Genomic DNA, 72,089 nt, shown 5'->3' with positions numbered 1-72,089 from the left:
ACTTTGTGCGAAAAAAATCATATGCCATCCATTTATCATAACTGTGACTCTAAGTGAAACATAAACTCAATTTGCTAAGAAAGTAACCTTGATGGACATGTCAAAGTCAATCTAGTCCTGCCATCATTGCCAGGAACAGGGCCCATGTCAGTAACCTCAGCTCGTCTATGAGATAAGGCTTCCATAATTAATCCAACATGTTCCTCATTTATCTGCAATAGCAAATTAAAATACATTTACATACAGGTCCACAAAATTATACATGAAGCATTAGTATAGTTTTGCATCTGCAATTCTTACCTCAATAGTAACTTCTTCAATTGGCTCCAGCTTTTGACCCTTTTCAGTTTTGTACCTGATATAATATAAAAATTATCACTTCAGAAGTTGATACGAATGAATATATATACATCCATAAAAACATTTAAAAGTAATGTTTAAAAACTCTTAATTCTTTTACAGCAATCCAACCCTATTTAACCCAAAGGGAAAGAATAACAAACAGATATAGCTTTTTACAAATATGCTAGTTAACACATTCATTAGAGGAATACTACTTCCTGAATATTTTTTTCTCCAGGATAAATATTTTTACTTCAAGAAACAAAAATTAATTAACAGGCTCAAGTCTATAGAAAGTAAATCTATTATGTGAATAGTCTCTTCTACAAAGAAAGAAAAATGGCGAAAGAAAAATCTACAATTTTAGTAGCTTTACACAGAAGTCAGAACAAGAGATCCATAAGGCATAAAGACTAAATGTTGTCTAAAAATGCCCATAATTTTGCGAAAGCTATTTCCTTTTAGTATACTTTAAAAAGGTGGCAAAACAAAATAACAGGAAAAAATGTCACTTGAAAAAATTGCAACAAAATAAATCAATATCATATTTTAGTCGAATTGAAATACACAATGCATTGCTGACCACTTTCGTATGTTAAAACACATTTGGTGGAAATCCATGTTTTGCACATTGACATAACTAAATCTATGTACGTTTGATATCTAAATCTGCTCTTATAAAACTGAAAGTCAACTGCTGTATTTGTTGAATAGACTAACAGAACCATAGGATTTGCATAAGCATTCCAAAACTCACATGACTTTGGGTGGGGAGACAGACAGTTCAAAACCTTCCCGCCGCATATTCTCAATTAAGATACCTGTTTACACAATGAAAACTACAATCAGCAAATATATGAACTAAATAACCAATTCAGCAGATCAGCATGTGCGTACAATCCGCAAATATATAAACTAAATAACCAATTCAGCGGATTAGCATGTGCAAGTGCAATAAGCAAATATACAAACTAAATAACCAATTAAGCAGATCAGCATGTGCAACTAGAGACAGATATATACACTATCCATTCCTCTGGAATTAATATTTTGGAAGTAAAACAGTTAATTGCAAGTTTAAGAGGGCCATACCTAGTTGAAGTTCTCCCCTACCCTGCACTTCAAAAGACTCTGATAACCCTGGAATAACATTAATGGCAAGATTTGTTTCTGCTTCAGCCATTAACCGCTCACCAATTTTTCCTCCAGTCAACTATAAATACAAGGTTTCCATTAGCTTGTGAAAGATTATATAGATTTATACAAGAAATAAGACAAGCTTTTTATGTCATGTTGAAGATTGTTTAAGCAAAAAACTGGATTTTAAATGCATAGCACATCATTGTTATATCCAAATGATCTGCAAATGATTTATTACTATGAAACCCAAGATAAATTTGGCCACATTGAATCGGAATGTCTTACATGTTAACTTAACTAAGGAGAGTTATCCTTGCATAAATAATAAAAATAAAAAACTAAGGAGGGCTAATGGGAAGCTATACATGTAACCCTCTGATAATAAAAAGTAAATAAGTAAACATGAAGGCTCCTCATGAAAAAGTTAAAAAGTCCTCTTTTAAAACAACATTTTGGGATATAGAAGACTGAAAAGGAAATAAGAAAAACAGCATTAATACATCCTCCTCATCCTTCCTATTTTCTAAACAGTACTTTAGTAGTTTTTATAACCCTTATTTGGACGCGTGCAATTTCACAAATTTATTAATTATTGCTTAATTTTTATTGATTCCTTTTGACAAGAATCACTTTGAGAATTAAATGAGATCTACAACTGTATTAAAAGTTTGCTTACCAATGAAAAAAAATGGTAATCAAGCACTCTTTCTAATACAAAACTATGTAAAAGGCATAACCTGAGTTTTCCTTTTATCTTTTACTTTCTTTTTTCATTCTGAAATCAAGAATAATAAAAGCATATTCTGCAACTGGAAGGCTAAAAGAGAAGTGATCATTTGCCCATTATTTCGATCAACTGAAACAGAGCCCGAATAAGCCTACAAAAGAATATATAATATGTAGTTAAAAAGCAAAACTTCAGATCTTACATGTGAACCATCACGACCAGCCAATGGTGAGTCATTGACACCAAAGGTCATGGAAATAGTTGGGGGGTCCAATTCAATGGTTGGCAAAGCAGTTGTGACCTGGAAGATGCACACTAATGTCAGCTCAAAACAGAAAAAAGATGCCATTGGTTACAATATTTCATTAGAATAATAACAAAAACGATTTGAGCGATGATTGATAAGGGGCTATCGTACAAATAAAAAATAAGTGGGAGCTAGGATCAAGAATGCTACAAATCAGTGCAGCAAATTTAAGTTCAATTAATACCTCTACATTTGCAACTGTGTGGCCTATAGATGGACTTGCTAACCCAGTCATTGATATTATGTCGCCAGCTCCAGCACTTTCAATTAGAACCATACTAGTACCTTTTTTCTTCATCAATTTTGTAACCTGGAATAACAAAATAGAACATTAGTAAATTGTGGCATTCATATAATAATTGAACAAACTCAAAATTCTAAACAACAGCAAGATTTCTTGTCTATCTGAGTCAGTTCCAGTAAGAAAGCTATTAGCTGTGATAGATAAGTGGTGGTTTTGAAAGCTAAATAGAAAATTCATTTAATTTTCATTTTCATTTGACAAATAACATAACCTTACCTAAGATAAAAACAGTACAAATATAAGAAAACAGGTTACTGCATCATTTTGATATACTTAAAATTTCAAGAAAATATATTAAAAAAAAAAAAAATCAATGTAGTTTCACATATATACTTCTTCACATTTATCTAAAATCAGAAAGACCTCCAAACCTTTCCTTCTTCAATTTTTTGAACCCCAGAATCTTTGTTGCAAAGTCCATGGACCCTATCACCAACACGGATAATTCCAGAAGAAACTCGTCCAGTTAATATCCGTCCAAGATAAAAGTCCTTTTCCATCATAGAGACCTAATATGAAATTTTATGAGCACCGTCAAATTCAATGATGCCAACTGACTAGAATATAATGGATGACAACATCAGGAAACAAATAATACAACTTTTTGCAGCAAATTAATTTATTTTTTATAAATTACTTGCTTGCAACGATAAAATACAAGATCCAAATACATATAAGAGTAGCTGAGTTTCAAGTGATATATTACATCAATGTACATTACCCTGAAATAAATTAATGATTTTAAAAAAGTACATTAGAAAAACACATTTGAAAACAATAATGAAACAAAATGACATCTAAATAAATATGTTTCTCAAGAAGTCATATAAACATTATAATATACAAACCATCATTTGGAAAGGCGCATCAGTATCTGCAGTAGGTGGACAAACATGCTTTATGATGGCATCAAGCAGCTGAGACATATTTCTCGCATCAGGAAGAGGGTCTTTGGTGAAGGTGGTGGAAGCCCATCCTTCTTTAGCAGAGGCATATAGAACGGGAAAGTCTAGCTGCTCCTCTAAATAAAAAATAAAAGATCATTAATCAAAATTATTACTAACTGATTAACATCAACAAAATCAAAAAGTAGGTTAGCATAAGAATTTTTTCTCTACTGATATAATTTCCGCACCTGTAGCACCAAGATTGGCAAAAAGATCAAATACCAAGCTCTCCACCTCATTGCATGTCTCCTCAGAAACTGCATTTATAGTAACCACAAACATGGACTTAAGAAAAAGGATAATAAGAAAAAATAATTATAACTGTCAAATAAACAGGGCTTTTACCAGGAAGAACAAATGGGAAACATTTTGTGCACTGAAAAAGCATGAAAATTTTGCAATCTTGAGCAGGATGTTACTAAGCTATATAATATACAAGGCATGGAGATATAAAGCATACATGTGTTTGCCAAAGATATGGAAGAATCATTACACCAATCACAATAATCATGCATGTGCACAAGGTTTCTATCATACAAACCTGCAGGCCGGTCTACTTTGTTAAGGAGAAGAATAGGGCGCAGGCCATACTTCAAAGCTTTTGCAAGTACAAATTTTGTCTGTGCAAGTGGACCCTCACCAGCATCAACTACTAAAACTGCACCTTCAACCATACCCACAACTCGCTCAACCTGTACATTGCATATTAACAATGAAAACCACTCCAAAAAGAAAAAGAAAAAAAAAAAACTAATCAAAATGAACAAAAAGATGGGTTCCACTTTGAGTAAGAGGTCACTTGAAGACTATAAGCTCTATTTCCTACAGTAGTAGTAGTGAAGACATACTTCGCCACCAAAATCGGCATGTCCAGGTGTATCGACCATGTTCAGCTCATGTTCCTTCCATGGAATGGATGTAACCTGAAAGATGGTATAAATTATAGGCAGAAATAAGCAGTGGGGAAGAAAAACAGTAAAGAAGGATGATTCTCTTCAGTTGGAGCACCAAAAAACAATGCACCACCCCACCCCCCAAAATAAATAAATAAATAAATAAAAACCAATAAAACAAAAACTAGAACTAGAGGAGATGCGAAGCAGTTAAATACTACTAATAAAAATGATCCATGATCCATCGGCTAATAAGCTCCAACTTTTAAACATGTATAACATCAGTTACACTATCTTCTACTTCTTTCCTGTCTTCGAGTTCCAGACAAATGCGTTGTGTTAGGGACACAAAAACTTGCACTCAATGATGACATAATTTTTAACGACATAAATAGTGTGATTTCATTTTGAGGAAAACATAAATGGTTTTTAAAACATGTCACATCATCGAGTGTCGATTTTGCGAGTCCCAAACATTACTCTCTAATAATTTAAGGGCGTGTTTGCTTACCTATAAATAATGAAAATAATTGTAAGAAGGAAAGGGTTTAAAGAGAAATGGGAAGGGCGAGGACTATGAATTGAGCAATCTCCTATCAATTTGTATAATTACGTGGGATTTCAGTAAACTAGTTTCTCAAATGTGAATGTCTAATAGATAGACAATGGAAACAATTCCGTGATTTGCATTAACATCCGCAACAATATAATTCATGATCGTTACTGTTTTATAATAGAATGCGATGCGATGTTCCTCAAACAACGTGCTCTGAATATCTTAGCTTTGCAAGAAAACTGAATACGATCTCATTACTAAAATAATTACGACATTAAATTTTGAAGGTAACCTAAAATGCAAAAAAAAAAAAAATTATTTTTCATGGAAGTTAATCGGTAACCAAACCAAGTTTTCAATTCTCCATAAGACTTAAGATAGCCAATACAAATTTCGAAACAAGCCCCCTACTGATTACTGACCTTAGAAGAGATAGTGATGCCACGTTCACGCTCGAGACTGATGGAGTCCATAGCTCGCTCGTGAGGGATATCGGCACCACACTGGCGGAGCAGCCTGTCCATGAGCGTGGTCTTCCCGTGGTCGACGTGAGCAATCACCGCCACATTGCGGATTCGAGTCGGGTCTAGCCAGCTGGTTGGCAAGGGGGATGCGGCGCTTGTAGCCGGAGCGGCCGAGAAGGTCCGTGACAAAGAGGCGCCGGGCGGGGATTGGAGGATGTAAGGTTTGACAGCGGCCGATGGAGAAGAGCGAGCGGAGGCGGAGATTGATTTGCGGGCGGATGACCAGAGAGATCGAATCAACGGACCCGCCATCTTCTTACTCAGTTGAAGATTGGCGAGTTCTGACCCAAGCGACGAACTCAGGACTCAGTAGTCAGTGTGTGGGTTAGGGTTTTAACGTTGTTTTCTAACTGCGAAGGTTTATGTCCCACAAAAGGGAAAGTAATTAATAATGTTACATACGTAATACGTAAATTATAGCTGTAAAAAAATGGTCTTTTTCCAAAGTTTTTACCTGCAGTTGGTTCTAAGCTATTTTTATTCCATTACTTTCTTCTAAGAGTGTTTTATAGCAAAAAATTTTCAATAATTATCGTTTCACTTGCATTTAGTTTAGTGTCATAGTAGAAGAAGATGTCACGACCTTATTTCCATCCAGCATTAATATTTCAAATCGACTACTTGGATTTCTATTTCATCCCTTCAATTTGTTGGACAACTGTGGCTTAATTAATATGTCCATAAAACACTAAGAGCATGTTTGTTGCGTTCTCAATTTTCAGCTTTTAAAATTGTATTTTTAAAAGTAAAAATAAAAAATAATTTTTTGTCATTTTAAAATTTAATGGTATTTTGTACAAATTTTTTAAAACTGTTTTTAAATTTTTTCTTACTAAAAAAATTAATATTTTAACACCATATCATGACATGAACTCATCCAGGTTTAGGTTTAGGTATGGTTTTGGGTCTAGGATCTAAGTATGTGAGCAAAAATATAAAATGTAATATGTTAGACAAAAAAAAATTGAAATATGAAAATAACATTTTGATGTTTTCTATTTTTTAGTTTTTTAAAACTCAATTTTAAAAAACTGTCTTTAAAAAATTTTGTCAAACGGCTCCTATTAGTTTTTGAAAACTGTTTTTAGTTTTAAAAAACAGAAAACAGTTTTAAGTTATGAAACCAAATAGCCTCTAACATTCTGCTGTGACAGCTAAAAAAAGCTTATGAAACCTAACAACAGTGCTTGCTTATTTGATTTCTTTTTCTTTTTTTTTCAATACCAAGATTACACTTTGTAAACTTACAATAGATTTTCCTTCAAATCCATGAGAGAAAGATTTAGAAAGGAAAAAAAGAACACACTATGATTACATATAGAGAAACATTAAAAACAAATAAAAAAACAACAAAGGAATCTCAAGTTTGGCACAAGGAGAAAATGCTTTTGATAATGGCATTGGCTGTGACAATAACCAATATCAATTGATTCAGAGAAAGGCACAAGGTTTGGCCTTCTTTCGCCTTTTCTTTGGTTTCGGAGGCTGCAAGACAACCTTGATTGCTGCATCAAACACAGCCTTCACATTCTGGAAAAAGTTACCAAAAGGCCAAAGTTAGTTTGAGAATTACAGAAAAAGCTAAACTAAACTCATCAAATTTCTTACATACTATTCATTATTATTAAAGTAGACAAAAGATAAAAAAAAAAATGTAACTTTGGCAAATTTCAAAGACAGGTTAATAATAACTGGTAAAACAGAGAAAAAGGGTGTAATCAAGGAAAGGGAAATGAACAGTCTTTTCATAACTTTAGAACAAATGCTCTTAAAAGTGACAACTGAAGGACATTAATTTTGAAAAATGAGTTTCAAAGAGCTAGAAAAGTAAATGCAGCCTTGGACTAAACAAATGTATTAAGGTAATATATGAACTGTGATCACTAATCATAGTTATGCTGCATTCAAATCTACTGTTGATTAAGTATTTATTTGAAACACTTCTTTTTTTAATTGAGAAAATGGAAAACAAATTTAAAGACCTTTATTAGGAAACTAGAAAGCTAGAGATTTCATGTTTAAACCATTATGAAAATAAATGAACCTGCTGAGTCTTGGAACTGCACTCTAAGTAAACAGCAGCACCTATTGCCTTCTTTAGATCTTCACCCTGCAACAATATTGAACCATAAGCTATCATCTACTCCATGGTATTAGAAATAAAAGAATTTCTTTTAAGGAAAAAAAAAATGATGATGATGAAAGATTCTTCCTTTTCTCTCTATATCTTTTCTCTTTTAATGTGAGAGAGAGTGACTTGCCTGTGCTGATGTGATTGGAGTAGCACCAGGATGATCAATCAAATACTGTTTGTCATCCCTCAAATCTGCATTAGCCACATAAATTCAGATTTTAACACAAAGTTTTGGCTAAATTTTCAAATGGTTCCTCCTAGCTAGTACCAACCGGGTCAACATTTTGAAACATACCAAGTTTGGTTCCCACTAGCACAATAGGGACGGTTGGAGCATAATGCCTCAATTCAGGGATCCACTGTTAGAGTGTGCCAATTCAAATGAAAATTGTGTTAGAAAAGCTTAACATATGATTTAATTAGTGAAAACAAATAAATACTGAAAGGGAAACATATCATTTCTTGGCTTTTCTAATTAGGACAAACAACCTTCTTGGAAATATTTTCATAGCTAGCTTTGCTAATAAGAGAGAAAGCTAGTAAGAACACATCTGCACCCCTATAACTCAAAGGTCTTAGCCTATTATAGTCCTCTTGTCCTGCAATCACCAAATTTTATCAGCATTAGCAGCAGCACTTAACTTATTCAACTCAAATACTAAGAAAACAAATGCTCACCTGCAGTATCCCACAAACCCAGATTAACAGTGCTTCCATCAACTACAACATTAGCACTAAAGTTGTCGAACACTGTTGGCACATAGTCCTAGCATACCAAAAGTTGAGAAAATAACATTATAATTAGTGGGATAAACTTATAATGTGATAATAAAATATATATAAACATAAAATTACAGTGGGGAAGGTATTGCTAGTGTAGGAGATAAGCATGCAGGTCTTTCCAACAGCTCCATCTCCTACAGTGACACATTTGATGAATCTAGCAGTACTCATTTTCGAGCTCTCTTTGGTTGGGGACTTGGGACTTGGGAGAGGTTAGTTTCAGTGATGACCCTTTTAGTAATAAGGCTTGATCTTCTTCTCTGTTTTGTGAATCTTCACCTCCATTGAAAATGTAGCAAGTTTAGCTAGAGAAAAAAAAAAGAAAGAAAAGTTGGGAAAGAGGGTATGAATGAAGGGATGAGTATGAATGAGGGTATTGAGGTGATGGTGATGGTGGTGAGTTTGAAATTTGAATAGAAATGGAGGGGCATTGAGGTGTGCATTTAATAAGATTAAGTTATGTATCAACCCACTTTAGCTAATATGTTTCCTTTATTATTCTTTTTAACTTTACTATGATTGCCAATGGCTTTCTGTTCCTTTAAGGGGAAGGCCAGAGCTAAAGACCAAGAAAAAGAGGTGTTTGGTACTCGTGTTAGTTGGTTAAGTGTGGGACAAGGGAAGGGAGAGATTGAATCATGAGTTTTGAGAAAATAAACATTGCTTAATTACCCCAAAAGTACTATAGATGATGTGTATAAAATTAAATAAATAAATAGAAAATATATATGTACCAATTCCAATTTAAAGCTTAATTAAAGGAAGTTTGGATGTATGGAGTTCTATGCTACAAGGGAAGTGGGTCTCTTGCATTTATTGAATTCACCCTTTAAGCTTAGCTTACTTTATAATTCATCTTTATTTCAAATGGTCTTATTTGTGCATTTTTCTAAGAGAAATACTACAATACATTAGTGGTATTAGGCCCTATATAAATGTGTTATATTATTATTAGTATAATTAAGTATTGTGTGCCAAATAATTTAAGTGGAGTTTAGTAATATTTTTGTTTTTGAATTACAAAAATAAGTAAAAAAAAAAAATTTTAAAATAATAAAAATATGTTCTATAACTATTTTTGCTTTTTAATTTCAAAAAATAAAAGCAAAAGTATATTCTGCAACTACTTTTGTTTTTAATTAAGTGAAAAATAAGAAATTGAGATTAAAAAAATGGATCGAAATTCGGCAATAGGGTCCAGGTCCAGGATCAGGACAAAGTACATGTTTAGGGTCAAAGACTGGGCTAGGTCGAGTCTAGAATCAGAGTCGAAGTCGGGTTCGAGTTTGAATTTAGGATCAGAGTCAAATTCTAAAATATTAATGAAAAAATATAAATAAAATATAATTAAAAAATGTGATTTTATTTTGTTTTTAATATTTATTTTTTAATTTTAAAATTAAAAAAGACAAATAGTTTCACAAAACATGTTTTTTGAAACTTTTTTAGTTAAAAGAAATAAAAAAATTGATTAAAAAAGTGTTACAGGATGCACCTTTTATTTAATAATTTTTATAAAATATTACTAATTATTTATAAGAGGTTATATTTGGTAATACTAAGTAGCTACACTGCTCATAACTAATAGCAATATATATTTTTTTTAAAAAAATAATATTTACACTATTTAACAGCAAAATCCATGAGAATTTTTGTTGGCAACTAAATCAACTCTATAAACAATAACAATATATTTATTATCTATTGCAACATATTCTTGAGCAGTCCTATCAGTGTGTTTATAATAGTTATAAACTAAAAATTTAGCTTAAAACTTGTATCACCTCATGCAATGAGGTTCTTATTTTAATAAAATACATTTTCACATGTAGTTATGGAGAAAGGGTAAGCTAATTTTTAAAACATTAGAAATAGTCCTAAAAAATTATATAACATATATATAATTAAGAAAGAAATTAGACTAAAAAATTTATTTAATTTGAATGAAAATTTTCTCTAAATTATATTTAAATTTCTTACAATTATATACTAGAAAACATAAAAAAAATTTCTTAAAAATGTTTAATTTATAAGAACTCAAATGTTGACACGACTAGGGATGCACACAGAGCGGAGAATTGGCGGGAAGTGCTCCCTTCGTCTCCATTCCCGTTAAAATTTTTCAATCCCCATCCCCGCTTATTCTCCATCAGAAATAGGGCACGGAATCCCCTAATAGGAACGGGGATGGGGCGGAGAATCCCCTAATAGAAAAATAAAGTTTATAATAAAAATTTTAATATACAAAAATATTAAACTACATACAAATTAAAATATTACACATTAATTATTATTCAATAAACTAATTATCATCCAAAACATAACTTAAAATTCATAAAAAAGATACTAATATACTAAAAAAATGCAAACATAAATTATAAATTATAAAATATTACTATAAATATAAAATAAAATACTGAACGGGTCTCCGTCGGTGTGGGAAGTGTGATCCCCAAACCTGCCCCGTTTAACATTCGGGGACAAAAAATAATTTCCGTCCCCGTCCCGTTCCTCATTTATGTGAGGAACCCCAGCTCCATTAGAGGCGAGTCCCGTCAGGGCCTATCCCCGTTGGAGAAATGTACAGCCCTAGACATAGACACGACCCCAATAATAATCCATATAATAATTTTTTACATTTAATAGAAAACAAATACACAATTGATTGCACCAAAGGTCCATGCAATGTAGGAAATATATATCAAAACTCAAAGAAGTAATTAAAATTTATATAATAGCGTCTCCTTTATTGATTTATAGACTAAGTGGAAAGTGGGTAGCTGGTATTGGAGCAAATTATAGCTATAATAATTAGTTTAATTTGGTCAGGCTTCATTAACAATATTCTTCTATAAATGCAACTTTTTGACACAAAAACAATATTGCTTCATACTCTCTCATGTGGTAATTAACAATCAATCTATTTGGTATTTACTTAATACAAAATAATTAAAAGGATCATTTAGTAGAAGTATTGAATGAATGAATGGCTCTCATCAGTATACGTTAATACCCTGCTCCACAGCACGGTAATGAATAAGGAGAAATTCCAAATGGTTTTTAATTTTTTTTTTTTTTTTTTGAATTAAGAAATTCTGAATGTGAGTTGCTCTTGCTCTAATAACTATGCATACTAACTAATTATTTAATCATATTTTAGCAGCATAAATAATATTTTAAAAAAATTCTAACAACTAATAAAATATGGAAAAATTTATACTAACTAATAATTTATCGTATTCCAATTGTTGTAACATGTCTGTTCTGTCTTGCTACTCCTGAGACGACTCTGCATGTGCTGGTGCGATGCTCTTTTGCTCAAAGTTGCTGGAACAAGGTTCCAATTACTGCTGTGGTGCCTGATACAATGTTGTTTTCAAGTTGGAAGCGGGTTTGGCATCGTGGAATACGGCTGAGGCTCTTGAGGCTGGTATGGTTTGTTGGTCAATTTAGACTCATCGTAACGATTTGGTCTAGAACTCCAAACACCCTGATGCGGGGGAGGTAGTGGCAATGGCTCAGTTAAATTATGTTGATTGGTTTAATGTTCAAAAACTTAATGCCACAGATGTAAGCTTAAGCGGGCCAACTGCACTACCCGTGGAGCAATGGACAGCACCTGCTTTTCCTTTTGTCAAAGTTAATGTGGATGGTGCACTTTTTACCGACCAAGAGCGGTATGGTCTGGGTTTGGTTGCAAGGTCTGCTGCGGGTTGGGTTTTGGGGGCCAAAAACTTATCTAGAGAAGGTGCTTTGCAACCTCATATTGTTGAAGCCATTGGAATCAAGGAAGCTCTCTCTTGGAGTAAAGCAAATGGATGGTCACATGTTGTCGTTGAGTCGGATTGTTTAAGGGTCATTAGTGATTTGCAAAAGTTCAAAAATATGGCTTCTCCTTATGACCATATTCTTAATGATTGTATGACTTTGGTTGCTGATTTTGATATTGTTTTTTTTTTTTTTTATTTTTGCTAAACGGTCTGCTAATAAGGTTGCGCATGCTTTGGCGCGATCTTCTCTTTTTGAGGCTGACTGTACTTTTAGTAGAGACTCTTTACCTTTTATTTTTGCATCCTGGATGATTTAGTTTAATGAAATTTAACCATTATTTTTTTAAAAAAAAAAAAAATAAATCTTCTAGTTGTTTTCTAATCCATTTTTTCTTTATATAAAATCTTGTATGTTGTATAATTATAATAAAAAAATAATTAGGTGTGCAATAAAATATTTTAATTTTAATTTTTTGTACTTTAAATAATTTGGAATTTAAAAAAAAGTTAAAAATATTTATAAATAACTATAAAATACATAATTTTATAAAAAATAAATAAATTAAAAAACTCTCATTAATATTGAAATAGATAAGAAATTTATTAGAAAGATTATTTACTTATTTATTATTTTTTTTTTTTTTTTGAAATGATTAGAAAGATTATTTTAATGTACTTGTATAGTTGTATTTGTATAGAATTAACCTTTGTAATTGTAATGATCATAATTGTATTTTTACGTGTAAAAAGTGTACATGCTTAGATATGTATAGATTAGATTTTCTCTATATGTTTACTTAATATAGAAATGCATCAGTATATTCAATGTCCTGAATGCTCTTATCTTTTATTATGTGTTACCTTTTACTTAATGTAGAGCAGATTCTCAGTCATCTCAGCCACTTGCCTTGGTTTTATTTCTTTACTTTTCCCATATTTCAATCTATGTAATATATGGCTGGCTTTGGAAGTTAGGATTTGATTGAAAAAGATTAAATTAGACTAAATTAGACTGAATTGAATTGGAAAAGATTGGATAATGCTAAAAGTAATTTTGTGTGTAGTTTAAGAAAAAATTAAACTATTTTATTTATTTATTTATTTATTTTTTAAAAAAAAATACATTAAAATATATATAATAATAAATAAATAATTCTAAAAAAAATGAATAATAAAAATAATTAAATTATAAAATAAAATAAAATAATATATCATAAATATATAATAAAATTATTTATCATATTTTTATTTAATAAATAATTAAAATAGTAAAATAAAAATACTTGAATAATATAAAATTATTTATGCTAAATAATAATTTAATTACTAATTAAATACAAATATTAGTTTTCTAAAATATTGATATAATTTTTTTAGTAATTTAAAAGGAATATATAATATTATTATCATATTGTTTCTCTTAAAATTAATTTAATTAATATTATTTTAAATTTTAAAAACCTATGTAAGATAATTCAAAATTATACATTTTTTTACTAGTTTTAATAAATACGTTTTTGATTAAAAAAAAATATACAATAACTTTTTAATAATTCTTTCATTTAAAATCTTATTAAATTTAAAAAATATTAACAAAATCAAAATGAAGAAAAAAAAAGATAAAAAAATCTCACATGTATGGGATTATTTATCCCATCTCGCTATTATTTATCCCATCTAGCGAGATGGGATAAATAATCCCAGACAGATGAAATTAGTTGGATTAGCTATCCAAACTTTCAGCATGCCCAAATACTAGACCGAATAAATTTGTCTGTTTAATCTAATTCATGTATACCAAACATGCCTTATGAGTGTTGTTATTAGTAACACAACACTCGAATAGATTTTGAGAAAAAAAAACAACTATGAAATACCATTTATTCAGCCAAAAAAAAAACTATGAAATACCATTTCAAAAAATGAAAACAAAAAAACCACTATGAAATAATATTTCACACTAGTATCACCTGTGTTGAGTAGCATTGTATCCTTAATATTTTCTTTTTAAATTTCATATCATATTACAATAAATATGAGTATTTTTACCTAAAAACTAATCCTAGTGATTTGGATATCAATGTTTGACATGTGGCAAGTAAGAAAATATTTACGGAGTTGAGTAGTCCTGAGTCATAGCAATTAGTTTGGGAGGGGTCCCTAGCTCTGCGCCTAGGTTGACTCTAGGAACTTCAAAATGGGTATTTAAATCCCGCTAAGTTGTTTCCAACTCACCATCCTTCAATATTATGAACTAAGAAGAATCCAAGTTTGAGGCCTGAAAATTGAAAAGAGACAAAACAGCATCTCGAAAGTCAACTCGGGCACCTAGGGTTTTCACCCAGCACCCAGTTTGACATTCCTGACTAGGGTTTCAGTTTTCGGGTTCGTCTTAGTGAAAATGCCTCAAATTTGTACTTAGACATGAATAAGACATTCCATAAACATGTTATAGGTACTAGAATTAGAATTGGAACACTTCCCCTTTAAAACACTCGGGCACCTGGTGCCTGGGCCACTTGGTGATGCACCCAGCGTCAGGTTGACATATTGTCAAATTGGGACGCTTACAACAACAATATTGAAGAGGTGTCTTGAGCCTTTTCTTCATCTCAATCCAAAACGAGGAATCAAATGCTTTTGGGAAAGAAACCAATCGACCTGGAGGCCAAAATTGGGACCTAGTGCCCAGGTTAACTTGGTGCTAGGTTCCAACTCCCAGGTTGGCATGTTGTTAACGTGGGCCACTTCCAACGACACTTCAAACAAAGTTTTCTGGGCATATTCTCTGTTTTCATGAGCAATTAAGATATGGGTGCTTTCGGGGAACAAACAGAGCCATCTGGGAGTCAGAATTGGGACCTAGCACCCAGGTTAACCTGATGACAAGTCCCAGTGCCCAGGTTGACCTGATGCATGGTCCTAGCACCCACGTTAACATTATATCAACCTAGGTCAGTTCCAAGTGTTTTCTCTGAAAAGTGTTTTAGGTAACTTTTCTATTTTTCAGAAATAACAAAGATACAAAAGTGATCTTGGGAAGCAAACGAGATCGTTTGAGAGCCAAAACAGGGCCTCGACGCCCAGGTTGACATGCAAGTTGGTTTGCAAGTTTTTTGCTCTTCAAACACGAATTTTGCTTTGACAATTCTTCTTATTTTGGTCAAAAATAGGGTAGAAGACCTCATTCGCAACATGGAATGCCATAAAAGTATCAAAGCGAGCCTCGAGAAATCCCCGAGGAGCACCCAACGCCCAGATTGGCATATAGCCTAGTGTACTGGGTTCTGATTATTCGATTCTAACTTCGTCTCAAGCATCTAACTATTTTTTCGTAGTAAACGAGAGCTACGACTTATGACAAGTCAAATTCACACTTTGATATTTAACATTTTCGGCAAAGTGGAATATAAACAATAATTTACAATTAAATAAAAAATTTCCTCTTAATGAAATCTCTCCCTCTGTCTCTCTCACTCATCTTCTATTTCTTCAACTAAAGCCTTTATGAAAATAGTGTTGCTTCTCAAATCATCCGTACCCAAATCACTGTCCACATCTGTTATCAAAACTAAAGGAATCGCTGAAGGAAATGGAAGAAGAAACTGAAGGAATCGCTGGAAGGAGAGGTTCAGTTTGGAGAGGCCATGATTTAGATGAGGAAGAAGGAGCTTTCTTTGTGATGCAATGAGAATAAAATAAAGGGAAGGTTGTCTTTATTTTATATTTGTTGGAGATAAAATTCTTTGGTGGGTTTGACGTGGTTTTTTGGCTTCTTGATCAGAGTCTAATGATTGAGTAGAAGCAGACCAATATTGAAGAGATTTGTAAATTTAAAAAAAAAAAAAAAAAAAAAAAAAAGAGAGAGAAGTGATTGAAGATGATGATGAGATTGTGCCTCTGCTTACAGCAAACAAGATTAAGAAGAAGGATTATAATGGTTCTTTTTAACTTTCATTTATTGGTGTATTCATCTCTTTTGTCTTGTGGCATCAAACGCAAGGATGCAAATACCAATAATATTACATTATTTCGATTATACTCTGTGCTGAGATAAAAAACAGGTTTTAGTTATTCATTTTTCTTTTGTCATAGTTTATTAATTTCATGTCTCCTGTTTGTTGATTATTTTTGTTAGTCTTCAGTGGGAATAAGCACACCAAATGTTTATTCATGCAAGTGATGAGAGTGAGAGAAGTTAAATATAATGAAAGCAAATGTATCAGCTTTAAGAAAAAATTGGGTTCAATCAAACAAAACATTTGGTTTGCTTATTCCCAAACAAATACAATAGGAATACAATTCATGCAGGTAACCATCTTAAAACAAAAAATAAAATAAAATAAAAGGGAAAAGAAAGATCTCCACCAAAGATGCTTCTATCTAAGTATCAATGTAATGTTTTAATGTCATTACTTTCAAAAAAAAAAAATGTAATGTTTTAATAAACATTTATTTTCTTTAATATTTTATATTAAAGGTCATAATTTTTCATGTTTTTAAATGTCGGAACTTTTGAACTATTGTGTTCCAGATTGGAAATTTTTAAAAAAGTTCTATCTTTGTTTTCCATTCTGAATTTGGATTTCTAGGATAGTTTGTTGTAATAATTGAGCTGCTCATAGGATTGTTGCTTGAGATGCTCATATGATTGCTGCTTGAGCAACTTCTTTTAATATTTCTAATTTTCTCACTGTTGGGGAGGTTGCACAAACTGTTGCAGCCATGAATTGGTGTTGGTATTTTCTTCTATTTTCCCCTTATCTTAATGATGAAGTTTTTTATTTAGCAAAAAAAAAAAAAAAAAAGAGGTTTTAGAATTTTTAAATAGTAGTTGTTAAATATTTAATCTAATACTCACTTAAAAGTGGAAGGTTAAAAAATGTCTCTAATATTATAAGAACAAAATTAATGTTTCTACCATAAAATTATTCTCTAAATATAATCCAGTATTAGTATTATCATCACCACCAACATTAATATTAATATTGCTTCTAAGCTTAGATTTATTTTTATATTCAACTTTATCAATCTTACAAAATATATAAAAAATAAGTTTTATCAAAAACTATTAATTAACAGAAGTCGACAAACATAAAACCATAATAACATAAAAACTAATTTCCATAAAAAAACATAGAGCATACTATTATCTTGATGTTTTTTTAATTTAAGCTTTAATTTTTTTTAGAAGAATCAACATCTTTAACAAGTTCTAAAATCTTAGAATCTAAGAAACTTTTTATCTGCTAAAAAAATGAAAATGAGAAGAAATTGGTTATCAAACCAAAAGATTAGAACATACTTCAGTCAACCAAACTATCTAACAAACACAACTATCTAAAAAATAACAAAAAGAGGAGAAACCATACACTGCACAACCAAATAAAAAAAATACACAAACAAGTCGAAAATCATTAAAAAAATTATGGAAACAAATATAAAATGATAAACAATTCAGCATCAACATGAAAAATGATAAACCCATTTGAAAAAAAAAATAAGAAAGTAAATAAATAATAACAACTAAAAAATCTAAAATCATTAAAAAACACACAAACAAGTCTAAAACTATTAAAAAAATATATAAACAAATCTAAAATGATAAATAATTTGGCATCAACATGAATTATGACAAATTCATTTAAAAAAAATAAGAAAGCAAATAAATACTAACAACTAAAAAAGAAACCAGTTATGAAAATCTATTTTTTTTTGTTGAAAAAAAAAACGAAAAAACAAAGAAAAAATCAAGCACACCAAATACTAAACCAACTCGGATGAACATCACAAAAATAAAATGTACACAAAAGAAATAAAAATTTCAAAACAACTCACAAAAATATACCAACAAATATTTTAGAGAAAGAAAAAAACCCCAAATTCTAAAACTAAAGGAAGTACTTATGGTATCATGGGCTATATGGAACACTCGAAATGATCTCACATGGAATAAAAGAACAAAAATGGTTGCTGAAGTAGTTTCATTTGCAAGATCTAACCTTAATCAATGGAGTTATGCTCAACAAAGAAGAATAGAACCTTTACTTGTTCATGATATACTAGTTTCTGAGGTAGAGCATTGGACTACACCTGCAACTAATACAATTAAGGTCAATGTAGATGGTGCTATTTTTGAAGCTACAAATTCATTTGGTTTCGGCTTTATTGCTAGGAGAAGCGATGGAATAATTGTGGAGGCAGTATCGGTTGGAAAAATGGGTCGTGTCTCTCTTGAAATTGCTGAAATTTTAAATATCAAAAAGGCCCTTAGTTGGATTAAGGGCAAATGATGGCAACAAGTTTCACTTGAATCCAACGGTTTGGTAGTTGTTCAAGTTATTAATAGTTCGGTACAGCTTCCTTTAGCTTTTGGATTGCTGGTATGCAATTGTCAACAACTTTTGGCGAATATGAATTTTGTCAAGTTTAATTTTGTTAAACGTTCTGCTAACAAGGCAGTGCATTTTCTTGCAAGGCGTTCTTGTTTTTCGTCAGTTCGTGTCTTTTTTTGACTACAAGTCATCTTCTGAGTTAGTAGAGATTGTTAAGAATGATTTATTTTATTAATAAAGTGAACCATTTGCATTAAAAAAAAAACTTAGAGAGAGAGAATGGGAGGGAGATATGTAGTGAGAGAGAGATATATATAGATATATATAGAGAGAGAGAGAGAGAGAGAAAGCTTTACATTTTTTTATTGGGGAAAATTCTTACTTAATCTCAAAAGAGTAATTTAATTAAAGTACAAGTCTAATCTATATGTCACTGTTGGGTTTTATGCCCTAAATAAAACTCTATTTCAATGTAATCTCTATCATTTAATTATCAATAAAGAGACAAAAGTATTTTCATCACTTATTTAATGTGTCATTTGGTTCATGTTATCATTTATATGTTTATTTAATTTATAAATTCATCCTAAACCCTTATCACATTAATATTCTTGTTTATTGTGTCGTTAGCACAGTGGAAAGTAATCAAGATTGTGTGATTAAATTTATATTCCTAGATTTATCAGTACACAGGGTTTAACTGATATGATAATCTACAATATAGTTTACTTGCACCTTGGATAAGTGCTATTTCCTTTCCAGGATATTGGTTAAAGTAAAGCTTGGGTTGGATGCATGGAGTATGCATTGGAAGGGACCGATATTGAACTTGGTTTAGATATGATAAATTTACCGTAATATCTATTTAATTCAATATCACCTAGTTGATCCTAGATCAAATGATCTTAATCTTGACATGGTTAGGTTCGATCTCAATAGTACTATACATGTTCTTTGATTTGTTAGTTAAGCCTACTTTTTGGTCAGGGTGATATGTACATTTTGGGAACATGGTAGTGCAATTGAGTGGGAGCGCTAGTCATAGATATGGAATCTATAGCTTCTATCTGGACATAAAAGTGAAATGATGATTTCTTTTGAGCTTGGCTAAGCAAAGATAAATGGTTGAGTACTCATTTCAGTGATTATGTTAGTTCACTGAAATATAGGTGGCTAAGTGTTTTAAGGATAAAATACATTGAAGGGTGTAACGGTAAATTAATCCCTATACAATGTAAATCATCTGTAGAGGATCGTTGATTATTGGGATTATAACAATGGATAATTAATAGCTTATCTATATCGTGGAGCATATGGAGCGTTCTATATAACTGAGAGTGCGATTCTAAATTCTATGGTGGATGCAACGAGGAATTAATAAGTTAGTGAATTTACTTGGTAAATTCTAGATGTGCTTATTGGAAGCTTAGATATATAGGCCCATGGTCCCCATACTAGTTGAGACAATACTACTTCTAAGACTCAGTTAATTGATTTTAATTAATCAATTATAATTCTAAAATTAGAGTATGTCTAGTTTATGAATTTTTCACTAAGCTAGGGCTTAATTGTGAAGAAAAGAGATTCTAGGGTTTTATTTGTTAATTAAGAGACTTTGTTAAGTCTAATTAATAAATATATTAAATGACAATATTATTTAATAATTAATTTTAGTTATTAAATAATTAGAATTGGCATTTACGTGGTTAAATTGGAAAAATGACATTTTTGAGAAAATAAGATGGAAAATTTGAAAAATGACAAAATTGCAAAGTGGGGCCCAATATCAATCCATGGCCGGCCACTCCATAGCAATTTACCATTTAATTTTTTTATTATTTTAATGCCAAATAAATCTAACCTAACCCTAAGTGGTTTCCTATAAATATGTAGTGATGGCAAAAGGAAAAGAGGATGCATCTCATTCCTTCAGTAAAATTTTGAGCCTCCTTTCCTATACCAAAATTGAAACCTCTCTCTCTCTCTCTCTCTCTCTCTCTCTCTCTCTCTCTCTCTCTCTCTCTCTCTCTCTCTCTCTCTCTCTCTTTCTCTCTTCAATTTCAAACCCTAGAGTGAGTAGAGTAAGTGCCTACACACATCAAGTGGTACTCAATCATAGTGTGTAAGGTTGTGAAAAATCCAGTTTCAAGAGAAGGAGATTCGAACTCAGATCTTGGTGATACTCTGCTACAGAAAGGATACAAGGGTTAGAGATCTAAGTGGAAGGAGACATTATATTCCGCTGCAGCCATTGTAAGGTTCCTGAAACTTTATATGTGTTTATTTCATATCGTTTTAGAAGTTCATGTTTAGGATATTAATAACATACTTGTTAGTAAATCTAGATCCTGGTAAAATAATTCCAACAGTCACTCCATCAAGAGGTTTACGTCAAGGAGATCCATTGTCTTCATACTTATTCCTCATATGTTTTAAAGGATTATCTCGTTTGTTACAACATAAGGAATCAATTGGAAACCTACAAGGTCTCAAGCTCACAAGACATGCTCCTTCAGTCTCACACTTATTATTTGCAGACGATAGCCTCTTGTTCTGTAGAGCTAACAAAGAGTCTGCAAGGGCCATTAGGAGAGTACTGCACATTTATCATAAAGCCTTTGGTCTGTGCCTCAATAATCACAAATCTGTCATGCCCTTTTCACCTAACACGCAAGATGATGCGAATACTTCTTTCTCTCAAACATTAGGTATGCCTATATGTGAATATCACGAAACATATTGGGGGTTACTGGCCTATGCAGGAAGAGATAGAACAAAATTATTCAGCAGCATTAAAGAGAGAATTTGAAAACTTCTTCACGATTGGAATGAAAAACTTTTCTCTATTGGTGGGAAGGAGGTATTTATGAAAGAAATGGTTCAATCCATACCCACTTATGCTATGAGTTGCTTTCGCCTTACAAAAAAGTTTTGTGACCAGTTAGAGTCTATGATGGCAAATTTTTGGTGGGGATCTAATCAAAACGGGTCAAAAATTCATTGGAAAAGGTGGAAACAATTTTGCAAATCTAAATTTGAAGGGGGTATGGGCTCCAGATCGTTTATCCATTTCAATCAACCTCTCCTAGCTAAGCAAGCATGGCGTATCCTTGAGTTTCCAAACTCCTTAATTAGTCATTTGCTGAAGCATACATACTTCTCAAATAACTCTTTTTTAGAAGCAAGTATTGGACACTCACCTTCTTTAACATGGCAAGATATTCATTGGGGTCGAGAGTTACTTGTTAAAGGTCTACGCTACAAAGTAGGAAATGGCTATAACATCACTTGCGGTAGTGATCCGTGGGTCCCATGCCATAATGAATTTAAGCCGCTATCTTAGATCGGACCACCGACATTAACAGTGTCATATTTCATCAACGACAACCGGGAATGGAACCTCACTTTGCTAAATGAGCACTTTGCTCCAATTGATGTTGATCGGATCCTTACAATCCCACTAAGTTTCTTCCAAACTCATGACAACTGTTAGGTTAGTTAGTTTTAGTATTAATTTTAGATTAAATTTGGTATATTTTTAATTTATATTCGTGTTTGGAGTATTTTTACGCTTGTTATTTTTTATTTTTAATTTAGTAATACTTCATTTTATTTTTTCTATTATTATAAATGACTCTTAATTTATAATAATTGTTGAATTATTCTAAAAAAAAATGTACTCATACGTTATTATTTTTTTTCTAAAAATTAGTAATATATACGGTTGCATAATGAAATGCAAATTGTTCCTTCTATTTTGAATCTTTAAAGTTATAAATATAACCTTCAAAGATTAGAAATAACATATGAATTTTGTAAACAAACTTTTCATAAATATAGCGTGTTATAAATCACAATAAAAGCCATTCCAGTGATAAAATTTTGTGTTAAATCAACACTAAAAATATACTATTTTAATATTATATTTTTTCCTATTCTAATTATAATACTTAAAATTATACAATTTTTTTTATTATTATATTATTTTATTAATATAATAATATTATATAATTATTTACTTTTTGATAAACTAATTTAATTATTTAAAAGTACATAAAGTAACAATAAAAAAATTTGCTATGTCTCAGTGTCTCACTGTGTCCCACTATTTTTAGTGGAGCACTGTAGATTCTCTTATATATAAGATGACATTTAAAGTTGAGTTGAAATATTTTTGTGTAAAAACTACACTATTTTTAAATTTTTACCATCCTATTGGAGATGGTCTAAGGTCATCTCCAATGCTCAAACTTAAATATAATATCAAAATAACACCAAAAGAGTATAATTTTAGCACTAAATTTTATTCTATTCCAACCACAACACTAAAATTTACACTAGAAAATATTTTTTATTATTATATTAATTTATTAAACTATCACCCAGTATAGTATGTATATAAATATAAAAATTTAATCATAAATACATTATTTTAATATTAAAAATTATGAAAAAAATTTAGTGTAGTCTATAGTGTCACACTAAAAATAGTGTGACACTATAGACTCCTACATATATAGGATGAGATTTAGAATTCCATTGGAGTAGTTTTGCGTTTAAACTCTACTACTTTTGGGATTATAATGTCTCATTGGAGAAGCTCTAAGAGCGTCTCTAATGGTGTACCATTTCACCATATCGGTGTGAAATTTTCGTACCATTTCACTCTAATAGACACCAAATTATGCACCAAAATAGTGGACACTAAATTCTACACCATTAATGGTGTTAGATTTTAAATTTACACAAATTTAGTGTTAAACTTTTTTTTTACATTCTAACTCTTGTTTTAATTTCTTATAAAAAATAATTTTACATTTTAGTTCTCAAATAAAAATTTATTACAAAAGTAATAATTAATTTAATTAAATTGCTAACATCTTGAAAAATAACAATAACAAAAATACTAATATTAATATTAAATAAAATAAAAATAACATAACACCAAATTATAAAACTAAAAGGAACAACATAAACAAACCAAAGATATGGATATCAAATGAAAATATTAGCTTCTAATATTTTTTTGGTCGACATAGACAAATTAAGAATACAAATGCTCACTATGTCTTTCGAAATGTATTAATTGACCATACGTGGGAATATAATAATAATTAGAAAATTAAATTTGGTAGGTGTACTTTTTTTTTTTTTTTAAAAAAAAAATGTGCAATGTTTAATTGATTTAATAAATATTTTATTTTACTAAATTAATTTAAGATTTTAAATTCTTAATAGTACCCATGATATAATTATATCATAAATTAATTAATTTAGTTTATCAATGTAAATAGTATAAAATACGAGATTATTTTAGTAAAATATATTTGTTTGGTGGAATATTTGGTGTTAATTATTGAAGTTGTTGCACCAAAAATAAAAGATTTTATACTAAATTGATGTAAATTCTATACCAAAAATAAAATAATTAATGTAAATGTAAAATATAGCTCACTTTGTTGAAAGTCTACTTTAATAGTGTGCTAAATTATGATGCAAAAATCTCACATAATAAAAAATGATCCAAATTGCATCACAATATAGCATGGTGCAAAATTTACATCACAATAAATGTTATGTTTTTATATTTACTATTATGCTATTTTTAATATTTTATTATTATAGTTTAGTTAGCATACTAATTTAAATTAAATGACTTTCATAATATTTATTATTTTATTATTAAATTTTATATTTACTTTATTATTTTATATTTTTAATAAAGTATTAGATAAGCATTAAATAACATATTAAATTTTGTATCAAAATAATAAAAATTGATACAAAATTACAAAACTATATATTAAAAAAAAAAAAAAACTAATAGATTACCATAAAAAATGCCCAAAGTCAAAATTGCTATATTTAAGTAAAACACCCTTAAAAAATCATATTAAATGTAAATTATTCAGGACAGTTTATTCTCATTTAGCCTAAAAATACAACCCCTTACCAGAAAAAAAAGAAAAAATGTAGTCAGTCTTTCCATCTTTGTCTGTTCTCAGGCTCTCGCCCACACTGCTGACTGCTGGCATCTCTGTCTTCCTCTCGGCGTCGTTCTCCACTCAGGCGCATAGTGTAAAAATGTTTTTCTCTTTGGTCTATACGCTCTGAAAATGTTTCTTCTTCATTTTAGATTTACGAATATTATTAGCATTTCTTTCTAACCTACTGATTTAATTTCCTTGGCTTAACACATTGGCTGAAAGCTTTACTTATATATGCTCTCTCATGGGAATACCTTATACATTTATATTTTTATATTGATTTCAGGAATGGTGTATGACTGTATGTGTTCTCTGTATGTATATTTTTGATTGCGCATAACATGTTTGACAATATTCCTCACTCTCATATATGAACTCATCAGTTTGTATTAACATTATTGTACAGGTCGATTTCCATACAAGTTTGGTTTCCAAGTGTAATATGTCTTGTAGCCATAAAACATGGCTATTCGAAAGACAAAACTTTGGACATCTCTTGTACATTTTTCTTATGCTATCCTGCAATTTCGTTCAGCATACTCAGTCTCTTCAATGCAAATGGTCCTCCAAGAAAAAATCAAACAAGTAGTGATGGTGAAAACCTATGAGAAAATTCCTGATCTCCTCACATCCTTTGATCAAGCTCGCCAAAACCCAAATCCTTTTTCTTTCCTTTCTGCCCTTCCACTGATGTCTAGGACACAGATAATTGATGAAATTTTGCAGTCATTGATTCCTATTAGACCTCGCTCCAGGCCCCAAATTGCTTATGCTTGCCTTCTTTCCTACACTTTGGAAAGCCCCAATCCTCTCCCTCTTTCCCTTGTTGTTCTCCAACGAACTCTTCGTTCAGGTTGTGTCCCTGTCCCCCAAACCCATCTTGCTCTTTCTTCTGTGTGGCTGAAACACTACCACCACGAACCTCACTCCATCCAGGACATCTTAAAGGAGATGAAATCAATTGGATACAATCCTGACTGTGGTACTTGCAACTATCTCATATCATCTCTATGTGCTGTTGATCAGTTGACTGAGGGAGTTAAAGTCTTAAAGGGTATGGCTCAAGCAGGATGTATACCTGATTCAGAGAGTTATGATACAGTAATAAAAGCAATGTGCAAAGTCAGGAGGACAGCTGAGGCACTAGACATGATTAAGAAAATGGTCCAGAAAGTTGGATTAACTGCAAGACAGGGAACTCTAGTAAAAGTAGTAGCAGCATTGCGGGCAAACAGAGAAATGTGGAGAGCAGTTGATATGATCGAGTTTTTGGAGAAGGCGGGTCATGTTATCGGCTTTGAGAGCTATGAGTTGGTGGTTGAAGGATGTTTAGAGCGTGGTGAGTATATTTTGGCAGGAAAGGTGGTCGTAGGGATGACAAATAAAGGATTTCTCCCATATATTGGGGTGAGACAGAAGCTTGTTCAAAGGTTAGCAAGTATTGGTGAATGGAAGCTTGCATGTGATGTGCGGCACAGGTTTGCAGAATTGCAGTCATAGCTTTTTGTACGTGTTTTCCAGCTTGGTCTCTGCAATGGTCACTGAATATAGTGGGGACATGGAAATTAGGATAATGACATGTAAACAAAGCTTCAGTTGAATATGACATTGTGTTATAGCTAAAGAAACTTGTGTCCCTAAGTTAAAATCATGTTATTTACTAAAGCACGGGTGAAAGCCACACCAGCTCTTTTTGTACGCCATTTTCACAATGATAATGAGTGCTTAGTATTAGTATGAGATGGTGCCCTATAATTGGTTAGTGATTTTTTATAATCTTTATTAAAGTAAAATTAGTAGGATCTAATTTTGAATTACATCAATAGCGATATTACACTTCATAAAAGTGCTAGGGACTATAGGTGTCCTTTTGTATTTCTCTATTTTTAATTGTGGAAAGGAATTTCAGAATTTTTGAGGGATGTAAAAGCTCAGCAGAAGATTTGTGGGAGAAAATTAAGTTTTGGTTAGCTATGTGGGTGTACAAGTCCAAATATTTTGAGGATTTCTCGTTTTTAAATTTAAATAGAGAGTGAAATATCTTGCGTAAGAAACTTGACACTGATGTTGTAGAACTAGATGAGAGTTTCTTTTTATGTCCTATATTGTAAAGAGTGCTTTATATTGCCTTTTTGTTTACTACGGTTTTCCTCCGCCACAAGTGAGGGTTTTAATTTCGATAACGGGAGAGGTCGGTCTAAAACAAACGACCTCTTTCTCTTATTTAAAAAATTATTGCGTAAAACAATTACTTTCGTTTGCTTTTATTCTATTGAGTTGTTTGAAGAAGTTGATCTATTTTCCATGGTCACAACAACTAGGAAGGTTGATTATTCAATCAGGGCTCCTCCTGAAATACAGTGCTAGGAATTGATTAGATCAAGATGTAACGTGCATGAAGCATGAGCGTATGTCAGTCTGTTCATCGCTTTCAGTATATACTTATAACAGTATCCAGGTTTTTTTTCTATTAGTCCCTATTATTACCTGGTTTGCTTTATGTAAATTTCACACTATTGGGGTAGCACAACATAACCATTTGCTGTTGTCATTAGTAACATCTGATAGAATTACGTTTATTATAATTTTTATTCAACATCCACTAATAATTCATCAAGTTTTAATCCTTCAAAGGGTAGCTGGCTTCCATGGCAATACCACATTGACCTCTCTTATTTGTGGAATCACGTTTCATCTTTATGTAACCAGATTCACCCCAGTTAGTTCCCCATGAATTCTTCACAAGCCAATACTTGGAGCCATTCTCTTCACCATATCCTACTAGTGTTACACCATGATTAAGGTCGGTTCCACATTGTCCGGTGAAGACACCATGGGAATAGAGTTGAAATTCAGAACTAGCAGCATCAATTGCAACAGAGATAGGTTGGTGAGCGGCTGCAGTTTGTAGTTTTCCTTCATCATTGGCAGGTACTCTTTCGTAACCACTTATTGTCACTTTTCTATTTTTTACCTTTTCGCGTTTGCACAGGCCATCATGTCCTTTGTAAGGATAATTTTTCTCTGTGGTGAGTCCATTCCTTTCGATATATTCAAATGCTTTGTCCATGAATCCACCTCTGCAGCCAAGGTTCCCTGAGGTAACATCGCAATCCATTAGCTGCTGTTCCGATAAAGACACCAATTTCCCAGTTTTGATGTGGTTGATGCCTTCAACAGCTGCTACTGAAGAAAATGCCCAACAACTTCCTGTATTGAAAGAGATGTCATAATTATTGGATTTAAGGTCAACATATCATGAAACCAATTATAAGGAAGTAAAATAAGTACAAGAATTGTGCATAGACTAAAAGCATTACCACATTGGCCTTGATCCTTGACTGGAGTAACAGAGCCATTCTTTCTCCAATCCACTTGCTCTGGCAAATTCAAACCATCCCCATATCTAAAGCTTGTTTGGATATCCGGTAATGGTTTAAAACCCAAGAAGAGCTCTTGAAACTCGACGTTTGTCATATCTGCGTATTTATTGTCTGCAAGTTTGTAAGGAAGGTCTAGAGAATTCACTTGGTCAATGAGCATAAGATTCACATTGTAAATCAAATAACGAAGTTCCCTCTCTGCATCATTTTTGTACTTTCGTGCATTTTGTATTATCCACCTATCGAAACTCTCTTTCACAGCTTCTTCACTGCGTCGACTTACTTGGGGCTTGTATGGCTCTGAATTGGCCCTCAAAGGAGACCACAATGTCCACAGAACTAATATGGCTAAACAAGCACTCCTTAACATCATAGACACCTCCATGAGTGACTTTCCATGTAGGAATATATGGACTGAGAATGAAGATTTATATGCCTAAATCAGCTATGCTTGCATGTACAACAAAGATTGAGTTTGTTCACGTTTCATTCCACGTATAATTTGGCTACACATTTGAAGCATTTAATATGGTTAGACTATAAAGTGTTAACCACACGTTTTGTTGATCAAGAATTCTATTAACTAATTCAAGGCAAATGTTTTGTGTGTTTGTATTTGAGTTGTATGGTGAATTGACGTCTCTAATAAGTGGTTTTATTTTTGAGTTTAAAGTGTATGGTAAACAAGTTAAGGCTCTTTCTGTTCATGCATTCCACAAGGACAATTTTCATGCAAAAGCAATGAAGATCAATTGCTAAAACCCCTTACGAAACGAATTAAAGGCAATTTATTATTATTTTTTTTAACATGGTTTAAGCTTCTTTCCAAATCACATTTGTTATCTGAACTCAGAATTTTGCTCAAGATTTTGTCATGTAAATCTTTATTTGTACTTCTTTGCAAAAAGAATCATTATTTGTACTAGCTGTAAGAGATTTGTTGGAGATCACCAATAGTAGTTATAATGACTTATGACCAATTATTCGGGGTGGGGGTGGTATGTTTTTATTTTTATTTAAAAAGAAAAACCGTAAATATATCTAAAAAAAATACAGCTAGCCTAGTCTCTTCGAATTTAATGGATTTTTAATTTATATGGCTTTTATGTTTATAGTTTCTAAGGGCAACTCCTTTGGTGTTAAATAACATTTATAGTGTATTATTTTTAGAAAAAATTATATTGTATAACCATTTTATTTTATTTGTTTTAATTTTTATTTTTATTTTTATATTTTTTAAGATATACATACTTTTATAAATGATTTTCCTATTATACCCATTAGATTAATGTAAATCATGTGCTATACTTAAGTGGAATGTAAGGATATATTACACAACTCACTCATAAAAGTAGGTAGATTTTAATGAAATAAAATATAATGGTATTTTTGATTAATGGATATAAAAAAGAGGTATTCCTTAAGTTATCCCATTATTTTAACACTATTTTTTTTAATTCCAAAAATAACACTAAAAAATCTATATTTCATTATTATATTATTTTATTAATATAATATAAGTTCTGATTATAAATAAATTATTTATTTATTTTTCTTATAAAGTGGTTATTAAAAAAAATTGCCACGGTCTAAAATTATGTCAAAACTTCATTAATTTTGAGATTTTACAGTTTTATTGGAGAAACCCTAACACTTTTTCCAATAGTTTTGGTATATTTTCATTAATTTGATACAAAATTTATTACTTTGGGTGCAATAGCTTCAATAATTCACACCAAATAAAAATATTATTTAAAAAATTTCACATTTTATTTTATTAATATTAATAACTAATAATAATTAATTTTATCATAATAACTAATTTATAATATAATTATGTATATTGAATCAATAAATAATTTATGATTTATTTTTTTAAGAAAATAGAAGACGGCTTAGAATGAAGAAGAAATAAAGTTATGCATCAATTTGGTATAAATTCAAAATCTAACACCATTAATAATGTTGCAATTTGGTGTGTACCAATATAGTATATTTTTTTTTAATAAATGGTAGAATTTTATCAAATCAAATGACAAAATATTTTTAACATCAAGAGATACATTATTCCCTTGAAACACACAATCAAAAACAAGATAAAATGCTCTTGCTAATCGGCTATTAGCAACCCCATCACATAGACCGTTTAACAAAAAAAATAAGTTAGGGTTTGTAACAACATCTTACAATCATCAACCAACAAACCAGAATAAGAGGACATGCGACACTTATCCCCAGTAGACAAATGATGCCAAAGTGCTTGCACCATCAAAAGGCAGTCCATCTCAACAACTGTTATTTGTGGTGGCCTCTGCTTAATCTAGCTCAGAGCTTTTTAAGCCCAATGGGTAGAACCCGTACAAAGAACTTCAAGAAAAAAAAAATCTTACCCTAGTAACCTCCTTCACAACTTTGCCAACCAAGACTTTCACAAGCATATCCTCCGCCCCGGTAAGGTGCTCGTTGACCTCAGGCATTAAGCAATCCTAATATAAATCGAGCATCTCTTTAACCTTCTTCATCTGTGGCTGGATTGTGAGCGTAGTAGTAGTTGGTTTTGGCAGGTTGGGCTAATCAGTATTGGCCCCCTTAGAGCTTTTGGCTAGAGCAAGTGGAGGTTAATTGGTGTGTAAGATCAAAGAGGAAGTTAAAAGAAGAATTAATTGTATTTAGCTTAAAAGTGTTAACATTGTAATCTTATTAAGAAGTAAGGGAAAATCAGGAAATACAATAGGGAACTTTCTATGAACAATCGTTAAACTGTATAGTTGGTAATTCTTAGATTTTCAAATTAAAGATGCTATTAAGTATTAAGATGTAAAGTTTGTTATTTGGAGTAATAAAATTTCTTGTTCATTCACCAAAAAAAAAAAAAAAATCAATTTTTTTTTAAAACGTAAAATATTTTTTTTATTGACTTTGAAATTATATACTAGTGAAGGTGCAACGTTTTAGCACGGAGTATTTTTACTGCAGGACAAAAAATGTTATGTTTAACCAATTTTGAGTTTGAGTATTTAAATTTAATATTTGTTTAAACCTTAAGTATTTTTACCACAAATATATATATTTTCTCTACCATTTGACAATAGTATGATAATAGAGAGGTTGATATTAGATTCATGTTACGTTTTCTTTTAATGTGATCATAACTTATAAGACACAGAATTTAATGGTCATATATAGTTATAAGAGATGGTTGGGTTGGATGGACCCATCATATATTTTAAAAGAAATAATTAAGAGCTAGGCCCATATAAACTTAGCTTAACTGATAAAGGGCCACTGTGCCCAGAAGTTAAAAGAATGTGAAGATCAGTGCACTTTGCAGATATATGCAACAGTGCCACTAATAACTTATATAGTATTCCAGCCAAAAAAAAAAAAAAAAAAAAAAACTCATATAGTAGTACTATACTACCACTACGACTACTGGTAGAAGAGAGTAACTTAGAATCTGTGAAGATGGTACTTTATGCAGGCAAGAATCTTTTTGCCTGGCCATAGCATGTGCCCCATGCCCCAACTGTAATAGCACCCAATTAAATTAAAAAAAAAAAAGGATTTCTTTTATAGAAAATAATTTATATATACATACATGTTTGAAGATGTGTGTCAATATGAGAAAAGCGAGTCATTGTGTAGATCATAGTGAGCAGAAAAAAAGGCTACCACTGCACATGGAATTATATCATATGGTGGGTCTACCTAAAAGTATACCCTCTTATTAAAATATACATATTGTGAGTAGAGAGATGAGGTAAGTGAAATGGGACAAAATATTATACCAATGTACACACCACAGTGAGGTATTTTCAAATTGTTTTTCTTACTCTCCTGTTGCTTTCTTTTTTTACATAAAACATTTTATAGTGGCACTACGGTAGTAGCTATATAGCTAGGGCTAGGGACCAAAACAAATAACAAGTCAAATAATTCAAATGTAGTTTAGATTTATATAAATCTGACAAAGTAATAAGATCTCAAAATATATAGGACACTTCCATATATATAAAAAGTAATGATAATATTGAACTGATTTGTATAAATATATAATGCAAATTAAAGCAGCGTTTTATGATGAAAGCACTAGCTTTTGAAACCGAGTAGAGAGGAGATGATGATGACATTTTAGATGTTATGTCTCTCACGACGGTACATATATATTATAAGCATCTGCAGCTAGTTAATTATTATACTATAATTAAGTCTTCTTATAAATCCTTAATTTTAGTTATGTTATAATGAGATCAATATCTTTTTTCCAAGCACTTAGATCCGTTTCGTTTTTGTTCCTCCTTTTATTGTTGTTATTAATTTATTTATGCTAATTAGAATTTTTGTCCCCTGAATTTTGACATATACCAAATTATGTCCCTGAACTTTTAAGGTCGTTAAAAATACCCCTGAACTATTGAGATTGTTGGATTTAAAGACTTTTTTTTTTTAATTTTAATAAAAAAATCTAACATGAAAGTTCAGGGGACATAATTTAGTACATGTCAAAGTTCGAGGGACATGATTTAGTAGATATCAAAGTCTGGGGAGTATGGTTTAGTACATAAACAATCATCGAAATAGTAAAATTGAATAAAATTAGATAAAAGTCCTTAAATCTAACAAACTCAATAGTTCAGAGGGCACTCTTAACGACCTTAAAAGTTCACGGGGCATGATTTGGTACATGTCAAAGTTCAGGGGGCGAAAATCCTAATTAGCCTTTTATTTATTCGGCTAAAAATGAAAACAAAGAAAAGATACAAAACGCATTAATAACAACATACCCTTTATTTCCTGAAACTAATTAATCAAACCAAACTTTGTAAATATTTATATATATAGAGGAGGTTTCAATAGTTATATTATCACTATTGTACAAGTTTGTTTAGTTATAGTTTTTTTTTTTGACTTATCATCAAGTAATAAAAATATCACTACCACAAACACCTACCTTTAGTGATAAAGTTTAGTCACAACATAGATACAAGCTGTGAATAATATAGTTTTAGTGTTGTGGTGATTTAATCACCCTCCAAGAATATAAAAAACACAATGAAATCAAAGAATAACAAAGAAACTAAAACTAATAATGCATAAAAAGAAAATAATAAAAACAGAGTATGGAAACACATGAGTTACAAGATTCAATCACAAGCAGAAAACTTAGATCTACTCTTTGGGTGGAACTGCCTTGATGCTTTGCCTTTATTAATTGAGGACAATGCTCAGAGTTGAAACACAACAAGGACATAAAACATGAACAAAATGGAGTCTTGCTCCTACTGAAATGGCTCACTCGAGGGACATGAGTTATACATTCTCAAACACTTTACAATAGCACACATTCTCAATCTTTTTCTCTCAAGCTATTGAATAGCAAATGGTCTTTATATATAGACCCAATACAAGTATACCCGAACCAACAAACTTAACAGAATTTAACTAACAAACATATCTAACTTGCACAAGTATATAAACACCACAAATTTTACCTGGTTTATATACTTATACAAGTGTGAACTTTGAGCAAAACAAATGGGCAAAATCATTCCATCAGCAAAGTCATCCTCCAAGAATGAGGATCAATAATCTTCTATGTTCAGCAGCTTTAGGCATAGCCTAACACTTCTCACCAGTGACACATTTCGTGAACATATCAGCTAGATTTTCATGTGTGTTAATCTTCTTCACTTTAACTTTCTTGCTGGCAATAATGTCTCTGATAAAGTGTAGCTTTACACTACTACAAAACAAGCCTTTAGAGACGTTTTTTTTTCTTCAGCATAATAATTAATAACTGATGCCACAGGGTTGAAATTTTTTGGAAGGGAATTTGACGTCATAGGTGTGCCCCCTATGGCATCGGTTATTTCCAAATAACCGACGCCAAAAGGGTTTATAACCCTAGCCCATCCCTTCGTCTTTCTCATTCGATCAACCAACCCAGAAACCCCCAAACTAGAGAAATCCCAAACCCTCTCCGCCAACCACCACGAAAAATCACCCCCATTTCACCATTTTTCACCATTTTAGCTCATTTTTGTTTCTAAATCTTCTATTTTTCATACCTAAAACTATATACTTGAAAATATCATATTTTCTCTCATTTTTTAGGGTAAACCGAAGGTAGAGGTAGTGGTTGTAGTGGTTATACCTTCGAACACCGGTTTTAGTGGAGAAAACATTATATCTCAATGTCTATTAAGGTATAAATCTAATTTCTACTAATTTTAGTAATGTACATTGCTTTATTTTTTATTTTATAATTTTTTTAGGGTTTTTCTGTATTATTAATTATATATTGTGTTGTATTGAATAAAGGGAGCATAAAGGAGCATAAAAGGGGCGGACATCAAAGGAGCATTTCACAGATCGGAACCGGAAGCTTGAAATCACAATAAACCCAATAGAATAAACAATACATTTGTATACATCACATTTTGATGTTGTCTGATTGGATATGAATCCTTGGCTTCATCGATTTGAGGGAACCCGCTTCATCTACCATTATTTCTGATCGAAAACCCTACGACTAAATCAAGTAATCTTCAAAAAAAAAAAAAATGACAGAAGATTGACATAATTAAGTATACATTTGTCAATATGGCTAACCTCTATATTCTCAATATGACGAGATCAAACAGTACAATATCCTAGAGAAGTGTGCATCGCTAATCTTAGAGTCTCCATTAACATTCTCTCGTTTGCTTCTCCATCCTCGAAATTCTATCTAGAAGGTGGTCGAAGAACTAAAACTCAATGAATCCCATCACCACCACCCATACGGAGATCACATTGGAGAAGTCTACAATTCCAAAGCTAAATATATTAAACAAAAGGAAAAAAATGTAGGAGAAGAAAATGATGAATCAAAAAGAAAAATGAATTTAACTTTGGGCTTGTGGTATAGCATTGTCAAAGATTGAGAATGTAAGCGAGAATCCCTTCTTTTCAATTTCTTGTTCTTGAATCAGAGTTTTTTGTTTAATATAATCTATTATTTGTGATGTCAGATCGCTGCCAACATGCAATTAAATGATGGGTAAAGATCATCTCATCGTTCTTTCAATCGTTTAAGAAATTGTTCAATGGCCAAAGTTCTATACCATCAATGCGATTGACATCAGAGGAGTTGATCGGCAGATAGATTTGAGTTTGAGAGATGGATGGAATAGAGGTCAATCGCAATAAGGAGGGAGAAAAATTATAATTTAGGAATATTCTGTTAAGTTATAGTATATTCTGGTTAAACCAAAAATATCGGTGACTTAGACTAAAAAAGTAATATTAATTTATTTAAAAATTAATATTAAAATACATCTTAATTAAAAAAAAACTGTTATTTTTGAATAGAAAATTAAAAAAAAAGTACCCAATAATTTTTCATAAATCAAAAATTCTGTTGTATATGCACATTTTATATAGAATAGATATAAACATTGAGAATTCATGATCAAATATATTCTATCTATAGATATTTTGAATATGCACTTAGCTTGGATTTTTGCAAGTAATTAAAAGAAAATAACACCGGCTATATATGCATGTGCTATAGTAGCAATTACAAAAGAATTTAGAAAAGTAAAATAGCTTATAAAATAGAATAGCAAGAAGGAATGAAGTAAAATAATTCGACCAGAAAAATATCTATTCACATGGCACATTTAAAGGGTAACTTTATATGTATAGTATATCATATCAATAATATTCCTAGCTGACAAGAGATATAATTAGTTCATATATCATGGAGAAATATTTGAGGATACTAGTGCCAAATATTATTACAAACTATATATATATATATATTATATTATATTATATGGGATATGATTTTATTATGTGATTGTACTTTCACGGAATGCATTCCGTGATGTACGGCAGCCGTCAGATGAGAGACTTATTTAATCTGATGGCTGAGATTGATCTATGAGTAAGGTTAAAAAGTAAAAACGTACACTGACACTCATTTAATGTACTCCGAGACCCATCTAATGTACTACGGAATACATTCTGTGAAAGTACATCACGGGATAAAATCGTGTCCCTATATTATTATTAGTGTAATGATTTAGTATTTTAATTTATTAATTTTTATAAAAATAATTTATTAATCATAAAATAATACTTTAAACGGATGTAATTGGATACTATTAACACTATAAAAAATCTTACTTTTAGTTACAATAAAATTTTGACTAAAATTAAAAAAATTATAATTAATTATAAATTAAAATTCTTAAACTAAAAAGTTTGGCTAAAAATATTAATTATAAAAATTACACTGACTAAATATGTTTTTAATTATAATACTTTTGTTACGATTTAAATTAAATGTATAATTTAAATTAAATGTATAATTTATATCTAAACATTATATTTTAATTACAAGTAAATTTTTGAAAGTTGTATATATATTTTATTAATATAATACCTAGTAACAATATATACGTGCTATCTCCATTTAAATAAGACATTAACCCTTGAAGCATGGGACGTATTTATAAAAATTAGTTTGGAAGACAGCATATTGTTTCCTGTCAAAAGAGTAATAATGATAGGAAAAGAAAAATATTAATAATTTATATAAGAATATATATATGTTTATATTATATGTACAATAATTAATACTACAAATATGCCCACCACATGTGCCATTTTCTGAAAATGAAGTACGTCCGTGAAGATTCATTAATTGGCAGGCACTTCTTTGAAAATACATATACATCAGAAACTGAAAGAGAAGACGGCAACTATGTATAGTATAGTAGTACTCATCTACATAAATATTAAACATACAACATTATCTTTAGCTAATCATGATTAGTGCTTCCCAATCACTTTTTATTAATTAATATACTCTGTGTTTATTATTTCATATATTTATAAACAACATAAATTCCAGATTTAAGTCCTACTGAGATGGAAGTTACCAAGAACTAGAGAGAGAGAGAGAGAGAGTACCCTACATGTGGGTGTGGTTTGGGGACAAAGCAAAGTTACTTAGAGCGTGCGAACATTTCACATGGGGGCACGAGTACATGATTATTCTTTAATCTATAAAAATCCTTACTTTCCTTCACAGCTCAGTCCCCCAAATCCAACAATTAATATATATGTATATAAATATAAATATATTATGTATGACTCCAAATACATAGTTCTACTTAACTTAAATTAGGTTTTTATTTTTATATTATGTATTATTAGTGTAAGAATAATTGGCACCTAAAAGCTTCTATAATACACAATATAATGGAATTATTTAACATCTGAGAAATAATATACTTGATCAATGATTTTTTTTTTTTCAATTTAGCGTCTTCGAGAGGCCACTAGGGTTTCTACTTTTGATGAAAATTTTACAAATTTTTTCTATAAAATTGTTCGATCGACAATATAATAATATTCATTATTAATAATTAATGGTCGTTAATGTTTGAGTAATATTAGAGATATGAAGTTCATTTATAATCATACCAATAAAATCTTGCGCGTACATCAATCGTATGACAATTTTTTTAGCCACGTATACAGAATAAAAACGATGTAACATGTAACAGGTACGTACTCTCTCTCCATATATATAAATTGGTTTTTGGAAATTAACTATTTTCAGTGATCAGCTAGTGTATATTATAGTACATTTTTCAAAACAATATTAATATTGAATTAATATATCTATAAAAATACATCACAACTCAACCTAATTTGCCAGAATGTCTCAAACATGTTTTTACCAATATTGGATATTTATATATAATCTTTATTCTTAATCACTAGCTTGTAGTTTGCTAGAGCAGTAGTAGCCAAAACTTCTTATACGTAATCACTCTCAAAGGATCAAACCATACACTAGCAAACCATATATTTAGCTCCTCATAATAACAAATTACAATTATAATTCTCACGGCCATAATAAAAAATCATCAATCGATCTCTAAATATTAACCATCACCATATCCGTACCCATATATAGAATCAAATATATATATCAAAGATAAAACCATTGATCGGACGGTCCAAAACTGGTGGGGTAAATTAATAGTAAGTAATATAAATAAAGAATAAGAAGGATTATATATAAATATAGTAATATTATTATAAGGTCACAACAGAAGGGCACGTGGTGGGCGATTCCCTTGCTAGTTATTTAAACTACTGGCGACTTTCCTGTAATACCGTTGAGTTCCAACCTCCTCTCAAGCCACAGCCTGTACATAGCTGTCCAATCCCTTCTCCCCATGTGACCCCACACTGCACAAACCCCATAGATATAGATAGATGTATAGATATAGTTTATATCTATTAATTATTATTCATATTAACTACTATTATTTATTATTGGGATCTGTAAATGATCAATGTTCTTGTCGTTCCCCATTCTCGTTTCTTTGTTCCATTTCCCTAACTCTCTCTCTCTCTATACTAATTTCTCTTCTTCCTAGCTTTCACTATATATCTATATCTTTTCCTTATTATAACACCCTTTCTCACCAGTTTTGTAATCTTTGTCATTGCTTCTTCTTCTTCGTCTTCTTCTCGAAACTATAAGCTACTACACAAAAATACATATACATTACATTTTTCTGGGAAGACCATCGATCGTGCTGTAAATTTCTTATTATAGCTTCGGGTTTCTGTCTATTATAGTAATAATGGCACAGTTACCACCTAAAATTCCAAACATGACATTACCCAATTGGCCCGACGTCGTTTCACACGGGAAGCTTTCATCATTAGCTACGAATAATATTCATAATAATAATAATAACCCATCATGGGTTGATGAATTCCTCGATTTCTCTACAGCCAGGCGAGGTTCCCACAGGAGATCGGTAAGTGATTCCATCACTTTCCTCGAAGCGCCAATGCTGGACGAGTGCCGCGGCGGCGGAGGAGCCGGCTCCGTAGTTGCGCCGCCGCAAGGAGGAGCGACGCTTCCTGGGAGCGGTGGTCACGGAGAGTTCGATAGATTTGATGACGAACAGTTTATGTCGATGTTCAACGACGAAATGGCTTCGATGGCGGTTGCCGGGCCCAACGTGTCGTCTTCGAACCCTTCTACACCATCCGATCATAACAGCATCAACGACGAGAAGGAAATGCAGGTGGATCGGAGTAGTAGTAAGCAACAGCAGCACGTTAAGAATGAGTCGGAAGAAGTGGATAGCCAATGCAACTCCGATTCAAACCCCAACCCCAATGGGACAACGACAACAAACGCTGCAAACGACAGAATAATTGATCCCAAAAGGGTCAAGAGGTACTCTATACTCTATACTACCAATTATTATTACATTTTTTTAATTAATCATTTAACTTAGTTATTTATAATATAAATTAAATGATCTTTTTTATTAATTATAATAATCTTCCTTTTTTTTTTCATTACTAGAATCTTGGCGAACAGACAATCTGCACAGAGATCACGGGTCAGAAAGCTACAGTACATCTCAGAGCTTGAACGCAGTGTTACTTCCTTGCAAGTATGTTTAATTAAGTATTATTATCATGACCATTAATAATTATAATTTTAATTATATAAAATTAACATCATATATATTAACTTGCGAGCAAAATTATACTTTTGTTCCGTTCAAACATGTTATTAATTTGTCGATCGAGATTTGAGTGTATATTCATAATTTGCATGATAATGTAGGCTGAAGTTTCAGTGCTTTCACCGCGAGTTGCGTTTTTGGATCATCAACGCTTGCTTCTTAATGTTGACAACAGTGCTCTTAAGCAAAGAATCGCGGCTTTGGCTCAGGATAAGATTTTCAAAGATGGTTAGTACTGCTTATTATAATTCCTTAATTAATTATAATTAATTTTTAATTAGGATTCATGGTCATCACTATCTTATTAATTATTCATTTATTCGATATTGATCTATACATGAAACTAATAATTAATAATTTAGCTGGTATTTGGTGAAAAGTTTTATTGATCTTCTGAATTATTTAGTTCAATTTTATATCATTTTTTGTTGAAGTACTTTATCTCCACATGAATCGATCATATAGAATATTTGCTTCTCATCAAATTAAATTAAGTTGAATATATGTTAGCATGAATCATTTCATAGATGCATTGCTCTGTCTTCGTTAGTGTATTGCGGTTATGATTAGAGATAGAGAAATATTAACAATAAGAATTTTGTTTATTGGTTATGACTAATAAGAGAGAGAAAAATATCAACTGACTCAAACCTCAACCAACCCAAATGATTAATCTAGCTACCCAATGAAATCTAATAAATTTTGGGACCATATTACACTATCTCCCTTGTCTTTTACTGATGTTGATACCACAAAGTTTTTAGCTTCAAAAACTTCATTTTTTTCTTTATCTACCAACATTCAATGCACTAAAGGTCTTATAAGGTCAATCACATGGTAGCTCAAGAGTGTGAAACTGAAAAAAGAGAAAGGTTTCATGTGAGATCAGCTCTTCTTGTACTCTCTATTTATATATGTATGTGACTACACACTGTTCCTTAATTAATGAAAAATATAACCATTTTGAAGTGGCATGGGAACCCCATTACAGCACTACTCTGCAAACCAAATAAATTTCTATAAATGGTATCTAAACTGTAACAAATTAAGCTAGCTAGGTATTTACATCGATGGAGATCGATCTTGTTAAGCTTTGTACATAATTTACAATACTTTTATTATTGGAAGCTAGGAATCAAAAGAAAGTTGATAATTGATGGGATATAAATGAATTTAAACATGTCATACAAACATGTGTGTGCCCATATGTGTCCTTGTTTAGACAGTGTCACGTCTGAGACATGTGCACTTATGAAAATGTGGGTTGTCACAATTTTTATATGTTATAAATATTTATATATATATATATATGATATCACGTTTGTACATGTGTTAATTATATATACTATACAATATATTTTTTTTTTCTCTTAATAACACATTTATATATGTTTATGTAATGCAGCTCATCAAGAAGCACTAAAGAGAGAAATAGAGAGATTGAGGCAAGTATATCACCAACAAAATATGAACAAGATGGAAAATAATAATGTTGGTCAATCACCATCATCAATGGGAGACACTACTAAATCTTCAATTGATAAAAATGATCAGCAGCTTCTCAATGTTTCTTCGTAACTGTATTATTATTATTATTATTGTTATGGTCAAAACTCAAAAGCTGCGTTATGGATAAGTTAGAAAACTTTTATATGCTATAAAAGTGGGGTTGGGAAAAGTGGAAGTAAGTGATCATCAATTTCGATGATTTTTTTAGTAAAAGTATATACTACTACTACTACTGCAACAAACAACAAGTGTTTGATTCAGAAGAATTGCTTATTATTAGCCAGTTTTTCTGATCTGATCTATGTGGAGAAAGAGAAAGAGTTGAAAGTGTACCTTACCTAATCAGACACCAAAGAAGAGACACATGAACTTGGGTGCTCACTGCTGTTGACCTGTGCCCTCACGTGATGTGTTTTCACCTTTTATGAAGGGACCACTTGGTGATTACATGATTGGCTTGCAGGAAAGAACATGTGCATGTAGTAGTAGTAGTTGTGGTTTTTTTTTTAATTATTAAAGAAAATTATTATTAAGAAAAGAAAAAAAAAAGATTGTCTTTGTTAGCTAGCTACAGCTTTAACTGATTAGGGGGGAGGGTGTGGTTGATTCTTTTAATTTATATATATTTATTTTTCTTTCCTTTTTCTTTGCACATTGATTCTTTAATTTGTATTTTGTATGAATTGGCAAAGGGTATAAGAGAGTAGTGGGTTTGTGTTGGGATGAACAAAAGGAAAAAGATTGTCAGTGAAGTGATCTTTGCTAATTTGATATATTCGGATTCATTGTACTTTTTCCAGTTTATTATTGTTCCTTGGGTTTAGTTGTAACTTATTTCTTTGGCTTGTTATTAATTAGAGAAAAAAAAAAATCATGAATGTGAAAGTGTAAATATACAAGAATGATATTTCAATGTATCTGGAGAAAAAGTTGATTTTGTTTAGTGCTATTTGTTTTCACCAATTTTTAAACTTAATTTTCCTTCTTTTTGTTTAGTGCTATTTGATTAAAATTTCATTCAAGTTAAAAAAATATTCCTTCTCCCAAGTTCCCAACAATATGGCATCTCCAATTAAAGACATCCACGAAAATTACCAATACAACCTACTACTATTAGTACTACGTACACCAATATGATAAAAAGAAAGCAGGAACCAATAATTAGAATTGATGAAATAGCAATAAATGATGCAGAAGATAAGATCATTGCCAGGGGTATAATTTAAAGTAAATTTAGCTTAAAAAATAAACTAATACTATATTTGGTCTGAATTTTATAATAGTGTTTCAATATAAAATTCAGTATTTTAATAGTATAAATTTAATATTTAATTATTTAATTAAATACGATATAATAAATTTAATGTCGAAATATGTAGCTACAAATTAAAAAATCAGTACAACAACACAAAGTTTTATACCGGGTATTAATAATCTTTATAGATTGTATTATTAGTTTACGAGGTCACGAGGTCACTTTTAAAGATAAGACTCATTAGTAATATCTCAAAAATACAAAGTTTTTGACTTATACACATAAATAGACTTCTTTGTATGTTGCAAGCTCAATGTATTCCACCTTCACAAATGAACCTATTTGAACCTTCACGAACTCAAACTCTCCTTTCGATCTGCTTGAATTGTGCTTTCTCCCGAGGTAAGACTTAAACCATCTTCTCCCAAAGGCTTGAAAAACCTTCTTGAACTTTGTTCTTTTCATTTGTAGACTTGTTTGAACACTCAATACAATTAAAAAGACATAAAGATAGAGGTAGAGTTGAACACACTCACCTCTACAAAATAAATACACTTTTTTATGAAAATATGAATGAAATACCAAAGAGATAAAAGCGATAACTTAGAGCATGTTTGGTATTGTTTTTTGTTTTTTGTTTTAAAAAATTGTTTTTAGAAATGAGAACAAAAAATAGTTTTTGAAGTTTTTAAAACACAAGTCACGTTTGGTTAGTGATTTTTAAAAACAATATTGACCAAAAGTGAATTGGTTTTTAAAACAGAAAACAACATTTTGTTGTTTTCAAAATTCTTATTTTTTGTAACTTTGTTTTCTGAAAACTGTTTTTAAAAAACAAGGCCAAACAAGCCAAATTGTTTTTAAAAACAATTTTCTGTTTTTAAAAACAAAAAACAGTTTTTTAGTTATGATGTCAAACATGCACTTAGCTACTAATATGAGTATTTATAGACACTATACTCATATTGGACAGCTCACATCACTACAAGAATCACAACTTTTACCAGCATATTAGGCCAAATGCACTGGTCAAAGATACCGGCAAGAGAAGGAGCAACGAAGCACAAAAGCATTTAGCTAAAAATTTTATCGGCGTAAACTTATGCTGGCAAAAGACACCTTTATCGACGCAGTTCACGAAATGCGTTGATAAAAAAGTTAAATGTAACTATCTTTTGGCGCATAAATTGGCAGAAGAATTCCTGCATGCGAAAAATCTTTAGCGGGGTAGATGGGGTTTTCTAGACGTAAATATGCGCCAAGAAAAGTAGGTGGGAAAATTTTCGCTTGGATTTTCGGTATGGGGAAAAGGTTTTACCAGCACAAATTTATGCCGGTAAAAGTATAATGTATTGTGGACATTGTCCCACATGAAATAAATGGTAGAGAAGTGAGCCATATATAAGAACATGGGCTACTCCACTCATTGCCAATTGGTTTTGAGATGGAACTCCATAATTCTCAACATAATGAAACGCTTCCGACACAAAAAATAGCAGCTATGGTTAATTGGCCTCAACCCCACAATATCAATTAGAGGATTCCTTGGCCTCATAGGATATTATAGGCGATTTGTTCCTCACTATGCTTCCATTGCAGCTCCTTTGACAGATTTGTTAAAGAAGGAAAATTTTAATTGGAATCCTCAAGCTTCCTTTGCCTTTGAGACACTCAAGTCTGTCATGACTCACGCACAAGTACTTGCTTTACCGGACTTTTCCAAAGAATTTATTATTAAAATTGACGCTCCCAATGTAGGTATTGGAGGAGTCCTTATGAAATTCGACCATCCAATTGCTTTCTTTAGTCAAAAATTGGGTACAATTTTCAAGAACTTCTGCCTACATGCATGAATTGAGAGCTATTGTTGAAGCCATTACTAAATGGCGTTTGTACCTCCTCGATCGTCATTTTGTAATACACATTGACCATAAGAGTTTGAAAGAGCTTCTCACTCATGTGATTCAAACACTAGACCAACAGCAATTCCTCCAAAAATTATTGGGTTTTCAGTTCACCATTAAATATAAGACAGACAAGGAAAATAATGTCACGGATGCTTTACCTAGATAACATGAAGGAAATGATTCTTGGCTTTAATCCACTATTTCAGCGTGCTGTTTTGATTTTTTAGAGGAAATACTATAAGAAAATTTATCTAGTCCAGACCTGAGACACATTCACACGCAACTACAAGACAGAAAAAAGACTTATCGTCTTATATGGAACGTGATGGCCTCCGTTAGTTTAAAAACAAGATTGTACTCAGTTAACATTTCAATCTTAAGTTGGCTCTTCTAAGAGAATTCTATGATTCGCTCATTTGTGGTCACGCTGGTATTTAACAAACTCTCTTCTGATTAAGTGCAAATTTTTTTAGGTAGGTATGCAACGCGATGTGCATAACTATGACCAAGCTTGCTTGACTTGTCAAATAGTTGAATACTCACCAATGGCTCCTTATGGTTTGCTACAACCTCTCCGAATTCCAAATAGAGATTGGGAAGACCTTGCCTATGGATATTGTTGTGGGCTTGCCGAGTTCCCATGGACTAACAAATATTCTAGTGGTCATTGATCAATTCACAAAGTATGCTCATTTTAGTGCTTTACCGATCCATTATTCAGCCATGAGAGTTGCGAAGTTATTTACAAATATGGTGATACGCTTTCATGGCATGCCTTGTACTATTGTATCTGATCGAGACCCCATATTTACTAGTGCTTTCTGAAAGAAGTTGTTTGAGCTGATGGACACTACTTTATAAATGAGCTCAGCTTACTACTATCAATCCGATGGACAAACGGAAGTCACTAATCGTTATGTTGAGCAATATCTTTGCGCGTTTACAGCTGACCATCCCAAACAATGGATCAATTTCTTTCTTGGGCAAAATATCATTATAACACCAGTCACCACTCTGCTATATGAATGACAAATTTTTAGGTAATGTATGGCAGATTTCCCCCATCCATTCCAGCTTATCTTAGGGGTATTACTTGGATACAGGTGGTGGAAGAAGATTTATTATCTCGGGATGAAATTTGACAGTAGCTCCAACATAATCGTAATTAGAGTCAAAACAAGATGTGACACACGTACAACAAGTAAACAAAAAGAGAAGAAACATCGAAGTTCAGGTGGGTGATCGAGTCTTAGTGAAGCTCCAACGATATTGCCAATCTACAGTTCAAAGCGTCTCAATGCTAAGCTTTTTCGTTGATATTTTGGTCCATTTTTCGTGGTAGCTTACCGAGGCACAATTGCTTACACATTAGCATTACCTTCGTGGAGCAAAATTCATCAGACCTTCTGTGTATCTCTTCTCAAACCATTCTATTGAAAACAACCCCCACAACTTACTCGCTGCCAGAGTTTAGCGTCGCTAACAAACCTCTAATGGTACCCCTAGCAATCTTGGCCGCTCAAACTACAATGATCAACTCCAAACCGGTTCGTTAAGTGTTGGTTTGATGGTCTTTAACATATGGGAAGAATTTGCAACCTTCTCGAAACTGTATGATGTTGCACACCTTGAGGACAAGGTGGTTTTCGAAGAGGGAAGTAATGTTAGTAAAGCCTGAAGAACTTTACAATGGCATTCAATAAACTGGTACATACCAGATGGTACACACCAGAAGAAAACAGAGGAAAAGAATTAGAAGAAAAGAAAATGATGCCAAAGAAAGCTTAACCACAATGGTTCGCTTAGTCCCTTTTATTTATAGTGAATTGTACAAATACAAAACTGAAGCAACTGTCTAACAGAATCTTGAAACAATCTTTAACTAACTACAACTAATTATAACCGTATTAACTAACTAAGTAGGTAATAGGTTTATATCCCCCCTCAAACGAAATTTAGAAGTAGCTAATTGAAGTTTGTTCTTGAGATACAAAAATCTTTCTGTAGACAATGGTTTTGTGAGAAGATCAGCAATTTGATCTATGGAAGGGACAAAGCGAACTGAAAGTTGTTGAGCTATTATTTGATCTCGGACAAAGTGAAGATCGATTTCGATGTGTTTGCTTCGGGCATGAAATACAGGATTTGCAGCAAGTGATATGGCGCTTTGATTATCAACCCACAGAATAGGAGGATGAATACTCGAAACCTGCAGCTCGAACAATAAGGATGTAATCCATTTTAGTTCAGCAGCAGCATTTGCTAATGCTCTGAACTCACTTTCGGTTGAGGATCGTGCAACTACCTGCTGCTTTTTGGCAGACCAGGACACCAGATTTTTGCCCAGAAACATTACATAGCCTCCCGTGGATCGTCGATCGTCAAGACAACTGGCCCAATCAGCATCACTATAGCCATGAAGTTGCATTGAATCAGATGAGGAAAGCCATAAACCATCATTGAGTGTGCCTTTGAGATATCGAAGGAGCCGTTTGCATGCCTCCCAATGTTTAACCGTGGGAGCATGAATAAACTGACTAAGTTTATTTATGATATATGCTACATCCGGACGTGTGAGGCTAAGATATTGTAATGCACCCAAAGTGCTTCGGTATAGAGTAATGTCCGCCATAGGTTCCCCATCACAAAGGCTTAGTTTGGTGGTTGAGCTTGTTGGATTAGGACAAGACTTGGCTCCTTCCATATGAAGTCGAGTGAGGATGTCGGTTATGTACTTACTTTGAGTAAGGTACATACCAGTAGCATCACGATAAATCTCTATCCCCAAAAAGTAATGAAGAGGACCCATATCCTTTAATGAAAACTCTCTGTTAAGATCAGAGATTAATTGAGAAATCAAGGATGGATTAGGACCTGTAATCAATATATCATCAACGTATACCAAGAGATATACAAGAGAGTTGCCCGAGCCATATATAAAGAGACTATTGTCAGAGCGTGATGCTTTAAATCCCCATTGAAATAAAGTGGTTTTGAGTCGACCATTCCATGCCCGAGGGGCTTGTTTTAAACCGTATAAGGCTTTGCGTAGGAGGCACACGTGATTTGGATGAGTAGGATCAACAAAGCCTTGGGGTTGTTTCATGAACACGGTTTCTTCAAGGTTGCCATAAAGAAAAGCATTACTTACATCAAGTTGTTTAACTGGCCAATTGGAGGAGACAGCAATGCTTAAGACAATACGAACTGTGGTAGGCTTTACAACCGGACTAAAGGTGTCATGATAGTCAATTCCGGGTGTTTGGAGATACCCTTTGGCAACTAGCCGTGATTTATACTTGTCCAAAGAACCATCAGCATTTAACTTTATTCGGTGAACCCATTTGTTGTCAATTATATGCATGGATGGATCATAGGAAACCAATGTCCAAGTACCTTGTTTCTTGAGGGCATGAAATTTTGAGGTCATTGCAGCAAGCCATTTAGGATTATTGAGAGCCTCTTTTATATTTCTTGGTTCAATGGGGAGGAGGGATTCGGGTAAGGGGTGTCTTGTGGCAAGGTAGGCTTTGGGTTTGGTAATGCCACTCTTTGATCTAGTTTGCATTGGGTGAGTATTATGGTGAGTAGGAATGGTAGTAGTGGGTAGAGGATCATTGGAAATAGGGTCGGGCATGCTGGGAATTAGTGGTTGAGCCTCAGATGGTAGTGCATCAGGTGGTGCATGAGAGACCACACCAGGTGGTGTATTTGTGGCAGCCGCATTAGTTATTTCAGCAGCAGCCGCACCAGGTGGTGCATTTGGAACAGCACCAGATGGTGCATCAGAAGCCACACCAGTTGGTGAATTTATAGCAGCAGCCACACCAGTTGTTGTAGCAGCAGCCGCACCAGGTGTTGCAATTGTGGCAGCACCAGTTGTTGCACGATTAGAACAGCCCAATGGCAAAACACAAGGAGCAACAACATTAGTAGATGGAGATTGAACACCAGATGTTTGAGAAAAATTAATAGGGGTAATAGGAGCAGTATGTACCTGTGGTGGTGTAGCAGAAACTGATGCTGAGTTATTAAATTCACCAGGGAAGAAAACTTCATTAAAAATAACATTGCGAGCTATGTAAATCCTTCCTTCTGGTGCTTGACAAATATAGCCTTTGTGATGAGATGAATAGCCCAAGAAAAGACATTGTTGGGATCGAAATTCCAACTTGTGTTTGTTATAGGGTCTCAAATGGGGGAAGCATGCACATCCAAATGGTTTGAGGAGAGAATAATCAGGCTTATTGTGAAATAGTACCTCAAAAGGAGATGACCAGTCTAGAACTCTTGTTGGCAACCTATTTATTATGAAAACAGCACAACTAAATGCATGCCACCAATATGTCATTCCCAATCCAGCTTTGGCCAAAAGAGTAAGGCCAGTTTCATTGATATGTCTATGTTTCCTCTCTGCCCTCCCATTTTGTTCATGAGTATGGGGACATGGGTGTTGAAAATGTATCCCTTGATCTTCAAGAAACCTTTTGAAAGGTCTATATTCCCCTCCCCAATTGGCTTGAACAGATTTGATAGGCAAATTGAATTGTTTTTCCACTAATGCCTTCCATTTAAGGAAAACCTCAAAGGCTTGGGATCTTAAGGTGAGGGGAAAGATCCAAGTGTACCTGCTATAGTCATCAAGAAAATGTACATAGTACTTGTACCCATCAATAGAGAGATCATGGGAAGGACCCCAAAGATCTGTGTGAATTAGTGCAAGGGGCTGAGTTGCTCTACTTTGTGAAATGGGGAATGGAAGAGTATGACTTTTACCTAACTGACAAGAATTGCAAAATTGTAAATCTTTTAGGGTGCCAGTGTGTGGTAATTGGGGTAATAATCGGCTTAAGGTTTGGGCATTGGGGTGCCCAAGCTTGCAATGCCAAGTGTTCACATCTTTATTAAGAGATGAATGGAAAATAGAATGAGTACAGCCATCTATATCAGTAGTAAAAGAGCAATTTTTATTACTTGTATTATGATTACAAGAGCGATGCGGGATCAGTATTACAAGAATTAGAAATTGACTCATGAGTCATATCAGATGACATATATGCAAGGTTGCATTGCAAGACAGATTTGGAGATGGAAGAACCTTCTCCAAGTAAGTATAGACCATCTTTAAGCCGCCCCCTCAGCAGAACTTGGCCAGTGTTCTTGTCCTTGACAAAACAAGAGTTTTTATGAAATTCAAGAAAAACATGATTGTCATTAGTCAATTGAGAAACACTTATCAAACTTTTTGTAATTGAAGGAACAGTAAGGACAGAATTGAGACTAAGACATGTGTGAGAAGAAGAGGGCAAAGAAGTAGAGCCTATGTGTGAAATTGCTAATTTCTTACCATTACCTACAGCCAATGTGTCATTTCCATGGTAGACTATAGCATTGTCAAGATTATCACTGGTGTTGGTGACATGATTTGTGGCTCCAGTGTCAATGAACCACCCAAAATCATCACCAAAATCAGGAACAACCTGTGGAGAGTAATTGTTGGGTTCTTGATCATTGTCCATTTCAGCAAGATAGGCCCGATGATGAGTGGGATTGGGTTTGGGGGTAACCCAATTTTTGTCGAACCTATAGTGACATACAACAGCGGTATGGCCTGTTTTGAGACATAGTTGACAAATCAAGCGATTATTGAGAGTGAATCCCCTTCCATTGCCTCTGCCAAGAGATCGAGAGGGATGATCTTGAGTTGTATTTCGAGGACCTTGCTGAAAAGGACGAGAAGAGCCATTTCTTGGTGTGCCATAAGCAACATTAGCTTGCATCTGTAGATTTAGATCAGTAAGAGAGTTGTGCTGATGAAGCCGGCTTTCATGAGCCATGAGAAGAGCCTGCACTTCTTCAAGAGTTAGATCATCACTACGAGACGTAATACCCGACACTACGGAGTCATATTCAGGACCCAAGCCATTAAGCAATTGAAGAATTAAATCTTGTTCAGAAATTGTAGAACCAGCAGTAATGATTGAGTCAGAAAGAGATTGAACTTTATCCACATACTCAGAGATGGATAAAGAACCTTTACGAATATGGGAAAATTGACCTTTGAGCTGAAGTAATCGGGCACGGGATTGACTTGTGAAGCGTTGTTCAAGAGCTTTCCACAACTGAGATGATGTAGTGTATGTAGCCACAGCAGCAAGGATTCCTTCTGTCATAGACGATCGAAGCCAAGAAAGCAATAGTTGATCACGTTTCTTCCATTGAAGGTATTGTGGATTGGGAGTTCCAGTAACAAGATTTCTTGGAGGTGGGACACCGGTGAATAGAATGTCATCAAGATCATGACCTATTACTGTGGGAACAACTTGCGATTTCCACGCCAGGAAATTGGTGCGATCCAATCGAACAGTGAGAGAGGCAGAGAGAGAATGAGCGAACGGGTTCCAGGACTGAGTTTGTTGTGGAAGAAACTGAGTTGCAGCAGCGGTAGTAGCAGGAGCAGGATCATGTTGAGCAGCAGTGGAGGAAGTGTTATCGTGGGAAGCCATGGGAGACGGAGGTCAGTGGCGATTGATACCATGAAGAACTTTACAATGGCATTCAATAAACCGGTACATACCAGATGGTACACACCAGAAGAAAACAGAGGAAAAGAATAAGAAGAAAAGAAAATGATGCCAAAGAAAGCTTAACCACAATGGTTAGCTTAGTCCCTTCTATTTATAGTGAATTGTACAAATACAAAACTGAAGCAACTGTCTAACAGAATCTTGAAACAATCTTTAACTAACTACAACTAATTATAACCGTATTAACTAACTAAGTAGGTAATAGGTTTATAAAGCCTAAGACCAAGGCCCAATAACATTTGATCGAGACAAAAGTAGACAAAAGGATAAAAACTGGTTAGACATGGCAGTCCAAAATCCCAATTTAGAAGCAGCAGCTTTAGTTGGGATCAACATGGAAGAGAAAGAGAACGGAGCAGCTGAGATCGTTCATGAAGCTCCAACGCGTGGAAAACGAGTATGCATGAGACCCAAGTAGCTCAACGACTTTGTGATGGTGGAGAGGCGTTGAGGCGTGAGCTGGGAGAGCAACCCAATTCTGTTGAGATGTGTTTACTTTTTATTTTACAAACATTATAAGTACTCTATTGTAATAATTTTGGGTTTTTGTTGAATGAATTTGCAAAGAATTGCATTGAGGAGACTTGTACTGTCTCAAAAAGGGCTCTAAATCTATCAGTTGCTATCTTCCTAGCTAGCTAGTTTCAAGAGCTTGATCAGGCTAATCATCTCTTGAATACAATTTTATGATAATTTCTAGATGAAACCACAAATAAATTCCCATCATAAACCAACTCCCATTCTCCTTTAGAGTTTCAATGCTGACTGTAGTAATGTGGTTAGAGTAAGTTGATCAACTAACTGTAAGTAAAGTAGTCAAACTTACAATAAAATTCTTTGTGACTGGCTGTGAAAATTCTGCGTGGTTACACTGTTTGGCAATGATGGTTGCATTTATGTATATAAATAATTTATAGTATAGTGTATAGAGGTCAGAGAGAAGTGAAAGTACAACAAGCTGAACTTGTTATATTGAATCATAAGGTCCCTCAAATATGGGACAAAAACATAAGGCAAATGATATGGTAGAACTTCACCAACTAAAATAACATTAATAGAAAAGCCCTTCAACTTTTGGATTTGGCATCCATGTAATATTTTTATAAGAATAGTAACTTTTCGCGGTGTGAGATTTTTATGTTTTAATCCAGAAAAATTATTACTACAAAAATGAGTTTATCCCATAAAGATAATCTTAATTTTTTTAGGAAAAATGGTTAATTCGAAGAACATTCTTTTCAACATTTAAATTTTAAACTAATAAATTTTTTTAGAAAAATATAAGTTTTGTTTTTTTTTTTTAAAAATGTACTATTAGAAACAATCATATCTCACTTTAACAAAATCTTTAAATAAGATGAAAAAAAAGAGATAATTACAACATACTGAAATTTTTAACTTTTTTTCTGTTATTCTGTGAGACGGAATTTTTTTTAAAATTATTGTGTATATTTTATACTGTGTACTGTGTTAAGTTTTAACTGTTGTTCTACGGTTTTTTTTAGTTGTTCTACTGTTGTTTTTAGTTGTTTTCTTTTGTGTTCTATTGTTGTTTTGTAAAAACACAATATTTTTGAAAAGATTTCCGTGTGACAATTTTTATGTAAAAATTAACTCAAATTCTAGTATTTTTTTTCGTAAGTTTTCCCAAAAAAAAAAAAAAAAAAATCCAATCCTCGCTTACTTGAATTTGGTAAGGCCCATACTCTTGGAACTGACCAAGGCCCACCAGGCCGAAACACTTGTCCGAATGTTCCAATTAAAACATTGTTACTATTGCTAAGTACTATTCTTCTTCTGTATTATGCTCTTTAAGAAACACAATTACTACCAGAATTCCAAATCCCAGCTCTGTATAAATCTCCATAATTAAATTACATTAGCTTTTAATTAAATTACATTAGTTGAACATAGAAATATGATGGAATGAAATATATATGAAAACTCAATTCTTTCAGAGTATATTGTGGACATTGTCCCACATGAAATAAATAGTAGAGAAGTGAGCCATATATAAGAACATGGGCTACTCCACTCATTGCCAATTGGTTTTGAGATGGAACCCCATGATTCTCAACATGGTATCAGAGCCATATCCCTTGCGGGTAAGTGATCATATCCGATCCGCATGCACTATACAGATAGTGACCATGTCCACTCTGATACGGTTCAAGATTGGGTGAGCAAAAAAATAGCCACCATCTTGAGGGAGAATATTGTGGACATTGTCCCACATGAAATAAATGGTAGAGAAGTGAGCCATATACAAGAACATGGGCTACTCCACTCATTGCCAATTGATTTTGAGATGGAACCCCATGATTCTCAACAGAGTATCTCCAATTTAAGTGATGCAGATATTAAATATAGTTCACTTTGTTAAAAGTCTATTAATCGGTTTCAATAGTGTACCAAATTGTGATGCAAATATCTCACATAAAAAAAAGTAATCCAAATTTAGATCACAATATAGCATGATACAAAATTTGAATCACAATAAATACTATAATTTTATATTTACTATTATACCATTTGTAATATTTTATTATTAAAGTTTAGTTAGCAAACACATTAGCATGACTTTTATAATTATTATTATTTTATTATTAAATTTTATATTTACAACTGTATGATTATTATTATTTTATATTTTTAATAAATTATTAGATGAGTATTAAATGACATATTAAATTTTGCATCAAGATTTATAATTATGTATTAGAGTATAATAATAAATGTTGATGTAAAAATATCACAAAACTATTATTTGTGCCAAATATAGATCAACTTTTGCATTTCCCATTGAAGATGGTCTTAGGTGGTATTTAGTTGGAGATAATAAAATAGAATGAAATGAAATGAAATTAATTTTTATTTAATTTATTTGTTTTGTTACATTTTATGACATGTTTACTTAAAGGGAATGGAAATTAAAGGTATGGTATTGATTTCATACAATTGTTTACTAGATTTTGAAAAGGGAGAAAGTAGTGGTGACCACACAAATTAGGGAGAAAATAAAGGAAAAGGTTCTCCCCCATTTTTATAGAGAATACCTTTCTCTTTTCAAACTTAGTTTATTTTAATTTTAATTTTATTAATTAAAAATGAAAAAGATAAATATGCCCTTTAAAAATCTATAAACAAAAAATAATTACATGTTCTAATAATGGCAATCTTGTCAACTTAAAGCATTCTGATTACCTTTCCTAGTTATATAAATAAAATAATATGATTCTGGTTTTTTTTGGATAGTTTAATATTGTTTCCGATTATTTTTTATTTTAAACCCATTCATTTCTCCCATAGATTATTCTGATTCCATTTAAAATTTAGTAAACGAGCCATTAAAGTATTGGAATAAGATTTTAGAATTATTACATGAAAAATACAAATTCACACTTTATTAATAAAAATACATGTATAAGGTGTAGACAATATTTATACATTTTATGTGCTTTTAATTACTAAAATACCTATTACACTATCACTTACACAATCAGACGAAGGTTGATGGGTGGTTGATCGAAGGTTGCATCAGACGAAGGTTGCTGGGTGGTCGACCGAAGGTTGCATCAGACAAAGGTTTCAATTCCAGGAAGCATGGACAGTGGGTTGCTGTTGAAACTGTAATGCAATAGTTATATCTGTTGCAAGCCAACTAACGTGCAACTTAATTGCAACTAAAAATATAAAATGTGAATGTGTATATGTAAGAAACTATTTGACAGTATTTTTTTTTTGTCACTAATCAATAATTACTTGTACCTTAATAGTAATATGTAAAGAAATAACTATTAGCAAAATATTTATGCAATGGTAATGCAACTGTTATGAAACATTAAAAATCAGAATAGTGTTTTCACGTACGTAACTTTATCTACGGTTGGGTTTTGTGCCCTAAATAAAACCCATTTCAATAGAATCAGATTTACTAATTATAGTAAAAGATCATAAATCATTTATATTGTATAGTTCACATGATTTATTTCATGATTATATGTTTAATGTATAAATTCTATTAAATCCAGAACATATAGTTATTCATAATTACAGTATTGTTAAAACAGTGGAATATAATCATGATTGTATGTTTCAAAGTTTAAGTCCCATGATTTATCAGTATACTGGATTTAGACTGACATGATAATCAACGATAAAGTATACTTACACCTTGAATATGTGATATCCTTTCCAGGACATTGACAAAGTATGCTAGTATCGGAAGTATGGAGTATACATCGGATTGGACCGATATTAAACTTGGATAAGATATCATAAACTAACCGTTATATCTTTCTAAGTTAATATCATTGGTTGATCTTAGCTCGATAGATCTTAATCCTGATATGGTTAGGTTCGATCGCAATTGTATTATTTATGTTCTTAGAGGTGTTCGTGAAAGTTAACTAATTAATGGTTCGGGTAGATACTTACATCTTAGGAACATGATAATATAATTGAGTGAGAGCGCTAATCATAGATATGGATTCTATAGCGTATATAAGTGTTTAGAACTGAAACAATAATTTTCTTCGAGCTTGGCTTAATAGAGATAAATAATTGAGATCTTATTTCAATAATTATATTAGTTTACTGAAATATCATTTATAGGTAACTAAGTGTTTTAAGGATAAAATATATTGAAGAGTAGAATGGTAAATATGTTCCTATTCAGTGTAGATTATCTATGGAGGATCTTTGACTATTTGGATTAGAACGATGAATAATTCATAGCGTTCTGTATAATTAATAGTGCAATTTTGAATTTATAGTAGCGCAAGGAAGAATTAATAAGTTAGAGAATTTACTTGGTAAATTCTAGTTCTACTTATTGGAAGCTTGATTATATAGGCCTATGGTCCCCACACTAATTGAGATAATACTGCTTGCAGACTCAGTTAATTGGTTTTAATTAATCAATAATAATTCTAAAATTAGACTACGTCTTATTTATGAATTTTTACTAAACAATGGCTTAATTATGAAGAAAAGAGATTTGGGGGTTTATATATTAATTAAGAGACTTTGTATGGTCTAATTAATAAATAAGATAAATGGTAATTTTATTTGATAATTAATTATAATTATTAAATAAATAGTTTTAACATTTATAGTTATGAAATTGAAAAATATGGCATTATTGAAAGAAAGATAAATTGTTGAAACAAAGTCGCAAAATTGTAACTAGTGAGGCCCACATTAAGCGGCTCCCCACTAGAGTGATTTTGCCCATTATTTTATTCTTTTTAATCCATATAATTAAATCATAAACCCTAGTTGAAATACTATAAAAGAAACATGATGCTCTCACTCTCATCCAACCTACTTCAACCAAACTAAACCTAGTTTTCTAACTTTGTCAAACAACTAGTTGATGAGAGACTCATTTCTATAGTGATTTTGCACCTCTTGATGGTCTTCACGAATTCTAGCCTCTAGTGATAGAGTACCATGCCCACACATAACAAGTCAAGTACTCAATCATAGTGCGGAAAACGGTGGTTAACCAAACCCGAAGGAGAGAAGGAGATCCAGGCTCAGATTTTGTTATTACTCTACGACAGAAAGGAACAAAGGTTAGAGATCTAAGCGGAAGAAGTCATATTATTCTTTTGTCATCAATGTAAGGTTTTCTAAACTCTATATGTGTTTATTTAATTATTTTAGAGAATTCATATTTAGGGTGTTGATCAAATATACATGTTAGTAAATCTAGATCTTGGTAAAATAAGTTCCAACAACTAGCCTTAGAGCCATAGTAATGATTTAGTTTCATGAAATATAGATTTAAAACGATAATTTATTAATTTGAATTTGTTCATGTTGGTTTATGTGTAATTTGATGAATGTTTATAAATTATGAAATTTTTCCATAAAAATAAAATATTTTTTGTTCTGAAAATAATTTATTTGGATTCCTTGTAAAAAAAATTAAGCAATTTTATTTTTTACGAAACTCAATTCTGATAAAAATTAAAAAAGATATGGTGTTTAAAGTTTCGGGTGCATATGGTGTCGAGAAGGGGTGCATCGCACGAATAGACCCTCAAACAAGACGAGGTCGCGCACAGATTTAGACATTCTGTGTCTGAAGACACGATTAGCTCCACGTTCGGACACGATGATGCACGCCCAACACCCTGCTAGCAGGGTCTTTTGCGCATGGATCAGCTTCTAAATCCTCTCGTGTGCACACGTTGAAGGCTGCCATCATCCTGTCCCTCGGTAGCCAAGGTGCTATGCACCTAAAATTCGATTTTTGGGGGATTTTTCAACAAATTTTGAATTTTTTTCAATTTCAAATCTTAAAAATCTAAATAAAATATAATTTTTAATATTTAAACCTAAATATCAAATTTTTTAAATTAATAATATTTAATTTTTTAATAGATTATTATTAATTTGAGATATTTTGAATTTTAAATCTAAAAATTGGTTACTTTATTTTTAAATAATGGTTATTTTTTAAAAATGAGTTAATTTCTTTGAATTTACAGATTATTTAATTACAAAGATAGATATTTTAATATTTGGTATATTTTAAATTAAAAAATAGCATTATCATTTTAATTTGAAATATTATATTAAAATTTTCTTATATGATAAATTAAATAATAATAAATTTGAAATTAACCTAGATATTTTTATAGATATCCTAACCATAATATTTTTAAATTCATAAATTGATTATTTTGTTAAATATTTTATTATTTATTAACTATAAGTTTAATAAAAAAATATTTATGACAATATTATATCATTTTACTTATAAGAAAGTTATAAATAATAGGAGCCTTTTCATTTTTACACTTCAAAATAGTTTTTTTTTTTTTTTTTTTTTTTTTTTTTTGTGCATTTTTTTGCATTTTTACGGAATTCTACATAGAAACTCTTATTGCAACTAGCGCTGCAACCTAATTTGCAACAAAAAATCATATAGAAACCCCTATTATAACTAGCGCTGCAACCACTTTAGAAACCCAAACCGTAAATTTGAAAAAAAAAAAAGTTAAAAAATAGTATATGGGGTAATTCCCCTAAATAATATTATAAATATTTAAGTAACCTAGATATTTTTATAGAAATTTGAAAAAGACTTAATATGAGATATTTTGACATATAATTTTGGAATTATCATTTGTTTATTTTCAAAATTGGTTTATTTTATTATTTTAATTTTATTAAATTATAAGATCAAAAAATAATATGAAAAATATCTAATTGGTTATTTTCAAAATCATTTATCTTATTAGATATTTAATATAATTTGATAAAATAATTCAAATAAAACCTAAATATTTTAAAATTAGTTTGAATTTGAAATTTTGAAAAAGATATTTAAGATTGTTTCAACAATCAACAATCTTAAATTTTCAAAATAGTTGGTTATTGAAATGATAATTTAATTATATAATTAATAAATATCTCACTTTACATATTGTTACATGTTATGTTTGTTTTATTTAATTATTTATTCAATTTTTTTTAACAAATTTATTATTTATTTGATCTAAATTGTTATGATTAACTTGTTGACGGATCCAATGATATGATTTTAATCATAATTCAATTGTCAATAGATCAATAAATAATTTGTGGCAGTAAATTTTTTAATTTTTTTCATCTGTGATAAACATAGAAACATGATAGGGCCCATCCAAATCAGTTTGCATGTGTTAGCCTATATGTTTGCTTTTGAGCTTAGATGCATATAGGAAGTCCATTTATTTTTAGAAATTTAAATGGACTAGGTTGCTAAAATAAAATATCACTTATGATAGTTTTATTTAGGTCTAATTATTATTGGGCTTATTCAAATAAATTCCTCTCATTTGAGCCTTATGTGAAAGTTATGGAGCCCATAGTAGTGGGTACAACATTCTGAACTCAACCCTCCCTCACATGAACAACTCCAACTGTGAAGGCTCATTTGTCTTATTTAAATAATTATATTAGGCTAATTATATTATTTTAACCTAATTAAAATTGAATTTGAAACATAATTAATTTTGAAATATATGGAATTAATTTTTTATTGGATTATTTTAAAATTAATTTAGAAAAATACACTTAGTTTAAAGAAATAATTCTAGACAGTAATTTTTAGTAACTAATTTATATTTTCTAATATTTAATTAAGTAGAAAAATATATTTAAGTTGAAAATTAATTTGTTAATTGATTTTAGACCAACTTAAATTAGAATATTTTTCTTAGAACTTAAATTAAAATTAATAATTAAGTTAATTTTATTCAAGGTACTTAATTATTTAGTTCTATTTCAAGAAATTTAATTAAATAATAAAATATTTTTAAGTTAAAAATTAAATTGTTTAATTAATTTTAGACCAACTTAAATTAGAATATTTTTCTTAGATATTAAATTAGAATTAATAATTAAGTTGATTTTATTCAAGATACTTAATTATTTATTTTTATTTTAATAAATTTAATTGAATAGAAAATTATATTTAAGTTAGAATTTTTTTTAATTTCAGATCAACTTAAATTAGAATAATTTTTAGAGTATAATTTATTTTATTTTTAATAATTATTTTTTCATATAAATTTTGAATACATTTTAAATATAGATATTTTGAAAATTAGATTAAAGTTGAAAATTAATTTATTAATTAATTTTATACAACTTAAATCAAATAATTTTCATTAATAATTTATTCAAAATAAATGGACTAAAATATATTTAATTAGAAAATCATAATTAGTGTATGAAATATCTAGATATAGTTATTTCTAAGTAGACTTATGGTATTTTTCTAGATATATTTAATTAAATAGAAAATTAATATTTAAGTTAATTTCATTCAAGATACTTAAATGTTGGAGATTTTTCTTAAGAGATTTAATTAAATAAGAAAATTATATGTATGTTGAAAATTAATTTAGTTAATTTTATATCAACATAAAGTATTTTCTTTAAAAATATTGGTTTTTAAATTTAATTAGAGATATGCTTATTAAAAATTAGATTTAAGTTGAAAATTAATTTTGGACCAACTTAAATTAAGTAATTTTTATAATATTTATTTGAAAATTAATATTAAGGATAGAAAATAAATTTTTTGTTTTCAAATCTGTCCAAGTATGTATATAATTTTATAAATATTAAATTAAAATTTATATTTAAAATTGTCTGAATTATTAATTTTAATTAAATAAATATATTAACATTAAAATAAATAAATTAAAATAAGTATCAAACGAAAATACAATCCTTTAAAGTAATGAGCTTTAGTTATAAGGATTTTCCATCTCCATTATTAGTTTTACATAGTTCTTGTTTTAATGAGATTCATCCCTAATAGATGTTCATTCATTAGCAATTTAACGATGTAAAATTTCGAAAGATAAGTATTATTGTAAGTCTTTTATTTTTAGTAACGATCACCACAATAGTAACTGCTAAGAGTAGAGCTTACAAAGTATGAAATAATAGTGGAAGCTCATAAGATAGAATGATCTTGACTCTCGCCTAATCAGCACAACGCCAGATTCTAGTCTTGAGCGAATAAAAAGTTGCTAGAATAGTGTCCATTTTAAATAGCTGACTAGTCTATTCAATAAATGATATATTTGACTCTCGCCTAAACAGAACACTATATTAGTTTATTAGAAACCATAACAATCATTTAAAATGTGTTTATTTTGTATTTAAAATTGTTACCTGCCAATTAAGCTTTTCACAATAGCTGTGAACAATATTTTTATATTTTTGGTTACACAGTTTAAGCGAAAATTGTCTTAATTCAATAACTTTGAAGGGTAACTATGTATAAATATATTATAATGAATTAATTTTATGCTCACTAGATTATGTATAGAGTTTACATCATCATTCAGTGTAAGGTATTACTGTGAGGAAGGTAATGGTTTAAAATAAAAGCATTACCAAGAAGAACAATTCAAGATTCTTGTTAACACAGGTCGTCACCTTCAGTTGTCTATCATGAGACTTTCTTATAAATTTTGTTTTCTAGGTACACTCATTTTATACACCAAATAATATTTTGTAACACGTGTATTCATGCATCGAATTACATAGATTGAAGAAACAAATAAGCTCAAGCAGCAATAAAGAATTAGATTACAGCAAGTGTAGAAGAAAGAAAAACACACCAACTCAAACTATAACAAGAATGATCAGTTATTACCAGCAAAGGTCTTCAACTGAATGAAAAACACACCAACTCAAACTATGAACTAGCATAAAAGCTATTTAAATAAAATGAGCTAAAAGCTAAAATTATATAATAAAAGGTAGCCAGTCGATTCTCTTGAGTGCTTTTGCAATTCCGTTATCTGTTAAATGTGTCAACTAAGATTCATGATAGTTGCAAATGTGGGGCAAGGTGCGTTCATGGCAAAAAGGAGACATTTCACCAGGACCCATATAAAAAAGTAACAAGAAGAGCAATAATTATAATAACCTGCTCAAGTCAATGTATGTCAAAGAGTTGATTTTCAGAGATTGTTTGCTATATCATGACAAACGAAATACAAGATAACCACTTCTCATGACTCATAACTCATAAGGTGGAAATGCAAATGTCAAAGTGTGAAACGCTTGTGCATCAAAGATCTGGAAATTAGCAAAACAAACACTATGAGACCGTAGATACATGCTATACAAATAAGGAGGTGAATTATGCAACCGTTTCATCATAATATATCAATGAAAATAAAAAGAAAGAAATTCGAGCAACAAAGAAGCACCAGTTAAAGATTCCTAATTCCTCTTTCCTTTTACTTGTAAAATAAGAAAGCCTATTGCCATGTACGACTACATCAGAATATAAAGTGCCAAAGGGCACCTAAACATGGACGAAGTTAGATAACTTGACAAAATAATACCATCAACAGATGTGCATTTCTATACACTATTATACCAAAACGACAGATTCAGAATGCAGCTTACGACTCTGCTTGTGGAGGTTCCGGAGCAAGGTCTGAATCATTTTGAGCAGATGCTGAGTCATTTTGAGCAGGTTCCGGGGCAAGTTCTGCATCAATTTCAGCAGGCTCTGCGTCCATTGGAGCAAGCTCTGAGTCCTTTTGAGCAAGTTTCGTGTTCTCTAGAGCTAGTTCTATGTCCATTTCAACAGCTTCTTGGGCAGGCTCCAAGTCCCTTTCCACAGATTCAGGAGCAAGTTCCAAGTCCTTTTCAGCAGATTCTCGAGCAAGCTCTGAGTCCTTTTGAGCAGATTCTGCTGCAAGTTCTGAGTCCTTTTGAGCATATTCTGGAGCAGCTTCTGAGTCCTTTTGAGCAGATTCTGGAGCAAGTCCTGAGACTTCTTGAGGAGGTTCCGAGACTTTTTGAGCAAGTTCCAAGTCATTGGAAGCAGGTTCTATTGTTTCTGACACCCTGCGGCTTGCAAAAGACTCCTTCAGGAGTTTTGTTTCATTCTCCAAATTCAACAACTTGTTGGCCAATGCATCAACACTCTCCAAATTACCTGTGAACTCGCAAGACCACCAATCTCCAAAGTTATTAACCCTCATCTCAATTTCGAGCTTAATCCTTCTCTCTTCTTCTTCACGTTTGAGACGCTGCTTCTCCAGTTCAATGGTGCTTAAAACAAGACCACCAGACCCAGCAACATCCTTATAAAGCGGTTCATCAAGCTGTGGACAGCGTTCTCTGTATTCAGCAAATGCCCTATGTGTTTCCTTAAGAGCCTTCTTATAACCATCCACCAGACTGCTCATTAGATACAGCTCTCGTTCAAGACGATAAACCTCCATTCGTCTCTTATGTTCCTCCTCATAACTGACCTTATTCATATGCTGAATCATGTTTTCCCGCTTCTGCAACTCATCCATTAAAATCTGCTGATTCACATTAGCCTCCTGAAGGGCGTGCTCCTTTTCAGCAGAAGTACTCTTTAGCTTCACCAATGTCTGAATCATTTGATCAAAATCACTATCTGTATCAGACGATGACTTACCATTATCCCAAGAACCATCCATCCTCAAGCGCTTATTAGCATTGAGCGGGTGATGAGAGCCATCATTTATCATTCCAAGCTCCCTCTTACTACCATTTCCAAAATGAGATGTCATTGGAGTATCATTTCTAGGAGGAAGAAAATCCCCTGCTAAAGGGTCACGGAGTGGCATCCCTGAACCAAGACTTATATCAGCTGCATCAATTGATTGAGCAAGACCTCCTGAAGCCAAACCATCCATTCCCATGCTTTTCGGCGAAAAGTGAAAACATCCATCCTGCCCTCCTTGCTCCTCCATCTCTTCCTCCTCATCATCGTCCTCTTCTGGTTCAACAACATCTTGATGTTCTTGCTCTTGTCCTATTTCTAAATCATATTCTTCATGTTTCCCTTCATCCTCAACATCCAACTCCTCCTTAAGTTCACTATGATTACATTGTCTCAAAAACTCACTCACATTGTTCTTCTGATCCATAAACCATTGACCATGCTCCTCTTCTTTACATCCCTCAAAATCCATTGTGCTTACATCTGCAACTTGTTCCTTTTGGGCATCAGGTTTCTCAACCATATTATCCTGCCCAAGGCTCAATTCAATGTTGTGTTCTTCTAATTCATGGCGACTTTCTTCTAATACCTGAATGCTGTCTTCCAATGACTGGCTGTGTTCCATCACTTCGTGGCCATGTTCCTGTAATTCATGACTGCTTTCCTCTAATGCTTGACCAGCCTCCTCCAATCCTTGACCACACAAATCGCCTTCCCCAGACATTTTGACATCCTCTTTGTGATCCCCCTCACCTTCCCCGGATATTTTGACATTACCTGTGTGATCCTCCTCTTCCTCTTTGAAATCATCCGTATCCTCCTTCAAATCAATATCAATCTCAACCTTAGGCACTTCACTCAAAAGTAAATCTCCACGCTGTGATTTTATCAGGCGCTGCAAGTGAGAGGCGTAATAACAATCAGTAAGCGTTGGCGCCTGCATCAACTCCTTCTCGATCATGAACCATATCATTCCAGCCCAGTCAACTTTCTCGAAGCTCCCATCTTTAATAGCTTTTGTCCAATTCAGGATCTCATTCGGCATCATCCATAGCTCGTCATGTAAAAGAAGCCAATTGGAAACGAACTCCTCAAGAAACGCAATTGATTCCTCCGTCGCTATCGGAGCCTCGTCGGCTTCATCAGATACTGCTACTTTCTTCACCGGAAGCTTCAAAGCACGCGCCAAATCGGCCCGGTTGACCAAAACTCGAGCCCCACAGACATAGCTACATCGCTGAGGAAGATTGAAATTCGCAATCAATTGAGCAAGCAAATCGCCTCGTATAAACCGATCAAACTCCATGTGAACGAAATCCCACAAGCCAAGCCGCTTTAAAAGCTTCTCGTGACTCGAAAAGTCCAGACTTTTAACGGGTACAAAGGGAATGGGCCTGAGCTTTTGTTTGAGAACTTCAAGCTTCTGCAAGGACTTCCTCTCCTGAACCCTTCTCTTATTACCAATCTTCTTCCGCTTCGCACCACGACGATAGACAGAGGTAATGCTGGGTGTAGCTAAGGCAGTAGCCGCCGGTGAGGGCATGAGATTGCTCTCGCTGGTTCGAGGAGATGGAGCCGGAAGGTCTTCTGAGTCGTCGACCTCGTCGTCGTTTTGATCGAGATCAAGAGGGTTTTGGCGATTGCCTGGGTCTTGGTGGGTCTGATGGTGATCTGGGTTGGGGGGATTCGGGGATTCTAGGGTTATGATTTTAGATGATTGAGAGGGAGTCGGGGATTCTAGGGTTAGGGTTTTAGATGATTGAAATTGAGAAATTGAGTCAACCTGAGAGTCATCGTTTTGAGGTGGATCAGGGTTTTTTGAATGCAAGGTTTGATCTTGAGACTGAGAATGGGTTGGAGAAGTCATGGCGAGGCGGAATTTCCCTCACACTAAAATCTCTCCCAGTTCCACACAGTCAAAGTCCTCACACACCCAGCTAAGCTACTAATTTGATCTCTCGTGTCGTGTTTTTTAAAACATATATATACATATATATATTTTTTTTCAATATTACAATATTCTATTGATTTTTAAATGACTCTTCATTATACGATTAGGAGGGAAACTAGAAAAGGAAAGGACGTTTCTATTTTTTTTTTTGTTAATTAAGATTTTTTTTTAAAAAAAAATTAGATGTAACAAATTGTATTCTCAAAATTTCACACATTTAAAAAATTTCAATCTAACTATTGTATTATTGGATTGAAAAAAAAACTTTCATATAAATTTTTTAATTTTATTAGGAATTACTATATGAAAAATACAAATTGATACTTTAATTACAAAAATACTTTTATAAGGTGTGGACAACATTTATATATTTTATGTGCTTTTAATCATCATAATACTTCTTACACTATCACTTACAGAATCGAAGGTTGCTTGGTGGTTGCTGGGTGGTTGTTGTTGACCGAAGGTTGCATTAGACAAACATTGCTGGGTGGTTAATCGCATCAGACGAAAGTTTCAATCTACTACTACAAAACAAGCCTTTAGAGACGATTTTTTTCAACTTAATAATAAACAATCGACGCTATAGAGTGTGGCTAAATAAAATTTTAATAAAAACACCCTATAGTGTCGGTTATTACAAAATAATCGATGTCATATAGTATTAAATTTTTAATAACACCACATATGGCGTCGGTTATTTTGTAATAATTGACACTAGGGGCACGCATTGACTGATGTGTGTGTCCTATGGCGTCGGTTAATAACTGACGCCATAGGATTTATAGAACCCTATTGAGCTTTTTGTCTTCCGCACTTTGTCTTCTCCCAAAAAAAATAACCAGCAGCCCCTTCACGAAACCCTCGCCCAACTACCGCCTCCCATCCCCTATTTCTTTATTTTTCATCTGTTTTTACCTATTTTTTTTTAAAACTTGCATTTTTTACACCCAAAAACATATCCCAAAGTTTGATCGTCTTTTGTTTTGTTTTTCAGGGTAAAACTGAGCTTTGAGGTGGCAGTTGTGGTGGTTTTAGCTCCGACCGCCGCTTTTGGTGGAGAAATCGTTGAATCTCAATATTCATTAAGGTATAAATCTAATTTCTAATAATTTTAGTAATTTATATTGCTTTATTTTTTATTTTGTAAATTTTTTTAGGGTTTTCTAGATTTTTAAGATTATTCTATTGTGGTGGTGCATGGTGGCCGAATTTGGTCGGTATTAGTGGCCAAATTTTAGTAATAAGGTAAAAATCTAAACTTTAAGAAACAACATTCTTAGTCAGCATAACCGTTTAAAGGATAAAGAGAAAGAGCAGTTGGATAGTTATTAGATATTATCTCATGTGCATATAAATGAAACGTGGGGAATGTCCACATTTCATGAGCAGTTATAAATGAATAGATCCCAATAAAAATAACTGTCAACCTATGCACCTATAAATAGGGGCAGAATCTATGGAAAAAGGGACAGAAAAACTAGGGTGTGTTTGGAAAGCCACAATGTAATTAGATTTATGTGTAATTAGAGGTAATTACACAATTTAGCATGTTTGTCTGACCATGTAATTACACTGTAACTGTGTAATTGGAAGTAATTGAGGGGTTCCAATTACACTCTCAAATTCGCATGGCCCCCCATGAGAATTGAATGTAATTACACCGTGTAATTACTAAAAACTTTCCATATTAAACATTACCTACTAAAAAATATTATTTTCCCATGTAATTACTAACTATTTTCCCAAAAAAGATATTAGGAATTCATATGTAATTACCACCTCATATCCAAACACACCTTGCATTTTAAAATATAGTGTAATTACTAGACTGTGTAATTACTACCCTAGTAATTACCCTACTTAGTAATTACACAGTTACTTCCAAACACACCTTAAGAGAAAATAATATTATTTACCTTCATTTAGAATTGTACTCTGTATTCAAATAAATATACCTAATAAGAAGGACTCGTAGAGTATGTAAATTTTAACTACAAAACCACGTAAAATATCTAGTGTTTATTTATTATTTTATTTAATTTTGTAGTAAATTTATTACATAAGGCTATATATTTAGTTAATGAAAATTTGCGTAAACACCTTGAAAAAGTGATTAATTGCTATTTTAGTTCTTTCCCAAACCCTTTCCAATGTTGACACCTTTTGTTGGGTCGTTTGGGTCTAACTTCACCTCTTCCAACTCTTCAATTGGTTCAAGTTAGTTTTGCTCGCTTTGAATCCTAGGATATAAGTCTTCCATCTCATGGAGTTCACCTTCTTCAGTTATGATTACCATTAACGGGTGGGTTGCCCTTCTTCCTTTCATCTTGATGCTATAGCATTATTGGGTTTTCAATTGGTCACCTTTCACAGTTCCTACTCCAGAATGAGTTGGAAATTTTAGAGATACATGTTTTATTGAACTTACTGCCCCCGTTCCACTTAATGTTGGGCGACCCATTAGCATATTATATACTGAAAGAATATCCACCACAAAGAACTCCTACATTTGAGTTGAGGATGGTGGAGGTTCTCCCATGGTTAATGGGAGTTCAATTGTCCCCAGGCTTGATATACTGTCCCCTATGAAACCATTCACCATGCACAGTGTTAATTTTACATCCTCTAGCCCCATTTTACAGTGGATTCTTGAATCCTAGTGGAAATTTAGAATTAAGGATGTTCGGATGGAATGGTTCAGTCTCCTTGTCAGAGTCATATCTTGACAACTTTCCATATTCTCCATCTCGATATTGCTTGAACTTATCCTTCAGTTGTATGACCCTTAGTTGAATGAGATCCCCAACAGGTTGTTCAACTTGTTCTTATCGATTTGTTGCGTTATGATTTTATCGTTCTCGGAGGTTTGGAGCATTATGGTTTATATGTTTGCGCAAGTCAAGATGTTTGCGGATTAAATGTTCACGGAGATCAGGTTCACATTGCCACTTGCCCCTTCGATCATATTTACTAACTAACCTTGTCGGTGAGATACTTTCAAATTGGTAACTATTGGAATTACTCATGCTTTCTTGTTCATCATGATACTGGCTGTTGGAATATCTTTTACCAGGATCTAGATTTACTAACAAGTATGTTTTTAACATCCTAAATATGAATTTCTAAAACGATGAAAATAAACACATAAAATGTATGAGAAACCTTACATTGGTTGCAGTGGAATTAAATGACTCCTTCTGCTCAGATCTCTAACCCTTGTATCCTTTCTGTCGTAGAGTATCACCAAGATCTGAGCCCGAAACTCCTTCAGTTGTTTGGATTCTTCACAGTCTTACACACTATAATTGAGGACTCACTTGCTATGGGTAGGCACACACTCAATCACTAAAGGCTTGAATTTGATTTGTGAAGAACACTAAAGATTTCAAAAATTAGAGAAGAAAAGAAGAAGAAGAAGTCTCTTAAACCTAGAGAGAAAGAAAGCTAAGTTTATTGCCTTTGAAGCATTAGTTGGATAATGAGACTTTCTTTTCTTTTTATACTACTTCTCTTAGGGTTATGATTGAATTATTTAGAATAAAAAAAATGATAAAAATGGAGCAAAAATAGCACCTAGTGGCCGGCCATAAAGTGGGCCCAAGACTAGTTAGATTTTTGCCATTTTTCTCAACCATTTATCTATTTTTCACAAATACCACTTTTTGCAATTTCAACCCTATAAATGCCAAAACTATTTATTTAATAATTAAAATAATTGTCAAATAAAATTGTCATTTATAATATTTATTAATTAGACTCCACAAAGTCTCTTAATTAATAAATTAACCCTAAAATCCTATTTCTTCACAATCAAGCCATAACATAGTGAAAATTCACAACTAGACATAATCTAATTTTAAAATTATAATTGATTAACTAAAATCAATTAACTGAGTCTTACAAGCAGCTTGTCTCAACTAGTATGGGGACCATGGGCCTATATAATCGAGCTTTCAATAAGCAGAACTAGAATTTACCAAGTAAATTCCCTAACTTATTAATTCCTCCTTGCACCACTGTAGAATTTGAAATTGCACTCTCAGTTATATAGAACGCTCTATATATTCCATGATATAGATACGCTATTAATTATCCATTATTATAATATTAATAATCAATGATCCTCTATAGATGATTTACATTGAGTAAGGACAAAATTACCGTTACACCCTTCAATGTATTTTATCTTTAAATCACTTAGCAACCTATAAATGATATTTCAGTGAACTAATATAATCACTAAAATGAGCGCTCTCTCATTTATCTCTATTTAGCCAAGCTCGAAGAAAATCATCGTTTCACTTCTATGTCTGAATAGAAGCTATAGATTTCGTATCTATGATTAGCGCTCCCACTCAATTAAACTACCATGTTCTTAACCTATACGTCACGGGAAGAACCATTTGGTCGACTTTAACTAATAGGTTAAAGAACACAAATAATGCAACTGAACTAGAATCTAACTATCTCAGGATTAAGATCATTTGATCTAGGATTAACTAGGTGATATTGAATTGAATAGATATTACGGTAAGTTTGTCATATCTAATCCAAGTTCAATATCCATACATCCAACCCAAGCTTACTTTAACTAATGCCCTGGAAAGGACATAGCACTTATCCAAGGTGCAAGTAAACTACGTTGTAGATTATCATATCAGTTAAACCATGTGTACTGATAAATCTAGGAATACATTTAATTACACAATCTTGGTTATTTTCCACTGTGTTGACAACACAATAAACAAGAATATCAGTGTGATAAGGATTTGGATAAATTTATTAATCAAATAAGTAAATAAATGATCACATGAACCAAATAACACATTAAACAAGTAATGAAATTAAATTTGTTTCTTTATTGATAATTGAATAGAAAAGATTACATTGCAATAGAGTTTTATTTAGGGCACAAAGCCCAACACTGGCGTCAATTAGTTCCTTCCCTTTATTTTTTCCGCACCTTGGCTTGTGACCTGCTTGATCTACTTTGAACCCATGTCCTAGACCCACTTCGGACAGTACTTGATTCTGTCTCTTGAGGATCTTCTTGGGTAGGCCTGCACCTCTGAAAGAGATTTGAGACACGATCTCTACTCATGTAGGTATACATACTATCCCTTTCAATTTGATTTGGACCCCATGGATGTCTTAGAGGTCGTCTTGACCCATGTTGTTCCCTTAGATTACTCGGAATTCTGTGAGTGAATCTCTAGCTATCATGTCGCACTTGTCTGGCATATGTATTCGCAAGATGACTTTGGATCATCAGATCATGAATTCTTATGATTCATGTTACCACGAGAGGGCTCTCGATCGTCGGGTCAAGTTTTCCTGGTCTTAGTGTTTCTAGGATCCTGTGGATATTCTTTGTCCATTAGCTAGAATATTCTTTGTAATCCATGGTTTTGTGAGATTTTCTTGGACATTTTCTTTAGCAGGGGCTTCCTTAGTTCTTCTGGTTCTCGATCCTCTGGGCCTTCCTCGAGGCTACCTTGTGGATGTATTTGGTTGACTCTAAGGCATATCACGTGCTGCTCTTATAGCAGCGACCTCACATTCCAATTCAACATTTTTTCGATTTGATTTTGCCAATCTCTGTCGAAGTTGTCTATTTTGCGATTCCCTCAAAGGTACATATCTCATCGAATTGTATGCATCCTGGCTTTGCCTTTTGGGGATCTCATCATTAGTTCGTTTAAATCCCTATTCAATATTTCTTCTCTCTGAATGTGGGATCTCAATAGTGTTCGTTCCCTGGGTTCCTCACGGTTCTTCCAAGACGCTGAGTTATTTCCATTGGTTGATTGTTGTCCTCTTGAGAAGTAGTTTCCATGGATGGAAAAAAGAAAAGACTTGAATGTTATCTGTGGGAGGTAGGAGTGTTCATCAAACTGTTCAAATCGCTCAAACCGCCCACACCGCACCACACTGCAAAAAAAATGCGGTTTGAAATTCTTTACGGTGCAGTTGCGGTTTGAATTTTTCTTAAACCGCGCGGTGCGGTGCGGTTTGCGGTTTTGAATTGTTAATATGCGGTTCAAAATGCACCGCACCGCATAATATAAAAATACCAATTTTTATATTTATTTAGGTCCAATATGTGAAGGCTCAACCTAAACCCACTAATTATTGTATTGTGTAAACTTGAAACTTTTTTTTTCATATTTATTTTCAAACAATCTTATTGTATTTTTGATAAGTGTTGCTCAAGCTTTGTTGTATTTGTGATATTTTAATTATTTAGTGATAGTCCAAATCACACAAATCGCATAAACCGCATCACACCGTACCGTACCATTTTTGGCGGTGCAGTTTTTGCAGTTTTTTTGGTTTCGCGGTGCGGGTGCGGTTTGAGAAATTAAAAAAAAACCGCATGTGCAAGTTGATTTAAAAAAATAGTCAAAAATTACACCACCCGCACCGCGAACATCCCAAGTGGGAGGTGTGTTTTTTTTAATACAAGGCTCTCAATAAAAGCACAAAACTGTTAAAGCTAATTTTTCGTTAACTAATAAATGAACCGTAATTTAATATATATACTTCATAATAATAATAATAATAATATAATATAATATAATATAATAATAATAGTACTAATGCTAAACAAGAAGGTTTTTACGTGATTTTAAAGTTAATTCTTTATAGTCTATGAGCCCATCTTATTCTTGAAATTTGATGAGTTTACAAAGTATTAATAGTACAATGTTCTTGTATCTTCTTTTAAGATTTTCAATTTGGCCATCCCTAAATCTGTGACTTCTTCCCTTCTTTATAGGTGTTTGGGGATGATAGTTATTCCCATTTGATCTTATCTTCATAATCGTTCATGAAACATAGAGAATTTTTACGTTTCATATTTACAACACATGGAATAAATAGATAACTGCTATAACTACTTTTATCTTTATCCAAAATGGTTATGCTAACTAAGTTTATATGCCTCGCAACATATAATTGTAACTGGTTTTTGTGCTTATCATGAAAGCAGTTTTTTAACCGAGGTATCTTATTTAAGATGCTCCTTGCGTTCTTTCATAATATTAGGACTAATAAGGTGTGTTTTGTGAGATACTATCTTCTCAATTTTTCATGAATATCTTAAAGTGAATCTCTTTTTGTCCTTTAGTTTTTCAACATACTCACGAGTATGTGGGTCAATGAGTTG

At 32.2% G+C, this 72,089-nt stretch overlaps 6 protein-coding genes across 9 annotated transcripts in view; 2 read left to right on the top strand and 4 right to left on the bottom strand.

Moving 5' to 3' along the window:
- LOC115699638 (uncharacterized) overlaps positions 1-6,113 on the bottom strand; it is an 8,608-nt gene extending 2,495 nt beyond the window's left edge. The window contains exons 1-12 of the mRNA XM_030627141.2: positions 5,639-6,113; positions 4,616-4,690; positions 4,309-4,459; positions 3,956-4,024; positions 3,669-3,841; positions 3,192-3,329; positions 2,701-2,826; positions 2,412-2,510; positions 1,435-1,555; positions 1,100-1,163; positions 301-355; positions 88-212 (exon numbers count right to left, since the gene is read on the bottom strand). Coding sequence (XP_030483001.2) covers positions 88-212; positions 301-355; positions 1,100-1,163; positions 1,435-1,555; positions 2,412-2,510; positions 2,701-2,826; positions 3,192-3,329; positions 3,669-3,841; positions 3,956-4,024; positions 4,309-4,459; positions 4,616-4,690; positions 5,639-5,992 — 1,550 coding nt within the window. The 5' untranslated portion in view covers positions 5,993-6,113. The remainder of the gene's footprint in view (positions 1-87; positions 213-300; positions 356-1,099; positions 1,164-1,434; positions 1,556-2,411; positions 2,511-2,700; positions 2,827-3,191; positions 3,330-3,668; positions 3,842-3,955; positions 4,025-4,308; positions 4,460-4,615; positions 4,691-5,638) is intronic.
- Positions 6,114-6,908: 795 nt separating this feature from the next.
- On the bottom strand, positions 6,909-9,148 carry LOC115701346 (rac-like GTP-binding protein RAC2). Its single transcript, XM_030629117.2, has 7 exons — positions 8,730-9,148; positions 8,553-8,640; positions 8,364-8,473; positions 8,170-8,233; positions 8,002-8,066; positions 7,785-7,850; positions 6,909-7,270 (listed from the first exon to the last, which is right to left on the bottom strand). The coding sequence occupies exons 1-7, from the start codon at positions 8,826-8,828 to the stop codon at positions 7,172-7,174; spliced, it is 591 nt and encodes a 196-aa protein (XP_030484977.1). The 5' UTR covers positions 8,829-9,148; the 3' UTR covers positions 6,909-7,171.
- Positions 9,149-24,677: 15,529 nt separating this feature from the next.
- Positions 24,678-27,950, top strand: LOC115699146 (pentatricopeptide repeat-containing protein At1g06270). Of its 3 annotated transcripts, XR_004008298.2 has the most exons (3): positions 24,678-24,840; positions 25,156-27,680; positions 27,836-27,950. XR_004008298.2 is itself a non-coding variant. In XM_061102901.1 (2 exons), exon 2 carries the CDS (start codon positions 25,212-25,214, stop codon positions 26,247-26,249), a length of 1,038 nt encoding a protein of 345 aa, XP_060958884.1. In that variant the 5' UTR covers positions 24,682-24,848; positions 25,156-25,211; the 3' UTR covers positions 26,250-27,900. The 3 variants fall into 3 exon arrangements, 2 of the variants coding, with proteins under 2 accessions (XP_060958884.1, XP_060958885.1); XM_061102901.1 differs by having other exon boundaries at positions 24,682-24,848; positions 25,156-27,900; XM_061102902.1 differs by lacking the exon at positions 24,678-24,840 and adding an exon at positions 24,860-25,063 and having other exon boundaries at positions 25,156-27,900.
- Positions 27,272-28,759, bottom strand: LOC115700240 (zingipain-2). Its single transcript, XM_030627807.2, has 2 exons — positions 28,070-28,759; positions 27,272-27,959 (listed from the first exon to the last, which is right to left on the bottom strand). The coding sequence occupies exons 1-2, from the start codon at positions 28,515-28,517 to the stop codon at positions 27,370-27,372; spliced, it is 1,038 nt and encodes a 345-aa protein (XP_030483667.2). The 5' UTR covers positions 28,518-28,759; the 3' UTR covers positions 27,272-27,369.
- Positions 28,760-38,324: 9,565 nt separating this feature from the next.
- Positions 38,325-42,032, top strand: LOC115699148 (basic leucine zipper 61). Of its 2 annotated transcripts, XM_030626394.2 has the most exons (4): positions 38,325-39,395; positions 39,528-39,618; positions 39,795-39,921; positions 41,099-42,032. In XM_030626394.2, exons 1-4 carry the CDS (start codon positions 38,788-38,790, stop codon positions 41,269-41,271), a joined length of 999 nt encoding a protein of 332 aa, XP_030482254.1. In that variant the 5' UTR covers positions 38,325-38,787; the 3' UTR covers positions 41,272-42,032. The 2 variants fall into 2 exon arrangements, with proteins under 2 accessions (XP_030482254.1, XP_030482255.1); XM_030626395.2 differs by lacking the exon at positions 41,099-42,032 and having other exon boundaries at positions 38,383-39,395; positions 39,795-39,926.
- Positions 42,033-61,617: 19,585 nt separating this feature from the next.
- On the bottom strand, positions 61,618-64,940 carry LOC115701404 (uncharacterized). Its single transcript, XM_030629190.2, has one exon. It carries the CDS (start codon positions 64,832-64,834, stop codon positions 61,886-61,888), a length of 2,949 nt encoding a protein of 982 aa, XP_030485050.1. The 5' UTR covers positions 64,835-64,940; the 3' UTR covers positions 61,618-61,885.
- Positions 64,941-72,089: the final 7,149 nt, after the last annotated feature.

This window comes from Cannabis sativa, chromosome 8, assembly GCF_029168945.1.
Source record: "Cannabis sativa cultivar Pink pepper isolate KNU-18-1 chromosome 8, ASM2916894v1, whole genome shotgun sequence".
Classification (NCBI taxonomy): domain Eukaryota; kingdom Viridiplantae; phylum Streptophyta; class Magnoliopsida; order Rosales; family Cannabaceae; genus Cannabis; species Cannabis sativa.
The sequence above is the reverse complement of the archived record's forward strand: the minus strand, read 5'-3'. Positions and strand labels throughout refer to the sequence as shown.

Coding starts and splice junctions, on each gene's coding strand:
- LOC115699146 (XM_061102901.1), top strand. CDS start 25,212: ATGGCTATTCGAAAGACAAAACTTTGGACATCTCTTGTACATTTTTCT.
- LOC115701346 (XM_030629117.2), bottom strand. CDS start 8,828: ATGAGTACTGCTAGATTCATCAAATGTGTCACTGTAGGAGATGGAGCT. Junction 8,641..8,729: donor CTAGCAATACCTTCCCCACT/GTAATTTTATGT, acceptor TTGGTATGCTAG/GACTATGTGCCAACAGTGTT. Junction 8,474..8,552: donor GGGTTTGTGGGATACTGCAG/GTGAGCATTTGT, acceptor TGGTGATTGCAG/GACAAGAGGACTATAATAGG.
- LOC115700240 (XM_030627807.2), bottom strand. CDS start 28,517: ATGGAGGTGTCTATGATGTTAAGGAGTGCTTGTTTAGCCATATTAGTT. Junction 27,960..28,069: donor CAAGGATCAAGGCCAATGTG/GTAATGCTTTTA, acceptor CTTTCAATACAG/GAAGTTGTTGGGCATTTTCT.
- LOC115701404 (XM_030629190.2), bottom strand. CDS start 64,834: ATGACTTCTCCAACCCATTCTCAGTCTCAAGATCAAACCTTGCATTCA.
- LOC115699148 (XM_030626394.2), top strand. CDS start 38,788: ATGGCACAGTTACCACCTAAAATTCCAAACATGACATTACCCAATTGG. Junction 39,396..39,527: donor GATCCCAAAAGGGTCAAGAG/GTACTCTATACT, acceptor TTTCATTACTAG/AATCTTGGCGAACAGACAAT. Junction 39,619..39,794: donor GCAGTGTTACTTCCTTGCAA/GTATGTTTAATT, acceptor ATGATAATGTAG/GCTGAAGTTTCAGTGCTTTC.